The sequence below is a fragment of the Juglans microcarpa x Juglans regia genome, chromosome 7D, assembly GCF_004785595.1.
Source record: "Juglans microcarpa x Juglans regia isolate MS1-56 chromosome 7D, Jm3101_v1.0, whole genome shotgun sequence".
In the NCBI taxonomy this organism is placed as follows: domain Eukaryota; kingdom Viridiplantae; phylum Streptophyta; class Magnoliopsida; order Fagales; family Juglandaceae; genus Juglans; species Juglans microcarpa x Juglans regia.
The window spans coordinates 18,733,857-18,805,945 of record NC_054606.1 but is presented as its reverse complement, the minus strand read 5'-3'; the positions used below and the strand labels follow the sequence as shown (position 1 = coordinate 18,805,945).

At 35.5% G+C, this 72,089-nt stretch overlaps 3 protein-coding genes across 4 annotated transcripts; all 3 read right to left on the bottom strand.

The window, feature by feature from the left end:
- Nucleotides 1-6,293: 6,293 nt before the first annotated feature.
- LOC121240005 (NDR1/HIN1-like protein 1) lies at nucleotides 6,294-7,287 on the bottom strand. The gene has a single exon (XM_041137434.1). It carries the CDS (start codon nucleotides 7,137-7,139, stop codon nucleotides 6,495-6,497), a length of 645 nt encoding a protein of 214 aa, XP_040993368.1. The 5' UTR covers nucleotides 7,140-7,287; the 3' UTR covers nucleotides 6,294-6,494.
- A 16,018-nt stretch (nucleotides 7,288-23,305) lies between these two features.
- Nucleotides 23,306-24,471, bottom strand: LOC121238460 (uncharacterized protein At1g08160-like). Its single transcript, XM_041135316.1, has 2 exons — nucleotides 24,426-24,471; nucleotides 23,306-24,391 (listed from the first exon to the last, which is right to left on the bottom strand). The coding sequence occupies exon 2, from the start codon at nucleotides 24,349-24,351 to the stop codon at nucleotides 23,614-23,616; it is 738 nt and encodes a 245-aa protein (XP_040991250.1). The 5' UTR covers nucleotides 24,352-24,391; nucleotides 24,426-24,471; the 3' UTR covers nucleotides 23,306-23,613.
- Nucleotides 24,472-31,514: 7,043 nt separating this feature from the next.
- LOC121238459 (serine/threonine-protein kinase Nek5-like) lies at nucleotides 31,515-40,321 on the bottom strand. 2 transcript variants are annotated; one of them, XM_041135315.1, is made up of 15 exons: nucleotides 39,779-40,321; nucleotides 39,604-39,670; nucleotides 39,417-39,482; nucleotides 39,256-39,302; nucleotides 39,107-39,152; nucleotides 38,902-38,982; nucleotides 38,776-38,818; nucleotides 38,621-38,670; nucleotides 37,783-37,864; nucleotides 37,654-37,703; nucleotides 36,858-36,931; nucleotides 35,577-35,628; nucleotides 34,805-35,458; nucleotides 33,218-34,720; nucleotides 31,515-31,679 (listed from the first exon to the last, which is right to left on the bottom strand). In XM_041135315.1, the coding sequence occupies exons 1-14, from the start codon at nucleotides 39,862-39,864 to the stop codon at nucleotides 33,233-33,235; spliced, it is 2,886 nt and encodes a 961-aa protein (XP_040991249.1). In that variant the 5' UTR covers nucleotides 39,865-40,321; the 3' UTR covers nucleotides 31,515-31,679; nucleotides 33,218-33,232. The 2 variants fall into 2 exon arrangements, with proteins under 2 accessions (XP_040991249.1, XP_040991248.1); XM_041135314.1 differs by lacking the exon at nucleotides 31,515-31,679 and adding an exon at nucleotides 32,250-32,572.
- Nucleotides 40,322-72,089: the final 31,768 nt, after the last annotated feature.

The following is a 72,089-nucleotide window of genomic DNA, read 5'->3' as shown; positions in this document are numbered from 1 at the left end:
ATTCCCAAATGAAAAAAAGCATGAAAAGTCAACATCACATAGCTCTGAGTTCCCCTCATGTAAATGTCTTGTCATTTGGTTCTACATGTTTGTGTGCAACTTGTTCTTCTGGTGGGCACAAAGCTGCAACATGCATTTATTGCAACATTGGCATTAGAGAATGTATGTATAACTAGATTATTCACAAGAGTAAAGCTAAGGCCTCGAGATGATCTTTTTTGGTTTAAGAACCCATGTATTTATTGTTGTCCTTGATCCATTTTATTCTGTTCCAGGTTGGAAAAAGCATGACACATGCAAATAGTTGCAAATCTATTTTTTTGTTCTTTCTTAAATTTCTATGGACCAACTTTCAATCGGGAAAGGCAAACTGATTTGCATGTTCCTTGTTTTGACTCTTTGCAAAATGCATTTGAATTGACTTCATTCTTTTGGTTCTGGGTACTCTCTTTGCTTTCTTGACTAGGCTTATTGAATGTTGATACTTATTTCTGCTCTTTTTAATATTGAAAAGATCTTCTCTTTTTAATCTTTTCTGTTTAGTGTATTTGTAATGTATTGCAACAAATTTTTGTGTTCAATTAGGCTATGAAAGCCATACACTTTCACTAGTATTTATGGTGGGCAGAGTGTTCTAACAGATATGCTTCTTTGAGTTTTTATGGTATTAGCAAGTAAATATGTTCTAGCAAATATGTTCTATGGCATTGAATTTTGTTCTTGAATTAGTTGGCAGTTTCTTTTTTTTTTTTTTTTTTTTTGATTGGTAAAATTTTTTTTATTGAGAATTAGTTGGTAGTTTCTGAGATCACATGGTCAAAAGTCCCAATGGTTTTGCATGAATACTTATAAAAAAATGAATTATTGGCATATGCTAAAGTTCATAGATGTCAAAGTAGTTTTGGATTTCATTCTTCTGTATCTCTGCATCTTAGACCAATGTTTGCTCAATTTCAAATTCTTATGTAGTGGCGTTATGCCATTTTAGTAGTATTTACCTTTGTTTTATGTATTTTTTGGCTTGCTTGTGCATGCATAAATCTATTCTCAAAGTGGATAATTCCTTGTCGTGGATGTAAGCAGATGTGAAGAAAATCTTGCAAAAATTGATAGTACAAAATTCTGAATATACTTGTAATGTTTCTCTCTATTATATAATGAGACATATATAAACTGTTGCACATTTGAAATGTTTACAAAGGATGTTTCAATAACTTTCCATTAACTTATGATTTAATCCTTGAAATTCTAATACTGTTGTTAATGTTTTTTTTTTTATCAGAAACTCATACCTAGGCAATTAGATTGACAATGTAGATCGTCAAAATAAATCCCCTTTTAGGCATGTTGCGGATTGTGTTAGATGCCTAAATCGTGACTAACATTATTTTCTATAAGAGGCTGATTTGTAAAATTAGTTGGCCTGCTGGTTGATAAAAATAAATCTTTGGGTAGGTGGGACATCCAACATAGTAGAGTTGATAAATTATAAAGTGTTAATTAAATATATTAATGGATAGGGTTTTTCTATTGTAAATTACACCCTAACTGTATTTGAAATAGTAGTTTGTTGTGACAATTTTTGCATATATCTGAAATTAATCAAAAGTGGCGCTTTAATTTTGTCGAACATGTAGCGATTTCAAAATCGCCGAAAATGATCAAATGCAGCGATTATTGAGAATATTTGTGACGATTTTGAGTGTGGAAAAATGCTTGATTTCTTGTCATTAGTTACATAACATATTATTATCAAATACAAACTATGCATATATTATTGTATAAATTCGTGGTATTGTATTTATAAGTATATTATAAGATATTACATAATATTATACTTATATTTGTAATACTTTTCATATAATGATTTAAATTTAATCCAGTCTCCTACATATTCTATCCTTAAAATTATGATATGTCACACTCTCCTACTTTTAATAATAATATACATTTATCTTCAATATATAATTTTTCTAAAAATGTCTTTTAATTTCTATATTTCAATTTCTAGGGGCTGGTTTGGTTACACAAAATCAAACTATTTCATCTCATTTCATCTTGTATAATCATTACAATTTTCTCAAACTTCCACACAAAATATAATAAACAATTCAATTTTTTCAAATCTCAAAACAAAAATAATTTTAAAAAAATAATATTATAACAATTTTTATTTAACTTTCAACAAAACATCTCATCTCATCCAAACTGCGTAATCAAACCAGGCCTAATCAGTGCACAATGACTTTACTGTCTTAAAACACCCAAGATTAAAGCCCTTGAGTGGTTTTATGTATGCTCCTCAAACTTTGCATTCGAAAAATAAAATTGCATTTGATCTTAAAGGCATAGATATTCACAGAACTTAGACCATTCTCTTTCATTTGACCAGATTTAATAATTTAAAATTGAGAAAATGTATGTCTGCACATTGGTGCGGGTTTTATAGTATATAATTAATTAAATTCATAAAATAAATTTTTTAAATAAAAATGTGTATAAAAGGGCCTTTATACCATCCAACTAAAAGTTGTCACGTCAATATTTTTATCGTAATTAAAATAAGAATAATAATATATACAAATCACAAATGTATAAGTCTCGACGGTCGATACTGAATTTCGGTCAATTTCTACAACTGGTTGGCATATTCTAGCGACCATTGGGCATGGCGGCTAGAATAGTATTAAAAGTTGTCTTAAAAATAATTAGCATTAGAATTGTTAAGAGATTATGATTCATGTTTTAGGGTTTTAGAATTTTGAAAATTTAATTCAATGCGATGTAGTTCATCATAGAATTGGTAAAATCATATTACACTGCATCGTGGCCAGAGATGCACCGATTTATAAAATAATATGCATTACAAGAATAAAATAACTTGATACATCACATTACATATAAGTTGAAATTAATATAAATTAATAATACAAAACTAAAAAATAAATATATAACTAATTGAAAAATGCTTTAGACGTGTCTTTTGCCCATTTAAATATCGGTGCAAACCAGTTCATGTGAAAACCGAACTGAATATCTGTGGCCATTCAGTCCATGGGCTTTGGTTTGCAGGAATTTCTGTGGCCCAAACTGAGCCCATCAAAACTACATCAAAAGCTCTAACCCAAAAGATGTGAATATTGCAAATGCATCATCGTTGGTTTATACAAATGTAAAATCATAATTTGAATAATAGCTCATGATTTTACATTTGACTATTCCATTCAAAACCTGTTTCCGGATTATCTATCTATTAGCTAAATAATAATAAAATAATAATAATTTAATAATATGTTTTCCTAATTTTTTTTAATATTTTACAATTCTAACAATGATATGTTAATTAATAATCAAATTATAATTAACATATGATTGGTAGAGACAAACGGTAAAAATCCTAACAAAAGAAGATAGAGAAAAATTATAAAAATATTAATTATAATTACCATATAATTGGTAGATACAAACAGTAAAAATCCTAATTAATAAGTAAAAAAAGCACGAGGGAGGTAGCCTTTTGAGAGGAAATTGGAGAAAAAAAAAAAAGATAGAAATGAACATTGTAGTGGTTTTAAAAAATTGGTTTTAGAAAATTATTCTCTAAATCAATGTAATTTCTGAAAACTCAAAAATAATTTTTACACTAATTACTTTATTTCGCAATCAAAGTGTAAAGAGAGAGAGTGTTTACGAGGGAAGAAATAATTTTTTAATGCTATTGCTCTAGCTATAGTAAACACTAAATATGACCTAAGGACTTATTTTACTGTAGCTAAAAGTCATTTTTATTTACATTTGTATAATCCAACTCAGCACATTTTTATGCTCTATTAGTCAAACTTATCACTTTATTTGCATTTGCACAATCTAATGAGAGTGCTCTTAGTATGAAAATTTGTTGCGGCTAAAACATTTTTCTATAAATAAAGTAAAAGTTTGTAAAAGTTCTAAATAGACAAGTTTAGTAGAGTTCTTTTATAAAAAAGTGGACTATACTATAAAAAAATATAAAAAAAAATCTATTCTTTTTTAGCGGTTTACAAAAAGCCTGTACGAGATTTATCTATCTGGAGATTGTATCTAGCAAATAATAAGTATTTGTATGGGGCAATAGACTTATGACTCTTCCATTTGGAATGTGTAGATATTGAATGACATAATTAATCTAATTGGGTACTGTCCAGTTCATGACATATATAATAATAAGAAGTGGGGAGGTCAGGGCAGGTGAGGTGAAAGGCACAATCAGAGATTCAGATGAGAAGGTGAAAGGCTCGTTCCAACTGCAATTACTAATAATATGAATGAGGAATTAATGGTAAAAGTAGAAGTAGGTAGGAGGAGTTAATCCCTCCACCCAACATCGATCTTACTTTTAGAATCATGTCTGCGTATCATGTATAACCCCGGCCAACATTTATAGATCATCATCACTATGATTTCACCTTACTCCAACTCCTACACTGTATCTGAACAATGAGCTAGCTTTAAAGTACTGCTTAACATTAATGCCTTTTTCAACCATTTCATGACTCATGTGATGCACATTGTGCATGTACATTCCACCTAACATCACTTATATTTAGGTTGTATTTAGATGTTGAGTTGAGTTGAATTGATCTCAATTTTTTATGAATAGTAATAAGTTGAGTAGTTGAGGGAGTTATGTGAAACCTATCTAAACTGAATTTAAAGTGTGTTTGGATGATAAAATATACTTTTTATGGGAAGTTGAAAAAAGTTATAGATTCTATATAAAAAGATGTGTTAAGTTGAAAAAAATTATGAGTCATACGTATAAGAAAATTTTGAGTTGAGATAAATTTAGTAATTTAAGAGTTGAGTATTTAGATGTTAAACTCAACTTAAAATTAGATTGAACTGAACTGAATCTTGTAACTAAATGTAACCTCTCTACGGGGATTTGGCTCCTTCAATAAATTCTAAAGAATGCTACTTACAAGTGGTGCATGTATGAGTGTCCATGCATATATATATATATATATATAAATATATATATATTTATTTATATATATATACAACTTGTTGCGAACCCAATACAATTATATTTAAAAAAAAAAAAAAAAAAAAAAAAAGTGGAAGCTGTACCAATACTTTTTATTGCTAGTTGATGCTGGTAAATGATTTTTTTTTAATAGAAAAATACTTGGTTTATAGAAAAATTATATAAAAATAAATTTACATACCCACGTTATTTTATATGGCATATTAGATAGTAATTTTTTTTTACTATAAAATATAATGAACGTATTATATAAAATCATACGAAGAGTACATTATCTGGCACAATGGCCCGACATGTAAGGAAAGGATATACAAAGTACGCCAGACTGTGGTTGACAATCATGAATTAATATTAACTTAAGCTCGAAAGTAGTGCTGAATCTCACACGAGACAACGTGATTATGTAGTTTGGTGTTGTATTTCTACGGACACGACCCAAAATATATGCTACAAAGTTAAAGTTTATTGTTTGTATTGGAGGTTGAAAAACATTGGTTTAAATGAACATTGCTTCAGCACATCAAACTACCAAGGGAATTTCAACAAGCTGTCCACCCTCCCCCAACGGTAAGGGACTACTTTGTCATGATCAGCTGCACAATGCATGATATGCTTAATTAATAATTGCTTACAAATCTATCTAGGGATTCATGTCATTTTTATAATTAATTAATTAATTAATTAAAAAAGGTTTAATCGAAAGGTTCACAAAGAAATTCATGCGTACTTACCCAATTACTAACTTAATTTGGAGGAAAAAAATTTTGCTCTCTAAATGACATGCACCAATATTACACCCCATCAAAATAAAGAGAAATGATATTTGTAATTATAAAGTGTGTAAGTGCCGCATATTCATTTTTACAAAAAATTAGTAAATTATATTGAATTAATATGAAAATATTAATTTTTTTAATAATAAATCATACTCTTTTTTAAAAAAAATGCGTAATATTTATACAATATATGACTGAATCTAACATTACTACAAAATAAAATGTTAAACGTTTCACATGTTTCATGTTTATAAAATAGTGGCATTAACATATCAATTGTACGTATTGATTGGACAACATAAAATTTAGACTTCTTGCGTCATCTTCGATCACATATCTTTTATCATCTTTAATTACATCCATTAACATAACACATGACTCTTATATCACTTCTCGACTCTCTTTAATTCAAGACGTACGTATTGCAACCGGATATCAAAATTCCTCTTGTATTTTCCGACAGAAAACTGACAAAGAAGGCACCTTGGCGATAACCCAAAACTAGTATTCATGTAAAATTAGTACCTTTTTTTCCCTCTTTTTTCTTAAAAAAGAAATTATTTCTCTTAATGATCACAAAGAAGTCATGATAAATTGCAAACCAAGGACGAAGATAAGAAGAAGAAGAAAACAAAAAAACTATAGAGGATTAGACTCTTTAGAGAGGCAAGAACTAACAGCAGATTACTGGCTTAAACGTCAACATTGCAACCTTGCACCAGCTGAAACTTCATCACCGGGCCAACGGGAAACCCATTATTCCGGTCACCGAATTTAATATACGCCGGACAGTTGACGTGCAAGTGATACCTGCCGGAGAACCACGTGCCCACCTTCCACTTGATAGTCCCATCAATCTTGATCTTGAAAAGCACCGAGCCAATGTTCTGGTCCTGCTGCAGAGCCCCCATTAATCTCGGCCACATCGGCACCGAGTTCCCGTACAAGAAAGGCGACCACACCGAAACCTCCTTGTGACCCTGGTACGTCGGAGGAAGAAGCGTCTGGAGAGTGACCTGCTGGCTCCGGTAGGTGGCGTATATGTCGAGCTTCTGGTAGTAGATTCCGACCCGATCCATGCGGTTTCTGGAGGATACGGTTACCTGCATGCTGGTGGAGATGGTGAAGGGAGGGGAGGTGGAGACATTGAAGGCGTAGACGGTGGCGTCCTGGAGGATGAAGCGAGGCTTGGTGGGGTGGAGGATGGCCCAGACGAGGAAGATGACGAAGAGGACGAGGACAATGAAGACGATAATGCCGCAGAGTATACGGCGGTTGAGCTTGTAACGCTCATCGTGGTGGTGGCCGCGGTGGTGGCCGCAGTGCTTGGCACTCATGTCCTCGAATGACGAGAGGCTTCCGGAGGAGGATAAGGAAGGGGGGGCACGGTAAACTACTCTAGCTGATAAGAAAGCAAGAAGATGATCCAACCTTTTGAGGGAATTTTAGCAAGAGATTTCACAGGAGAAATGGGCATTATATATAGAAGAAGAAAACTGAGTTTTTTGCAGACCATGCTCTGTACATGAATTTAGATGCATATAATTTATATAAAAACACTATCAATGACTTTTGTATTATTAAAGTATGTAAATTATTTGAAGAATTGCTCTAAAAAATAGCTCTATCTGATTATGTAAAAAGAATTGTAAAATACAATTAGCTACAGTAACCCGCTACATGTAGCGGATACTGTTCATCCTGTAAAATTTTTTTTATTATTGACATTTCATTTACTCCCTCATTTTTTTTTTTACTTTAATTTTTATCATGTAAGCAAACTCTTTTTATTGTTCATCGTTTAAAACACATATATTTCATTTTCTTCTAAGAAATATCTTGGAAATATTTTTAAACTAATTTTTTCATAGTTTGATTTGATTTTTAATTTTTATTTGGCTTATATATTTTTGTTTTATGGGTATAGGACTGAATTATTTTACATTGTATATATAAAAAAATTGCAAATATAAAAAAAATATATGGATATTGTAAATTTATTGGTAGAAATAAAATATTTAAAAAATAATATTTAAATGATATAGAGAAAAAAATAGATAAGTTGATAGATGACATATTGTAAAAATCAGGATGCAAAATAGAAAAAATGAGTTTTGATGATGTATTTTAAAGTTAGGATAAAGAATCCATTGGCAGTCCTCTTATAAACTTAGTGGTTTGGTCATTATTGTCAAATCTGTCTTTTTTTTTTTGAAAAGGAGCTTAGAGCTCAATCATTCATTGACCAACAAATCAATAATACACTGAAGGGGGCTCTCAATGTTTACAATATAATTTGAGATAACTAAAGCATCTTTGGCCAATCTATGTGCCACTTTGTTTGCCTCTCTTCTAACATGCCTAATTGACCACTCCAAAAAGTGTAATAGTAGAACTTGAGTATCCTTAATAATCATAGAGGAAGCAGACTCCTTTTGGTCCTTGGCCAGCAAGTCTCTAGTAACCTGTTGAGAATCTCCCTTAATTATCACCTGGGACAAACCCAGTTGTATTCCCAGCTTGGTTGCTTCAAAAACCCCACACACCTCTGCTAGTAAAAGGTCAGGGAACAGTGGCCTATTCATCCTTAAGGCATCAATCATCAAGCCTCTGTGATCTCTTACAACCACCCCAAGTCTAATTCTGTAGTTAGTCTTATCCACAACCGCATCCCAATTGATTTTGTAGGAGCTTAGTGGAGGAGAAGTCCATTTCTCTTTAATTTGTTCTACAGTTTGCAACCTTGTTCTCGAGTTCTTAAGGGCCTCCATTCCACCTAACTCACCATGAGCTTGTTTCAAAATACTCGAGGGATGACTGAATTCCTTTTGAAAAATAAACCTATTTCTTCTCTGCCAGAGGAGTTTCGAGATCACAACAAACTCTTCAAGAATCTCCATATTAGCAGTTATGCACAAGTGGAACCATAATTCCTTGAATGACATGGGAGGAAAGGACTTCTTCTGTGGGAACCTTGAGCACTGCCCCAAGACATCTTGGGCTGCAGGACAGTCCCAAGCAATGTGGCAAACAGATTCTACCTTCCTTAAGCATACAGGGTACAAGCGCTCTTCAACAATTTTCCTCCTGCATAGGTTCATGAGGGTGGGGAGCCCATTCCTTCAAGCTCTCCACATGAAATTCTTTGTGACAGGGGTGACTTGGAATTTCCAGATAGTATTTCACCCCTCTGAACTCCTCGAACTATTTGAGGATTGAGCCTGAGATTGGTCCATCCACTCTTTGTGCAGGTGGTAGGCTTTTCTGACAAAAAACTGACCTTTAGCACCTTGTCTCCAAATTAGTTTGTCATGAAGGTTAGACTGGCTTAGTGGGATCTGTTTTATCAAACTAGCTTCCTCTTCACTAAACATGCCTTCAATAAGTGCATGGTCCATGACCTTGTGACATGATCAATCAGGGAGTTGACAGTTGCTTGAGCATCCCCCCTTGCACTGCACTTGTCACTCTGCCTGAATAAGTTTTAGAGAGCCACTTGTCCCCCAAATATGAACACTGCAGCCGTTGCCTACTCTCCGTATTGATCCATTGTCCACTAAGGATTTTGCTGCCAGCAAACTCCTCCAGATGTAAGAGGGTCTGTTACCTGCTTTTGCTTCCCATAAAGAGGAATGAAGGAAGTATTTTAGTTTCAAAACCTTTGATGCTAGAGATTGAGGTTGCTGAATGAGGCGCCAGACCTGTTTAGCCAGCATAGTAATATTGAAACTCACTATGTCTCTAAAGCCTAACCCTCCACATTTCTTCAATTTCCCCGTGGTGGACCATGATATCCAATGCACATTTTTTTCCTGCTCATATTGACCCCACCAGAAATTATGCATGACGCTATTGATCTGGTTAATTAGGGAATGGGGTAGCTTGAATACCCCCATACAGTAGGTAGATAAGGCCCGTACCACTTCTTTCAGGAGAGTTTCTTGACCAACATGTGAGAGAGACTTAATCTTGAAATTGTTTACTCTCTTCTTCATTTTGTCAAGGATACTTCTGACTAACCCAACCTTTGATCTCCCAACCATGGCAAGAAGGCCTAGATAAAGTTCATAGGATAAGGTGAATCTGATGCCTGCTATATGGAGGATAAGTTCTTGGATGGCCTTAGGGGTGTTCCTGCTAAACTGGATGGATGTCTTGGCTTTGTTCAATCTCTGCCCTGAGGCATTTTCATACACAGTTAGTATGTGAATCATCCTTCTCCACTCAGCTTCATTGGCCTTGCAAAAAAGTATACGATCATCTACAATGAACAGATGATTAATGAGTAATTTACCTCTAGCCACTGGGATGCTTGAGATGGAGCCTTTTGCCTCAGCCTGGTTCAACATGGTACTCAAAACTTCAACACATAGGATAAATAGGTAAGGGAACAGTGGGTCCTCCTGCCTAAGTCCTCTAGAGGGAGAGAATTGTTTCTTAGGAGACCCATTAATGAGGATTGAGTATGAAACCGATTCTATACACCTCATGATCAGAGCAATCCATTATCTTGGAAAGCCTAACTTAAGCATCACAACCTTGAGAAAATCCCACTCTATACGATCATAAGCTTTACTCATGTCAAGCTTCAATGCCGTATGTCCAACCTTCCCAACCAGCCTGATGTTCATTGAGTGTAAAGCCACAAAGGCCACTATCACATTATCAGAAATTAGTTTGTCGGGCACAAAAGCAGACTGTGTAGGGGATATAATTTCTGGTAAGACCTTCTTGAGTTTGTTTGCAGTAGTTTTAGAAATGATCTTGTAGAGGACATTACATAAGCTAATCGGTCTATAATCAGTAACCAGTGTAGGGGACTTGACCTTGGGAATTAACACAATAAAAGTCCCATTGAGTTTCTCAAGTTTACCTCCAGAGTTTAGACCAAATAAGGCTGCTGCACAAACCTCATTTCCTATCAATTTCCAGTGGTGATGGTAAAAGGCTGGGGGAAATCCATCTGGACCAGAGGATGTGAGAGGGTTCATTTGAAAGATGGCCTCTTCCACTTCTTGTTCAGTAAAGCTCTTAGATAGCATAGAGCTCATTTCACTTGTGACTCTGGTCTCCAAGTTGCCCAAGCATTTTGAGATTCCTCTAGGGCCAGATGAAGTGAAAAGGTCCTGAAAATAAATTTGAAATAAGTTAGCAATGTCCTCCTGAGAAGCAGCTACACGCCCACCCTCATCTTTGATACACGTTATGGAGTTTGTCTTCCTTCTTTGGTTGGCACAGTGGCGGAAGAATTTTGTGTTCCTATCATCATCCTTGAGCCATAATTGTGGCCCTTTGTTTCCAGTTCATATCATCCTCCTCTAGCAGTTTATCAATTTCAGCTTGGGTACTTTTGATTTCCTCTCCAAGGCACCCTGAGTTAGACTGTTGTAGTGCATATAACTTCTTAAGATTTTGGTTAAGTTGTCTTTTAAACTTTCCAAAGGGTCTCCTGCTCCACTTAACTAGCCTCTGTTTACAAATCTCAAGGGAGCCCACTGTCCTATCCAGTTTAATAGAAAAGGGTAAGGGTCTCCTCATGCGTCTTCCACTAGCCTCTTGCACTCCTCACTCTAGGACCATTTGGCCTCATACCTGAAAACCCTGTGCCTCTTAAGGGTCATTGGGCACTTTGAGTCAATAGAGATTAGGATAGGTTTGTGATCAGAGGAAAGGACAGGCTCCACCTCCACTAAGTATGCCTTCCAGTATTCACACCATTGAGCATTTGCAAAGCCTCTATCAAGTCTTTCCTTTGTGAATTGTGCTCCCACCCTATTATTACTCCATGTGAATCTATCCCCCTTAAAGCCCAAATCACACAACCCACAATCATTCACAGCTACACAAAACTCCTCCATCTAGTTGAGTGGCCTGTCAGCAGCTCCTTTCTTCTCACTGTCTTGCATAATTTCATTAAAGTCCCCACAACATAGCCATGCCATCTGGTTGGGTGGTTTTAGAGCCCTTAACAATCTCCATGAGTCCCTCCTTTCTCTGGTATATGGAGATCCTTAAAAGCCAGTTAGAACACAGGTTTGTTAGCTAAGCCCTCTTTAAGTTTTAGGGAATGTGGCTCTGTGAGTAGGAATCCAATTCCACACTGACCTCATCCTTCCATAGGAAAGCCAAGCCGCCACTACTACTCTTACTGTCCACTACAAAACTATTTTCAAAACCCATACAGTTTCTTACGTTCTCTACTATCTCTCTTCCACATTTTGTTTCAATGAGGAAGATGAGGGAGGGGCACTTAGACTTCACTAGTCTGTGAAGTTTACGAATTGTCCGGGTGTTCCCAAGCCCCCGAAAGTTCCAACTGAGACAAATAATGGCTATTGGTAGTGCTGCCTAGTAGCCACCACCAATTCCTCACAGTGCACCACTTCCTGAGCACCATTTCCTTTTAGTTTCTTGTTGATTTGACTCTTAGACTCAATAGGAGAACTAGGTTCAAGCTGTCTTCGGTTACCACATGATATTGGCACTTTTGGACAAACTTGAGGGATGAGAGAGAAGGACTTGTTGTGTGCTCTCCTCATCTATTTTGCTTTCTGGCGTGTCTCAGCTAACTCCTTTATTTGCTAGTCCAAAACATTATCCAGAGAGGATATTTGACTCTTCAAACAGCCACCTAAAGAGGAGGGGACTACTTTTGTATTGTTTCCTATTTTGGCTTCCACCCTACCATCTTTACTACAATTCTCCCAATTGGAAAGGCCTCTTCCCTTTGGCCCCTCAAGGACTAAGCCTGCTAGTTCCGGTCCAATCCTTTAGGATTAGCAGCTTTACTATGATTCCCAAAAACCCGCTGACATTATGCTTGTAGCCCAACCTTTGGGTCTAGTTGCCTTGAATCGTTCCTGATTTCCTGGTTGTCCTTGTTTGCCTTCATCCCTGAGCTGTTGCTCGGTTGATAATGGGGGGGAGTCTGGAACAAGTCGCCACCATAGTATTTAAACTTGGGACCACTCATCTTCGTAGGTGAGGCCCTTAAAGGTCCAAACTAGTCGTTAGCTTTCAGCTTGTTATACCGAGAAGAACCATAACAGTGGGATGAGTGTTTTATAGAACCATAATCAAAGCAGAAGGATGGTAATCTTTCATACTTAAAAGGGATCGAATGCTGCACCTTATTGACTATTAAAAATCTTCCTCTTATAAGAGGTTTTGTAATGTTGACTACCACTCTGGCTCTCAGGACACTTCCCCAGCCACACACATCCTCGTCTGTCTCCACTTCGACCACCTTTTCCATTCTTGAAAATAGCATACCACCGATCTCTTTGGTCATGCTGGCAATTGGCATGTTGTGTGCCTGAACCCAGAAGAGCTTCTCAGTGAAAGCAATGTCCTTTAATGGGACTTGACCATTGATCTCCTGTAGGCAAATCAGAGCTCTATCAAAAAGACCATGGTCTTCCTACCAAGACCCTAGCTTTGTAACGTTTGTGCTGGAACACCAACAAGACCCTGTTGGCCCCATTTCCTTGAACTATAACCACCCTTCAAGTCTCCTTACCTTGGACATGGTATCCCTGAAGGCCTATCTGTTCACCACCTTATCTGCATTGATCAACATCATAAGGCACATCTTTCCCTTTTCGACCAGTTGTTCTAACACTCCACTCTCCACTCTCACTATGTCAGCCTCCTACTCTGAGAGAGTAAGGCCCTCCCATTGCTTGTGAAGGTCATCTTCCCATGTCTTCAGCACTCTATAGACCATGTCCTAAAACTCCTCATTGTAGAAAGCAAAGACTCACCTCACCTCATCAAGAGAGGATCCCACAAATCTGTTGTTTATACATTATGTATATATATCTTCAATGTACATATAAGAAAGGTAAGTTATGTTATATATAAGTGCATGAAAAAGAAAAAAAATCTCTTAAATTTTTTATCCAATTTAGAGATTTAAAAGGTGTCGGAGAGAGAAGATGCGAAGTAATATTTGTAGAATTCACTCTGTGTTTATTCCAGACATTCGAGCATCTTAAAACTTGAACATATATATCTTGATATATTGGAGGATTATCAATATCATGGGTTTTGGTTGAATCATAATAGAGTAATGCTACACAGTTATGGAGTGAGCAAACGCCATGCAATCGCTTTGAAAAAGAATGAGATATATTATTAAAAAAATAATTTTTTTTTTTTCACGTGGGTTCGGTATTTATTCATTTTTTTCAAAATAATTACACTGTAGTTATGCACTCACGATTGCAAGTATTATTTCTCATCATGATATGAGTGTTTTCTTGTTCTTAATTTATGAATTGGTAAAAACTTGGATTTTGGGTTAAAGGGAGAAATGATATATAAGTTTTAAATGCAAAAATTCCGTACAAGTTCTTTATATATATATATATAAAAAAAAAAAGACTCCATACAAAAATTTAAAAAACTCACTTTTTATTTTTATTTTTATTTTTATGAGACTCATATTTTTATAAAAAAATTTGGAAAATTATGCAGGGATATATGATACAGTAGTACTGGGTAGGTGGTGGGAAATGGTGCATATGGGTTTCGTATGGTGTGACGTTATCTTGAGGTAAAAGGCGCGCGTGGGTATGATGTCATCAAGAACCGATAGGGGCCACAATATAAATGGCACTATGGATTACAAAATCGATTGCAAAATAAATATATTGCGGTCCGATAACGGCAAAATATATGATTGGGATGAAAAAATAAATATATAAAATCAATAACAAAGTAGAAAATGTTAATGATTGTGATTACAATTAAACGCATCGAAATAATAAAACGAGACGTTACTAACTTACTACTACTTCATGATCAACCCAAAAATATTATTTGTATGAATAGATCGAAGCTAGCAAATACCGCATGATGTAATTAACAAAAGTACCTAATTGCTGGAGGAGGAGGAGGACTCCTTTCTCCTTCCCTCTTTTCTCTATCCCTAATTTCTCTTTCATTTTCCCTTCTCTTTCCCTCCTATCTCCTTCCCTTCTCTTCTCCCTCTCATTCCCTCATTTCTCTTCTTTTTTTAATTTATTTTGTTTCTTTCAAGACTGAAAAGACGGATCTACAGTTCTCCGGCACCTCTTGTGAGGTATGAGTAGCACAAGATGCTTCATAAGCCGATCATTAGGAAGATAGTGGCGGATCACCAGATCAGATTGTTCAGATCTAACTTTTATGGCTGATTTCGAAATCTACCGGAGTAGATCTAAACTATAATTCGTCATTTTCACATTTATCTTTCTACTTTTATTGTTGTTTCATTTTCTTTAGTTTAAAAAAAAAAAAAAAAATCATCTCTTGGACGTTTTGTTTGTGGAGGTTAAGTCCTCTCCTCCTATGGAGGGTTAGGTATGAGTCTCTATTTTAGGTAGAGTGCTCTCTTTTAAATAGTTTGTCTATAGAGAGCTATAGCAGTAGTTAAGATCATACTAGTCACAAATGAATTTGTGTACTGGCAGAGTTTCAAATGTAGTAGTTGGCTTGTGATCTGGGAACTTCTCTGTATATATCCGTCATCGATGTAACTTTTCTCTGATAAATGAATGAAGTCAATTTTTCAAAAAAAAAAAAAATTCATATATAATCCTAATTATAAAGATAGATCCCTAGCTAATTATAAAGGAACATGATATATATATATATATATATATATATATATATATATTAGACTATTTAATAAGAGGACGCCTTCCATAATGATTAACAGAGAGAATATCACATAATTATAGGCAAATAGGTATATATCCGTCTTTGTGTTTTTTAAGGCAATGGCGAGGGGTTCATTTTAAGGCCACTGGGCTATCCGTCTTATTTATTTATTTGTGAATTAAAAATGCTTCGAAATCGACGGTCCTTTGATTGAATTCATATTATATAGTTTTCGAGTAATTAAACTAATTAATCAGAGCTTTGTAAAGATCAAAGACCTATTGCCTTATTTCTTTTTTAAACACTTTAATTTCTAATTAAAGACTCGAACATATATTATAAATATTAATTCAAGATGTTTAATCATGTCTATCGTCACAATACACAAGCTATATATCATCCATCTTGGAAATTGTTTATAATATATATATATATCTCAACTGCAATTAGTGTATACATATATTTTGAATACTTTAGATCATCTATCTTAGCATCGTTAGAATATAATTATTTAAATAATTAAATTTATCTATTTCTATTAGTTTAAATTAAACAATTAAGCATTACAGATTTAATAGGCCTAATATCATAATATATATAATTACTTCGAATTAATGTGGATCCACATGATTTCATCCTAAAGTATTAATGCATCATTATATATATATATATATATATATATATATATGAGCTTTACTATTTATCATCCTTACAAACCATACATATATATAATATATATACGCATTACACTTATTTTTATTTTATTCTTCCTAAACTAATTGATTTCTTCTACTTTTCATCTATATACCGCACATTTAGTAAGAGAATAAATAAATAAATAAATATGTGTGCATGGTGTATGTACTACTGTGGTCATGTGAAGATGATGAGAAGAACTTTTCTATACATACATACATATATATATATATTATACATTGTGGTGGGTTTGTGAGTAGAATTAGTTATATATATATATATATAGTTGCATTTCATGTACACAAATTATGTAAATGCTACGTCTAAACTACGATTTTGGAGTACAAAAGGGCATGCAGCAGTAGTACTAGTACTGATCTAAAGTCTTTTATATATATATATATATATATATATATATCGTGTATATAGTGTGATGAAGATAGTAAGTTTTAATTACCTGTAAAAAACATTATAAAACAAAGTTTATAAGTTGATTAGATTTAATACTGTAATATATTACCCACATTTAGTACTCATGTCATATACTGTACTTCACATGATGAATCCTGCTTAATTAAAAGTGCTCACCCAAATGGTGTCTCTCTCTCTTCTCAAGGGGATCGATCTTATCAACAAGAAAAATGAGTCTAGACTAGCTACCATCATTATGCATGGCTGTGTCAACGTCAACATCGACAATAATGGAAGCTTGATGTTCATCTCGAATGAACGCAACGTGTGGTAGTTTTCTGGTACTAACTCCAAGAAGGCTAACGAACAGAGTGACGTGGTCTTAAGACATGCATGTCAATCACTCTACAATTGACGCTGCCAGCAGTCCATATATCGGTTGATCGGTCTTAGAGACTTGAACGAACTTTGATCATGATCTACATGATTAATTCGTTCGTACATGACAAAACACACGCATCAGGAGCTACATACCCACCAATGATCTGGTCGATCATGTAGTTAATTAAAAGACGTTTGATGCAGATTGCGGGGCCTGATGTTCATGAGGATGATCATCAGCAACGTCAAACCTACGATAATGGTGGTTGAGTTCAGTGGTTATAAATGCTTATTGGTAGGTAAAGGGTCTAAAAAACAGTGCCAACCATTACAGGTGATCCCAGTTTTTTGCCTTTTTTTCTAAGGAGGAATGATCATCGATGTAGACCATATTATTGTTCTGTTTTGGAAGTCGAATTGATATTTTATCGTCCTTGTAAATCAGTAGGCCTTCGTGTCTTCTTCTTTCTGATTAGTGATTGGGCACCATCAAATTGGCTTATCACCTAATTTTGTAACTATCTTGCAAGCATCTCCATGATCTCTCTCTCTCTCTCTCTCTCTCTCTCTCAACTGATAAAGGCTTTGTTTTGTTTGCTAAATAATTACATATATGAGTTTTACAAGGGAAATGCCCATGCATGCATCTTATCAAAGAAATATAAGTTCTAGGTTAGACGTTGGAAGATTAGGCTTAAGTTAAAAAAGAAGATCGAAGAGATAATTATAATTACCATATATACCAAGTATATATGAAGTTATATATATGAAGTTTAATTTCTAGTAGATCATTCTTTGTTTAATATCACTGCTTGATCTTAATTTAATTAGCTATTAATTATGACAAATAATTAAGGTAGTTAATATATAGCTCAACTCCTTAATTAAAGGTTGCTTTCATATTGTGCATATGTTGTCATGATTCAACTCATTAATCATTTACAAGAAGAGATTAATTATAAGATCAAGCGTCGTTCCATTGCAAATTAGAGTATTACGATATATATGAATGTCGACGTTTCTACTTATGAGAAATGGTATTCTCTATTCTAAATTTATAGTAATAATTGTTGATATGAAATTTTAAATAATTTCACCCGTTAGCCACTTAAATAATAATTACCATATAAAATGTGTCTCATATAACAAGTTTGATTGAGAATGTGAAATCACCACTAGTTCTAAAAATTTAAGCTGATAGCTAGGAAGAGATAGATTTTATTATTTATTTTTTATCTTAACACTCTATCTCACGCGTGGACCAAACTTTCTCTCAATGGGTAACCCAACATGTGGAATATTTAATTAAATGTAATAGAGTGTAGAGCCAGAATTAGAACTCAGGACCTCTGCTCTGATACTATGTGAAATCACTGCTTGTTCAAAATACTTAAGCTGAAAGAAAGATGTAAATTTATTTATTTATTTATTATCTTAACAGAGAATGATACAATCTAAGATAAAAACTATAAATTGCAATTATAAATACACGACAAATATACTTATAAACACATGCATGTATGTGTACGTATATATGGATCTGCAATTAATTAAAAATGTTAATAAAAATATCTATTAATTTTAGCAAGTTAGAAAATGCTTTTAGGAGAATTATATTTATATATATATATGGTTTGTTTGGTGATGAGCTGCCGTCCCCACCATTGGTTACAACAAATTTGACTCCTAGTTCGATCCCTTTTCCACGCTACTTGCTTTCTTTATCATCATTATTTTGGTTCTGTTTGAAAGTCGAGAATAAGGCTTTCTTTTGCTATCCAAGCTAAGGATATACCAGATCATCTTTTAACGTTCATTAAAATAACTTAGCTAGTATCTCTTTTTTACTTTTCATTTTGAAAGCAATACATGCAGATGGAGATCATTAGAAGAGGACAGAATGCAAAAGTAGATAGAATAAAGGAGACCATAAAAGGATTGCATGCAATGATCGATCACTTCAATGGTGGGAGATTCTTAAGGTACGTAGAGATCAATCCCAAACGAAAAGAAGAAAGAGGAAATGACCAAAAGAAGGTAAAGAATCCTTCCTAATTTAGATCATGCAAAACTCAAAAGAACAAACCAAAATCATTAATCATCCTTTAAGAGAGTATTTCAAACACATCATGCAGAGCTCCTAGCTAGGCTAGAATATTGAAGACAAGAGTAGTGAGATATCAATGGTAGTACTACTCGATCAGACGTACTTAAAAGCAACTTTTTAATTTAATCCCATTTTTTATTGTAATTATGAGTCCTAAAATATCTCTGCAGTGTTTTGTGGAATGACATGAGGAAATTGCAAAAGCAGAACACGAATTTTTTTTTTTATTTTTTTATTTTTTTGCCTTGTTATACACTGAAAGGAATCTTGCATGTGATTTTTTTTCTGGACACATTGGCCTAACATTCAAAACTTGGTTGTATTGAATCTGTTTTCTCAGTACTCTCTCTCTCTCTCTCTCTCTCTCTCTATATATATATATATATATATGCGCACCAGCTTTATCCTTTTGAGAAAGAGAATGGATAAGCTTGAATACGAACTTCAGGTCTCAGTACTTACTCTCTCTCTCTCTCTCTCTTTATTTTTATTTTTATTTTTAAAAAGAAAACAATATCTTCTCATCGTTCACATGACCATTTGAATGAGATTTCTTTAATAAATATCTATAATCATAACCAGTTTCTTTCAAATTATCCTTCACCTCGGAATTGAATAATCCAGAACCTTGAAAAAACAATAAGGAAAGAAAAATCCCCATAGATTGAATTTTAGACGGCCGAGACCTTTGTTTTGAACACGTCAAAACGGGGTAGGCTTCAAAAGGGAAACCAAGGCAGAGAGAGGGGAAGTTATACTAGTGATAGATAGGCAGTTTCAGACTGAGTGCATGCCGGAGACAAATCTTCTGTTGGTTGATAAATAACGGCTACATCTGGATTTTGTATAGATATCATCAAGTAGAAGTTACGAAAACTAATCGGCCTGGATGTTGTGTGAGTAACACAACCCAACCTCATATGGCGGCCTGGGTTTCCAAATAGTGATGGGAAAAGTAAGCGCCAAACTGTTAGCTGATCATTTTCCTATATGTATTTGGGTGTTATACTTATATAGGAAAAGTAGGCACGATTGCGAGGAAATAGGTGTGGGTAGAGGGAGAGGAAATCGTCGCTGCGCGAGGGAGGGGGGAGAGGAATCGCTGCTGATGAGTGCAGAATGGAATTTCCAGCATGCGGGTGTAGAAAGTAGTTTCCTGCAACTCCTACGTGGCAAATCTTCATTAGTGGAGGTAAAAATAGGAAAGGCACCCCGACCGGCCTGTAGCTAACACATTAAAATGAATGAAAAATTGAATACGCTTAACAGTCAAATTGAACGGACGGCAAAGGTACGAAAAATAAACGTTTGTGGATGAAAACTACTCAAGCCAATGCCAAGAAGCAGCAAAACACGTACAATCTCTTGTGTGGTCTTCTGGCAGCTTGGGAGAAGAAGAGGGAAAAACCATGTAAACTAAAAAAGAAAAGAAAAGGTTCATATATTTCCCTTCATCCTCCCATTAATTAAAAAAGATGGTGCAGAGAAAATACAATTCCCTTCTCCATCCAGAACATACTTTCCATTGACACTATGAAAGCATACCATAAAACAAGAAGTTTTCATCAGACACACAGACCAGATAACACAAACTACGTACAGGACTTGTGTTATCAGAGTATAACAAATTAAACTCGTGATAAATTATATATAAACAGATCTGATGGCTCATGGCATTATAGTTGAGCACTAAATTTAGGAAATATCAAGGAACAGTCTTATTAACATATCATATATATGTTGCTCATCGCTAACAAGCAGACATATACCAAGGTGTGGTCAAATCCAGCTCTATTGTGCTCTTTTATTCAAGAAAGTATGATGCAGTTGATTATATTACCTTATATGGTACCTAAAATATAGAACTCGACACAGATGTAGAAATAAAGATCTCAAAGATTTGGGCTTCGCATGGGCTAATTAATTCAGATGCAACAAAAAAGAAAAATTCTGGCACAAGAACATTCAGATCATGCGCAAGGGAGGTGTCCTTGTGTTGTGTGGCTTAGGGCAGAATGCTTCACTGAGTTGGTGAAGACTTGCAAGAGGAAATAAGGTTTTGTAACATTGGGATTAGGTGCGGTAGCTTACCGGCTGAGGTTAAGGAGAACAACTTGAAAAGCACAATGAAGTAAATAGATCAGAATTCAAAGAGTAGTTCAGTAGAAGCAGATATGCTGGAGCAGATGTCAAAAGCTACTGAACTAAAGGAAGTAATAATGATGCAAAAATAATCTCAAATTAAACTTTGGCAAGAGAAACATGCAGCAACAGGGTGGCAATATCCCCCATGTCTCCCCTTACACACTTTGGCAAGAGAAACAATTTCTCCCCTATGATTAGCTTTTCCAGGAAATTTCCAAAGTAACAGTTTCAACAAAATCTTTCAATTTCTTCTTTTACTATGTTCAACTTTATGTAATCCTCTATCTGTAGAGTACATTGAATGTAGATAAATTGTTATAATAGAGTTTCTGTTATTCATATTAACAGCTACTCTAGTAGGAATGTTGTTATGCGGTGCAAACTATTATTTGGATATACCACGAAACATGGAGGCCAACATCTCCATTCACATACCATCTGTATTACTCACCATCTATTGTCCTATAATAAAAACTAAGAGAAATGGTCATGACATATTGACAAACATGTCTGGGGCACGTAGAAGAACACTGACATGGTAGTACATGGAATAAGTAGAATCTTTCCAAAAGAATCAAGTAAAAGAATATATCCAGAGTTAAAAAACTGTAAACAAAATACAAGGCAAACAGAAGCGAAAATGCTTATAATATTAGATTACATACCAACATAAAATTTATACCAATGGATCCACTAGACTACAACCAATAATGGATCGAACTGTTATCTTTATTAAAAATACTCCAACAAGCAAATAACTCTACTTAACTTTGGGGCATCACCCAGCAATACCAGACAGAAGATAGAGGCCTATATTGTACTAGCCGCTTCATAGTGCAGTAAAAGATGATCAGTTGTTTTCTTGCTCTTCTTGCACGTGCAACATCAGCCCATCATCAAGATTCTCCTGCTTGAGTTATCTATAGAAAGAATCTTCCCTAGTGCAGCTGTCCATACAATAAAGCCACCTGTGATGCACCACATTACACATAAAAGGAACCATTTGCCAAACTTTCACGGCGTATGGACCTACATTATGACTTCTCCAACAAGCCAATAACTTGCTTTTACAAGGAAGACAAGTACCGATGGGCTGCAATTCTTGATAAAAAGTTATGACCTCAAACTTCACTATTTTACAGAATCCATGGGATCTTATCCTCATCACCACTTCCCATCCTAATTGAGTACAGCAGGTTAAAGAACGACTTCCTAATATTGCGCCGATCGATTAAAAGTGATATCACAATATCTGATGCAGTTGGAAAGCCACAAACAAACTGTAGCTGAGGCCATTAGTCCACCGAGGCAAATGTCTGAGGTTTTCTTAATTCGTCCAGTCGAATGATCCATAATGACCTTTAGTTAGAAGGGATCCTACCTTAACTCTGTCTAATTGGGCAGTAAAATATTAGCAAAAGTGAAATAACAAGACTTATGGTTGTCAAAGTGTTACTATTGCAATGTAGATAACTTTTGAAAAGACATATCAGGGGCTAGGACAAAACTACCATGGGGTTGCTATTCCTCTTCCTAAAACATCACAGAACCAAACTGCTTTAGGTATTCAAAGTATCAGCCACCATCCTCCGTCCAAAGGTTATAGACCAGAATACTTATTAAAAAAGAGATTATACGCAAGAGTGGAAGAAAACAAATAACTTCAGTGATGGATAACAAAATATTTCGGGAGTATAAAATAAAAACCAATTAAGAAAGCTGCTTCCCCACTATTAATCAACCACAAGTATGTTCTCTTAATGGGCCAAAACCAGCAAAGAACAGCCTTAACAATAAGGTAAAATGTTGCAATCAAGGCAAGTTTCAGCCTGTATTGACAATTGTGCTAAAAGCAAGTATTGGACAAACAATGGCAGAACTAAAAGAAGCAAGGTCCATATAAAAATATAAAATATATAACACAATACGTCCTGGATTAGCTAAGGTAATACAGCTATCTGTGAAAAAAGCCACTGGCAAGCAAAAACCTTTTTTTTTTTTTTTTTTGGCAAACAAAAACTTGTTTCATTCATTCCTATTGTCTCTTGATTTCTCTCGTTTTTACTCCTTTTACCATTAAAAATATATTATTAATTCCCAAGTTTCAAATCAAAAGCGTAACAAGAACCAAATTTTTTTGAATAAAATAAAAAAATCCCAAAGATAACAAACACTAGATAACAAACACTAAAACCTATACAATTTGAGCCCGCAAAGCGATACTGCCATTAAGCAACACAGATCGCAATTGCAGAAACTGCAAAGTCGATAATCATTCTAAATAACCAACATAAGAAACAAAGAAACTAATTCAACTTTAGATGTGAACTACTACTAATTCCTCAAATTTAAACAAATTCTTCTTCGAATACGGAACAGTTGGAATTTTATCAAACTAAAGTTGCAGTGATGAACAACCAATTTACTCACAGACCAACCCTGCAGTCCCTCGCTCCACCCACTAGCATCCCTGACCCGCTGCTATTGGAGGAGAGACCGACCGCCAAGCCTTCGCACAAGACTCTAATCGACCGATTCCTTGGCCTCCACGCGCCGGCTCGGAACTGAACCCACGCCTTAACCAGCACATTGAAGCTCACGGTGCCACGTGCTCTGTCCCAGTAGATGTCATTCACAACCCACCTGTCAACGTATGTATCGGCCGCAGAGAAGGACACGTCCAGAACCGTCTGGTTCCGCTTCCCAAGCTTGAACGGCGGCATTCGCGTGTGGGATATGAACTCCGATTTGTAGAAGAGGGAAGAAAGAACTTCTTCGTAAGAAATGGAAAGCTTCTTGTTGGGATTGTAGACAGAGAACCTGACGTTCCAGTTGCCCGTGAGGGTGGAGGAAGCAGACGAGAAATTGGACAGGGAGAGAGAGTCGACACGGAAGTCAGGGAGGCGGGGGCGGAGCACAAGCCAGAGGACGAGTATGGCGACGCCAATGAGGAAGAAGACGAGGATCATGGCGGCGAGGAACCGGCGAACGAAGTTGCGTGAGGACGACGCAGCGTAAGGGTAGGGGTAGGGTTGGTTGTTGTAGTAATAAGGGGGTGCTTGATGTGGTGGCGGCGCGACATAAGGGTAGGCGACACCAGCTTGGGGCGGACGGCAGTCGTTGGGGACTGGGTATCCCGTTACGGGTCGAGAAGGGTCTTGCATAACGCGCAGAGAGAGAGAGAGAGAGAGAGAGAGAGAGAGTCTGATAGAGAGAGAGAGAGAGAGAGAGAGAGAGCAACTGTCAAGCAAATGAACTGTTTGGAGAAGGAAAGGGCAAAAGAGAGAGATGGATACACCGATACAACTTTCTACCAGCCAATCTATAAGAATGGCAACCATTTATTGAGCTATCAAGCACGAGATAGTTTTTTAAATAAGTTGAAGAAAACTACTCAATTTGGACGCAAAATCTTGCTCGATCAAGATTATTTTACAATTCTTTTACAATCAACAATCTGTTATATTTAACAAAAAAGAAAATAAACCCATTATATTTCACGTTACACCATTATATATGGTTTAAAATGAAAGGTATTTTTATAAAATATATCGTGTAAATATTATTACTCTCTAGATATGAGAATTACAATTTGCCTTGACAAGTATTTTTCCCCGACTTTTCTCACAAACTTGCATAGGGTGCATTGGAATAAAGTTGACTGTGTTCAATCCATTGAAAACCCATCACTAATAATAAGGAAAAAAATAAAACCAAGAGACAAGGTAATGAAGAGATAAACCGAAAGAAGTTGACTCAGATTCTTAAAAGGAAAGAGTATCATAAGGTAAGTAGTACTTAATCACTTCAAGAAAGGAAATAAACATCTATAAAAGGATATCTTTACAAAGGGAGGAGGCTCTCGACGACTTCGATCTTCTCTCAAGAGATACATCATCTTCAACCTCTCAAAACTCTAAATTCTTCCATTATATTAAGGGATACATGAGGCCATGAAAGATTGTAAATCGCCTATTATAGTGGATTTTACCCCCAAACACTATGTGGATGTAGGCTTTTATCCCAAACCACTTAAATTTTTATATCTCTCTTTATTTATTTTTATTTACTTATTTATTATTATTTCATGGATGAACACGAAAAACACTTTATCGACGCCTGAATCATCATCGCGAGTCGGGAATAATTCTTTCCTCCCTTCTGACCTGTTATGCGATTTTTAGTTTTAATAGTTGGCACCGTATGTGAGATTGATTTATTAATCCTCTATACCGGAAGTTCTTTTTGTGTTATCTTTCACGCGGGTGCTGTGTATGTTGTGCACACTGAAGATCCACACACTAGGCATCCATGAGCCAACGGGACCACCACCGGCCAAAACCATGTCCACCGGCATTTTTTGTCGCTAACGCAATGACGCCTGCCAACAGAAGCTCTGCCCACCATAGAGCTCCTCGCCACGTCCAATACTTGCGACAACACCCTTCCATTGCGGGAAGTCCTGTAACACCCCGTATTTTAGTATATTTTTACTGAAGGAATTATTTTTATGGATTCAAAATTTATTCTCTTATTTTAAAATTGGTTGGATTTTTAGTGAGTTTATTTTTATGATTTTAATTTGGTGAAAATTATTTTTATGTGCTTTCTTAATATTTATTTATTGTTATGCATTTAATTTTCTTTTCATATTTAATTAATTACTGTGAGATTTAATTATTTTAATTTCACTTTACCATTACGTTTAAATTATTTTATTTAACTTGTGATTTTGAAATCGTTTCAATTGGATCATTTTTGTGACCCAAGTTATGAGGATTGGACCTCATTTCTTCTCTACATTTTTTCCTTTTCTCTTTTTCTTTTCTCCTTTTTTCTTTTTTCTTTTTTCCTTTTTGTTTCTTTTCTTTTTCTTTTTTTTCTTCCACTCCTGGCCATCTCCCGCGTGCGACACTCTCTCTCTCCTTCTCTCTTCCGTCCGTTCCTTCTTCACCACCCAGCACCGCCGTGCGTCGGCGGTGGTCGACACCGCCCAGCCCGCTAGCTTCCCCAGCCACCGGCGACGCTACCCCTCCATTTCCAGCTCCTCCATCGCCGCCGTTAACCACCACGAACCCATTGAAGCCGCGGCACTCTTTCCGCCGCTGCGCCACCGTCGCACCACCATTGGCCACTATCTTCCTACCACTTCATCCTCGACCTCTTAGCAACCCATTGGACCCAACCCCAGCTCCGATCCGTCACCGGTGAAGCACATCCAACTCCATTTCCGTTTTGGGCTTTTTGGTCTTCTACTGCCGCCCATGCCGCCACCCACGGCCAACCTTCACCACCACTAGCTTCACCGACCTCCCTAGGCCCTACTCTATCAAATTTGAGTCTTCGTTTGTCACCGTTGAAAAGTGGGTATCTGTGACCCACGGCCACAGTGTATTTTACACTGTTCGACAGCTATTTTTCCACTTCGAGCGCACCCGTGATCCTCGAAAAATTATTATATAGCATTGTAAGTATTTCTCCAAAGAACTTTCGTAATTTAAATGTATTTTTGCACTAACCCATTTCACTGTATTTTTGACACGTCGGACTGAGTCCGAGGAGTTCGGGGGTCGAATGGATTTGTGATTAGAGTTGTTTGGTTGGTTTGGTTTATTTGGTTTGGTTGTTGATGAGTTGTTTTGATTGGATTTGTTGGGATTGGTTCTGGATGGATGTTGGATCAGTGTTGGTGCATGTTCATATTATTATTTCATGCATGATCATGTTTGTAAAGAAAACTGAGTTTTCGTGTATTGCATTCATGTTCATGTGTTTATGAAAACTGGGTTTTCATATGAGAATGGATTTTGGGTGCGTGTGTAACACGACCCCAAGCCGAGATGAGGTATTAACTCGGTGGAGCTCATCTGGTTACTCGGGAGCGGAATATACTGAGTAACGTCCCCTGGATTGTCACCGGGCGACAATGGGATCGGATGAGATGGTCTCGTGCCGACTTCGTGGTCCTTCTGCTGGCGGGGACTAAAGGATGTCTGGCCACGTACGCGCTGGGCGCGGAACTGGGCATCGCTCGTTGCATAGTGTGGGTGCTTGGTCATGTACGCGCTGGGCGCGGAACTGAGCACCGCTACGAAGTCAGGACGTGCGGATGGTCCATAGGGGAGGCCATGGTGCATATGGAATTAATGCATGGTGCATATGGAATTAATGCACTATTTTCTAGGAAAATAGTGCGAGTTAGATTTTTGGGTAAATCATTTTCTGGGAAAATGTTTTACGGATATTTTGGGCCAAAATGAGATTTTGGTGTGTGTTGAAATAATTATTTTCGGAAAAAATAATGTGTTGAGTAAAATGCATATTTTTCATGTGCATGCATGTTAGTTGAATTTAATGCATTTTATATTACGTTGTTATTTAGGGTCATACTTACTTGCAATACCATTTTGTGGTAACGTAGATTTTGATGCAGATGAGGAGGAGGAGGGCGGGCCTGAGGAGACGGCTCCGCCCGAGGAGTGATCTGGGATCACTCGTTTGTTTATTTGAAAACTATTGTAATATATTTTTATAGATGACTGTATAACTGCTATTCAAATTTTTACTGATGTTTGATTGTAAATAAATTCTGGTACTTAGTTGACTATCTGCTGCTTTATTTTATTTGTACACTGTTGCATGTATACACACTGGCACTTCGTTGGGATGTGTGACCGTGTTGTCACCATCCTGGCGTCTCGATCCCTGTGTATTTATGTAAGGGGGATTGGGGGCGCCACAAGTCCCCTCTCGCTTTAAAGCTCGGACAACCCTGGACTGGAGACAAAGACCACCTACGGTAGTTTTTGCCACCAGTGGGCTTCCACAAGGACGAGAAATAGCAGGCGAGTTCATTGCCACCCTTATGGTGAGCAACGATCTCGCCAAGCAATTCGCTGTCTATGGCGGGCAATGACACGCAGCGAGCATCGTTGCATGATGGGCAACGTCCCTTGGTGAGCACCTCTTTACCGCTGCAAGGCCCCTCTTGCCATGAAGCTTAGCACCAACCGTGAGCTTGTAGAGCCAACCTCATCAGCACCCTCTGTAGCTGGCTACCCTTGTGGCGGGCAACGAGTTGTTCGAAACCAATTTTGCACACCACGGAAGCTCCCTCGGTCATGGAGACAACCCTGAGCAGTTCCCACGGCGAGCAATGTTGCTTGGAGGGCACCATCCCTTTGTGAGCACCTCTCCACTAATGCAGATCCTCTCTCATCGTGAAGGTTCAACCCAACGCCGTAGCCTAGCTCCACTATCGTGAAGGCCTCCTCCGCCTCTTAGTTGTTCTAGGTCGCAACAATCACCTACCTAGCCCCTTCATTGCTGGCTCCTCCTCCCTCGAAAGGAGTTCCAAGTGCAGCAACCATATGTACACAAAGAGAATGAAGTACAACACCCAAGTAGTACTGAGCTTAGGCATGTGGACAAAATGGTCGTCCACATGAACGGTGCTTCGTCCTTAGTATTCCAAATAAATAAAGCAGATTACATTGATTTTTTGAAGATGTATGATATACTATTCTCTTAGTTGTGCCTGAGAGTTCCGTCAGCAACTGCATTGCCACATGGAGATGCTTGGCGATTGCTCCCTACTAGACATGCAGTTGAGAGCCAAATTGCTCGAGTGGTTGCACGCCCTCGAAACATACTTGGCATGTTGGTCTTAATTGAAAGCAAGTTCGAACAATTGGCATCCTAAATGAGAGCCCAAAGGCAAATAAATGACAAAAATGATGCACTATAATGATCAACTCCCACCGAGTAAAAAGCGTGGAAGTCATCCACATAGCTTGGAGCATTAGCTGTAAAGTCACTCTCAAACACCACACGGACACCTCAACTCCATATCTTCATTGAAACAAAGGCACATGCCAAGCGATGACGACACTCGCTCGGATCACCAACGCTCCACAAGCAACCGAGTCGCCCCAATCAACAATGCTCGCCTAGATTTACAACACCATTCCCAAGGTAATGACAATGCTCGCCCCAAGCAATTAAAGGACCGTGTAGCCCACGAGCCTTACCGAAATGCCTTGGGCCTCACCTGAGCACTACTGGAATCTAATGCTCACCAGGACATCACACCACTTGGCTTAGGTTTGCAACTCTCAAACTTGTGATTTGAATTATCTAATCTAAATTGTTTATTTTTTAGTGCGGTCGAGCTCGGCTCGCACCACAATAGCGTGATCGAGCTTCGCCTTGTGTCACAACAACGTGGTCGAGCTCCGCCTCGCACCACAGCAGTGCTGTCAAGTCCGGCCTCCCGCCACAGCAGAGTGGTCGAGTCAACCTCCCGACACATCAATGGGATCGAGTCCTGCCTCCCGCAACAGCAATGCGGTCGGGTCCGATCTCCCGACCCACCATAAGGCATGAGTCCATCTCCCGCCAAAGTCCATACTCCACGTTCGCACCCATAAGTCGATGCTTTGTGCTCGCACCCATAAGTTGATGCTCCGAGCTTGAACCCATAATCCGATGCTCCGCGCTTGCACCTAGCGTAGTCCAGTCCATCTCCTGCTTAGTTCTCAAAGTCGAGTATCTCCACTCACCCCTTTAACGCGGTCGAGGCAGCCTCCCGCTAAACACAAAGTCGAGTGCCTCCACTTGCCCCTGGCAAAAAAGAGGAAACAACTTAGTTAAGTGTTTCCATCCTTGCCATTTTTACGTGGTCAAGGCAACCTCCCGTTAAAGACAAAGCTGAGTGTCTCCACTCGTCCCTTAAACACAATCGAGGCAAACTCCCGCCTAAACATAAAAGCCAAGTGTCTCCACTCGCCACAACTGCCGCTAGTGGGTTACCTATGGGAATGAGCCTCCAAGCTCTACAACTGCCTCGCACGGGTTACCTTCAGAAACGAGTCGACGGGCTCGTCAACTGCCTGAGATGGACCCAGGGGGTCAACGAGCTCCTTGACCACTAAGTGCGGGTTATAGCAAACAAACTCTAACCTTAAACTCCAAAATGGAAATGCCAACAGAAAATCGAATCTAGGGGAAAACAATCCACTACTACAAACAAATAGCAAAAAAAATCATGGAAATATGCACTCTTTGCTAACAATAAACAATCTCATGCAATTGGTCAGACAAATGTTCATACAAACAAACTCCAAAATGAACTCAATGCTCGCACCTAATGCGGTCAAGTCCATCTCTCGCCCATCTCTCCAAGCCAAGCTCCGTGTTGGCACCTAACGCGGTCGAGTCTGTATCCCGCCTATTTCTCCAAGCTGAGCTCTGGGCTTGGAGTTCTTCACCTCTTACACAAACAAATAGAAAATCAGGGAAGACAATTTTTTGAAGTTTATTGTTTTGTAGATTATTGATTTGAAGATTCAAGGCCTTCTTGTTGAGCAAATCGACTTTAAGAATTGTGGGCAACTATTGGGATAAAGTTGATTGGGTCCAACCTATTGAAAACGTATCGCTAATAATAAGAGAAAGAGATAAGGCAAGAGAGAGATAAACCGAAAGAAGTTGACTTAGATTTCTAAAAGGAAAGGGCATCATAAGGAAAGTAGGACTCAGTCACTCTGAGGAAGGAAATAAACCTCTATAAAAGGAGAAGATCTCTATAAAGAGAGGGGGCTCTCGATGACTTCTCTATGCACAGATTCTACCACACAGTGACTTTAAACGATCTTCTCTCAAGGGAGACATCATCTTCAACCTCCCGAAACCCTAAATTATTCTATTGTATTGAGAGATACGTGAGACCATGAGATATTGTAAATTGCTCATTATAGTGTATTTTACCCCCCTCCCAAAACATCCTGTGGACGCAGGTTTTTATACCGAACTATATAAATATTTGTGCCTCTCTATTTATTTTTATTTGCTTATTTATTTATTATTTCATGGATGAACATGAAGAACACCTTATCGACACCCAAACCATCATCATGGACCAGAGATAATTCTTTCCTCCCTTCAGACCTGTTGTGCGATTTTTGTCTTTAACATGGTGATTTCATGATCCTCAAATAATTGGATGAACTTGTAAAGCGGTGAAGTAGTTTGTAGTTAACAAATAAAGAGTTAAAGGGAAGTGGTAGTGTCACATAAGAATGTTCAAGATACATACACTTTACAATGGTGGACTTAGCCAGTTCAACATGGATGAAAATCGCTTTTTAGGAAGACCCTTATTATTAGTATTGCTTGTTTTATTCTCTCATTTGATTAGCTTCATTCTTCTCTCAATTATTTTCAAAATATATCTACACCTAGAGTTATGAGTAAAAGATAAGAAACGAATTACGAGATAACTATAATGAATAAACAATGCTATTTTTTATTTTCTTTTCCTTCTATCTTTGATACCGCAATTGAAGCATCGATGCTTAAATTCACACCCAAGTCCTTCAAGTGCTCCTTCTCCACAAAAGAACAAGAATTTGATTTTAGCTCGACAATCAAGCTCGTTTGATTCATCCTCCCAATAGAAGGAGGTTTCATCGAAGTCTTAAGAGAAGTTCTCCTGTAAGACACAGACATAGAAATCGTCAAAGTACAAGTTAATTTTCTATTTGGGTTTTCAGATGAACACTTGGATGTCAAAGTTTTCCATTATGTTTGAGTCAGAAGGGGTGAAGTTGGAGAGAAACTCAGGGAGCCAACTCTAAAATGGGGAAATTGAGGTTTGAAGAAAAGCAATGCAACGAGGACAGAGCTGAATATGATCAATAAAAATACCAGAAACAAGCTCACTCAATGGATGATGGTGGAAAGGAATGGCGGTGATGTAATGGCAATGGAGGGGTATATGGGGATGTTGTCGACAACTCCATAAGACTAGGTTGCCTAAGCTACCTGTGGCAGCTTAAGGTAGATGCAGGTGATGGTGTCGTTTGTTAATTTTCTCAAAGAGATGGTACTCTGTTTTCAAAATGTGATAACATTTGAGAAAGGCAAAGCTGTAGGATGAAACATTGTTAATCCATGTTCCTGAATGCATAGTAGAAAGTTTGTTTGAAATATTTTTGCAAACGCGCAGTATATTTAGCACGCGAAGTGAGCGTAATCGCGTATCATGTGGTAGAAATGGACGTAAATGTCTATTCCTCTTTTTCGTTTGATAACACCACATGATATTTTCATTGAAATCAGATCAAAATCCCTAAAACACTAAAAGTGCCCAATTTTTTTAAACAGTATTTTTATTTTACCTAAATGTAAAACAATATCAACACGACCCACACATAACACTGAGAGTGGTTGCACTGCCAACCGTCAGCAGCGCCATCCAAGCGACTCCACCCCAGATGGCCATCAAAAGTGGCGCGCAACACCCAGCACGTTGGTTTTCCCCCATGGTGAAACAAAATCCAAGTGAGAGTTTACACCATTCGATTGGACCCACATGCATGCACCTTGGCAAGGAGTAAAGCTCTATAAAATTTTGTTCTTATGAGATTTCCAACCCTTTGCAAGAAACAAGAATGCTCTAGTTTCATTTCAGTAAATATATACCCAGGGTCCTTAAAGCTTAAACAGATTTGATATGCATAACATAAATGCAGATTCCATCTCAGTTAGTTTATAAAAATATGTTCTCAAGAGCTAGAGATCTGGTGTGTGAAGGCATCAAGGAGAGTTTGGCATTGCAGAATAAGGCTGCCTTCAATCTTAACCAGAATAAAGCTGTCTTGACTCTTATCCTATAATTGGTTTCTAAATCACATACGCATTTGCTGTTCAAGTCTCTATTATCTCCAATCACTGATCATGTCTTATCAACTATGAACAAGAATAAGAGCAGCTTGAGAAAAAATAGCACTAAACACTTGAGTTTACCATATATTTGGCAGAAGAGTGTTATTAACTTGTATGGTCACTATGTACAACAACAGCAGGCATTGAAAGAATCACATAATGAGATTAGAAAGAAAAGAAAAAAAAAAAAAAAAAAAAAAAAGCCTGGTTGTTCTTTTTAAAATTAAAACCGAGCTTGAATATGTAAATGGCTAACACTAACTACTAGAGTACTTACAAATAAATCAAATCAGAGCAACTTACCTTGGATATTATAATTCATGAACTCCGCCCAATGTCTTCAATCATCATTCCTTTAAGACTTTTTGCTAACCAAATAGCTGTCTCCCTCGGAGAGACCTTGTCTTTCCCGAAAGGCTTCAAAACAACTGCAAGCTCCTCCAATCTACTTTGCTGGAGCAAATCTGCAGACAACTCAAGTAGCCCTTCAAGTGCCTCTGCTCTCTGCCTAAAAGATTTGACATCCAAAATTTCCTTTGTTGGTGGTTCCTCTTCGGTCACGGGAAGGTTGGGCTTTGTTGGCTCTGCGATATCAGATTTTGGAACAGCAGGGTCAGGAACTCTCATATCTGCTTCCTTGAGACTTGATTGATCAGAAACATTTGATTTTAAACTCAACGTTTCAGAGCCACTTGATGATTTAATATTTGCAGAAGAGTTCGTGTTTCTTGTCTCCATTTCATCTCTTACTCCGTTTATAAGCTTACCAACGTCCACATTCTGAACCCCCATATCTACAGTTTCCAATATGGGCTGTTCACTCCCAACACGGAAACTACTATGCCGTATGACATGTATAACATCATCAAATGCTGGGGAAAGATGGGTGGCACCTGGTTTTTCAATTGTTGGATTTGGCAAAATGATTCCTTTATCTGGATGCAAAATCTTTTGGCCTGAGGATATGGGAGACGCAATGGAAGGGGTAGTATCTGCAACTGATGATAAATGTTCCCTCACAGTGAACTTGTCATCACCACTGGATGCACATATAAGGTTTGATTGTACCGATGTGTCAGGCCTACTACTCGGCCTGCTTAAGGGGGTATCATCTCTGCAAACAAAGATTTGTTCAGAACTTGGGGCTGGGAGTTCTTGAAATGCATTTGAACTCATTTGCTTGTTGACAACAATGGTATTTTTAACATCTGGGATCTCCAAGGTTTGGACCAAAGATGTCACGGGTGTAGTATCACATCCATGGGTTTCCCCAGACATCTTGGAATGCAACTGGGTAGCAGATGAGCTGTTGGTTGTATTTGATTTAATACTTTGGGTATGAGTGATACTCTTATTATCAAGAAGTATCCGTCCTTCCATTTCAATAAATGGTGCAGTGGATTCATCACAAGCCTCAGATCCTTGAATTGACATTGAAGATGAGACAGAATTGCTACTCTCTGTTTGCATTCCTTTTGAACCTCTTTCTTGAGCCTTCTGAGGCTCTTGAATGATCTGCCTAGAAACATGTGTTAGGCAACTGTTAGGCACTTGAAGAGGAGTCTTTTCAGCTTCATGGTGAATCTCACTTGGACCAAACTTGACAATACTGCTCGCTGCATTTGGAACATCATGCCCCACTTGCTTCATCCGTGCTGGAAATGGTGATCGTCTCACCACATTAGGTGGGGTTCTTTGCCTTGGCTTGGCATTAGGTCCATCTTCAACAGCCTGTTTTACAGGACCAGATGGAGGAGTCACATCATGTTTGGGTTTAGTTTTAGGTGAGGACTCGATTACAGGCAACTGCAGAAAAAGATCATCATCTATCAGCGATTAGTTCCATACATGGACTGAAACTAAAACAGATAATATGAATTACAGTTGTACCTGATGCTTTAAGGGATCTGATCCCTGAATCCGCTTTGCAGGATCAAAGGATGCCTTTCCAGGTGCAACAGGAGGTGTATCTGCATTAGCCTTGAAACCAAGAGCAACGGCACTAGGTCTGGGCACTTTAGGAAATGCTTCAGTGTTGGTTCTTTGGGCCAGTGCAGCCCCAGCCTTTATTCGATTGCCCCTCATTGGAGAACTATTTTCTCTAACTTTCCCTTCTTTTAAAGCCATCATTATATTTTTAATGGTTTTTGGCTGCCTTGATTCAATACTAGATACATGTTCATGATGAAGGGGTTTCATCATCTCTTGCTCACCCATTTTGACTGTGCACATGTGGAGCCGATTTTCTTCTTCGCTAAGCAGAAGCTTCTCAGAGCCATCTTCATCATCAGTAGAAGCCAATTCGGTGTCAGTGCCTTTGCTATTACTGTTTGAGACTGTCACTGGAATATTCTTTTCACTTGACAGCAAACTATCTTTGTCACTGCTAGAACTAGTGCTGTTTTGGCTTTCAGCCATATTTCCTCGAGAATTACGAGTGGTTGAAAAAGGCTTGTCTGGGGAACATCCTGTTGGAGGACTGAATGGTGGACGATATTGATCTACATAAGGCTGCAAATATGGGTGCTTCAGAATCTCGGATGCCTGACCAGTACAAACCCAAAATGTAAGATGAAGTACTTCTTGCAAAAAACCTTTTCAAAGGCACAATGATTATAGTAGAGATACTTTTTTGATAAGTGAATACAGTAGAGATACTTACACTAGGCCGATGCTCCGGGTTTTTCCGTAGCATGCCTTTGATAAGTGTTTTCCTGTGTGCAATGTAAGACACTGTTTATAATGCTTTCCAGCATCCAATATTTTGATAGCATGTAATGAAGTACATGAAGTTGAGCATAACCCAAGAAGTAAAAATTCGTTAGTCAAGTTTCAAGATTTCTTCTCAAGGCATGTTAAACAATCTCTCAACACTCATAGATAGCCCTATCTCATCTCTCTCGTTGGAGAGCTTTTACCTTTAACCATCAATGCCAAAGACTCGTGGCTCTGTCATTCTCTCTCTCTCTTTCTCCAGGATATTTTGTTTTTTTCATGAAAAGGGCAAGGAGGTGGGGAGAGACTGGAGGTTGGTACCCTCAACCTTGGTATGACCACAGTAGCACCCATTCATCAGGGAGCACCTCAAAAGGGACCTAGCAGCAAAGAACAGCAGTGCTCCTTCAAGATGGCTTGAACCATAACCTGACCTCAACACCACCGAGGGCAAAATGATACTAAACTGGTGGGTAAAGATAGCTGGCAAGAGTCTCATCTCCTTAGCAAAGTACACTAGGAGACTCAAACTTATAACCTTCCATCTACCAAAAAATATTGGAGTAAGCCTCTTACGATAAACCAACACCCTTGATACCTACTCACTTGCTTCTATTATGTGCCCATTGCCCATCACTTGTCCTTGCATAGTTGGCCAACCCCGAAAACATACTTTCATTCTTAACATAAAACTTTCTGTACCATGAGCATGCCATTCTATATATTAGACTAACGCCAAAAGTTCAAGCTCTGTGCAAGAATTATTCTATTTGCTAAAAACCAGAATATGTATAAGACAAGCAATGAACGGGGGGCAAAATATTAATTTTGGACAGTATATTGAATGCCTCAAACACATCAACTCACAAAAAACCAGAAGGCCAAAAACAACAAAGAATTAATTTTAAAAGGCACATGGTACAGCAGCAGAATTGTGGTAAGCTTCTTTTCCTTAAGAAAATTATAAATGGCAACATGACATGCATAACACTTCCATATATGATGGAACAAATAGTTGTATGTATAAATTAAATCTAGCCTCCAATGAAGGTGCCTGAAGGAATAGAGTGGTAGAGAAACAGCCAAGTCACTACCCAGTTAAAATGCAATAGTCTAAGCAAAGCACAGCCCCACGTGAAGAATTGGCAACAATTGTGTAATTTAGGAAGATGTAGTATGTCTTCAAATTCAATCATAATAAGCATAACAATGGTTTATTGAAACTTACAAAGATGGAGAATAGCAGGAAGGCAGAGGACCAATAGAGGAACGATTTATCTTGCTAATTAATCCTGCCATATCCTGAAATCAGATTTATAATGCCAACATCAAACAACTATAACCACAACTACAATCAAGTGAAGTTTTGAAACTCCAACCGTTTGAGATAGCACAAGAAATCAAGGATAACTAGTTTCAAAAGGCATTTACAATGAGTGAAAAGTATATAAGATCAGAAGTTGCGCCATTAAGCACTTCCAAATTGATATATTTTTGTACATGTGAAGTGCATGAAGGCAGAACAGTTCATAACCTAAAGCACTGCTCTATTGAAAAATATAAAAAGACCTGATCTATACATCATCCCAGTCAAGAGCAGATCAGATGGTTTGCAACTTGCTTCTTTAAAAGCTTTCAACACTACATTTAAGAAAACCCCCCGGGGGGGGGGGAGACAAAAACTGGAAATATGTCATCATAGTGGTTATGATGGCTTTAGAATCTTGGTTTCCAACTTGTCATTTGACTCATTCTAGAACACTTATACTTAAAAAAAAAAAAAAAACTATTTTAATGGCACTTTCTATGTATTGCAGAAAGAAAAGCAATTTACAAGCAGAGAAAACAAAATTAAAAGTAGCAATATGCCTCTTTTACTTTCCCAAAAAAACAATTGCACTTGAACTACAACTGGTGACACATAAATACAAATCATACGATAAGATCTTGTAAAGTTTAAGTACAATATCCAGATGGACCTCGTTATTGAAACGTAAGGATTGATTTCAAGTCATAAGACTTACAAATGCTTTGAAAGCGGGACGATGAGCAGCCATCTCATACATGCAGCACCCTGGTCAATGATGAACCATTTATGCCATACACAAAATAGAGATGCAAGCGTTATGGGTATAGGATATAAAAACACATACCTAAAGACCAAATATCAGATTTAAATCCATAAGGAATATCTGCAAGCAGTTCAGGACACATGTAATTGGGAGTTCCAACTACCTGCACAAGAAAACACGTAACATTTATTATGTCACAGTGAAAATACAAACAGTATAAATTCCTTTACTTTCCTTGAATATTATGTTGTTCACCCATGCTAACATATAAGAGGTAAATAACTTTGAATATGCAGGATAAGCATTGCACCAGACTTTATTGCAAGTGTATGAAATGGGCAGCTATGTATGAGAGAGTTCAATAGGAGAGGCCACAAGTTACCATGCAGAAATTTTCAGCAGTCTTTAGGAGGCGCTTTTAAAGTTTTTAACATTAACAATAACTTTGAAAATGAGCTTAAAAACTTTATTTTCTAACCACAGTTTGGGAAAAAAATTGAAATCATTTATAATTTTTCCTTGTTATTTATCAACCTATAAAATTTTAGAGTGCCATCTAGCATGTGAGCAATTCAAGTTATAAAAATTTATTCAAATCAGAATTTTATTAGTACGGGACAGAAAAAAAAAGGAGGAAAAAAACAGTGTTTTGCAAATATATGAGGATAATGAATTACTAAGCAAACTAAAGTCTAGGAAAAGTGCTATGACCAAGCTTTAGCTACTACGTGGGCTCTTGAAAATTTTCACATTGCTTTTCTAATGTACAAAACAAACAAATAAGTGAATGATTTTACTTCTACAATTGTTTAAAAAGTGTATGCTATTGATCTTCATGGTATGGGCATAAAAAATAAATACAGTTTCCCATCCAATCTTTTGCATGATAAAACAAAAGAAATTCCACAGAAGCACATACCGAAGAGGCCAAGTCATCTGCCTTCAGAGTTTTGGCGAGTCCAAAATCACCTATACAAAACCAGACAAGAAGAAGGAAGATCAGTATATATATTAAAAAGGTCCCAAATCAGTGCAAAATTGACTACAACTAAATCAGAACTTAAATGAACTAACCAAGACGAACTTCCTGATCTTTGGTTAGAAAGATGTTGGAACACTGACGAGAGATCAAAAGATAAAATTAGCTATAAAATTTTCATAAGCAACGAGGAGTGAAAAATGACTAGTTTGAATGCATACTTTTAGATCCCGATGTAGGACGAATTTTGAATGTAGATATTCGACTGCCAGTAGTAGTTGTGTGAACCACTTGCAGAGTTTCTAAGCAATGTTCACAATTATCAGCATGATCATTAGTCATAAGCTGAAGACGTTGAATTCCAATATGAGCATTAAGGAAAAAAAAAGGTCTCTTAAATGTATATTATAAAGAAAAATAGAATACCTCCTCTGGAAAATAAACGCCATTGGACTTTTTCATCAACTCGGCCCTGTTAAAGGTTTTAACAATAAAAATGTCAGTAATTTGTATTTACATGATTATTAATCAAAGCTCCAAACTTGAATTTTTCAAGTATTGCAAGAAAGACTCACATGTCTCCACCTTCACAATATCCGGTTACAATGCAAACATAACAACCCTATATTTACAAATAAGTAGAATTTCAAATTGAGGACGAATACAGCAAAAGTACAACAAGTTGTTCAAGCAATCACGAATTCGAGAAACGTGTGCCAAAAAAGAAAGTCATCACCTTCTCGACCCACGCCTCTTTAAACTCGACGATGTAAGGATGTTGGATGCGCGCAATTAGAGCCATCTACGATTCCAAATTCCCAAAAGAAAAAAAATTACAAAAATAAGTAATCATCTACGCACATTTTATAATAAAAACTTTGTACTAAAAAATCAAACAAAAGGAGAATCAGAATTGGAGCTACCTCCTGATGAGCAGATCTTCTGCACCGCTCAGTCTGCCTCGCCAGCCGGATCTTCTTCAAGACATACCTGAAAGAAAGAGATTCATAAAATCTAATCACCCTACGAAAATGCTGAGTACACACATATGTTCACATAAGAGTGAGGAAGTGACTGAGCAAGAGGAAGCAGCATTACTTCTTCTTCTCGGCCTTGTGATGGACGAGAATGGCGGCTCCAAAAGCGCCACGACCGATCTGCTCCATGATCTCGTACTGATCCATGCCAATAGAGAATCCAATCCACGAATGGCCCCCGAAAATCAACCAAAAAAGGACAAAGCAAAAAAAAAAAAAAAGGCGATCGTCGCTCCAACCAATCAATTTCCTCCGACAGCTTTCCAAACCATATTGGAAGCAAAAAGCGTCAAATGCTTCAGTGTGGGGACTTCCAGAGGCAATTGATTCCTGCTCGACGAACGGCCGGATGTACAAAAGCCACCGACAATGCGTTCGTTCTCCAGACCTCTCAGGTCAATCGCTCGGATTCCGGTATATATAAACTAATCTTCTGCTTGAACTGAACCATGTTGATTTTGTTTGGATCAAAAGATTCGAAAGAAGAACAGTGGATTCGAATCTTTTCAGCTTCTACACCTATCAATCTACCAATTACACTGCAGCTTCAATGTGGCCTTGCTGTTCACCCTACTCTCTCTCTCTCTCAATAAAATAAGAAAGTATCTAATGTGTTTCATTTCCTTTTTCATTTTCTTAGAGAGAATATGGTTAGCGGTAGTTAAAACCACTAATCTCTCCCTATCAAAAAAAAAAAAAAAACAAACCCACTAATCACTCAACTATTTTTGTTCAACTGGTTTACTATTTTTAGTCAGTAAAATTATTTTTATTATAAAATAGATGTAATATATTATATAAAACTATATTAATTTATGAATTTATTTTTATAAAATATCTTTATGTATTATTATCTATAGAAATTCTACTTACAGTATTAAAATAAATTTTATAAGACATTTTTCTTATGCATCTTTATGATTACTGGAAGCTGCATTCATTTGGAGCATGACAGAAAGTGAAAGAGACATGATCCCATACCGATAAGTATGACAATTTGAAGCAATGATTAGCGTAATGTACACATACAAAGATAAGGTGATCCATATAATACGGGGAGCATTAAAAGGCACCCCCAAGCACCCCTCTTTTGTTTTTTCTTCACAATACCATGTGCTTTGCGGACTCCTTGCCAGCAATCCTAACGTGCGCCAGATAGGCACTGCTCACAATACAGCACTGCATTTCCCCCATGATATCACGTGATTGGTTTTTCATGTAATGAACGAATAAATAAATAAGTTTAATTATTCATTTTAAATAATTAAAATAAAATACATGTTTAAAATTTAAATGATTTTTGCACTACTCGGTAAAGGTTTTTTTTTTTTTTTAAATAATACCAGCTTTCATTATGATTTTTTTTTATTTTTTAATCAAAGATGTATAAAATTAAAACACAAATATATGGAGAAGTGGTGTGGTTTCATATCAACAGTTGTTTAAAAAAGTTAAGCTAATAGAAAAATATAGATTTGATTATTCATATTATATTCGTAACACTCTCATTACGTGTGACTCTCCTTCAATGATTAAGCCTAATACGTGGAGTTTTTAATTAAATGAAATAGAATATAGAATTAAAGTTTAAAATCATAATCTCATATTACGTGAAATCACAATTTGTTTAAAAAATTTAAACTAATATAAAAAAGAAAGATTTTAATTTATATTATATTCTTAACATGTTAGGTCTATACAAAAAATTCTATTACGGTAATTGATGGGTGGCTATTTTGATAAATGAGTAATGATACACACACAATACTCTTCACAATACAAGATGTAAAATGAGAATATTTTTATAAAATGATATTATTTTTATATAATATTTTATAATAATGCTCCTCATTTTAAGATATACTTGTGAAATATGTTATGAAAAATATTATGTGTTTATCATTTTAAACGGAAAAACTTGATTGTCAACGGCACCCAATGAGCCCATACACCGCCAATGCTATGACTGTAATCATCAAAGTCGCAAGATTGAGCCGGTGCGACTCTTCCTTCTCCATAAGGAAAGTGCTTATCGAACCGATACATTAAACTAATCGTGCATTGTGCATTTTATTTGTTTTTTTTTAATATCATCTGTCTCGGTGTAGTAAGCTCCACAAAATAATATGGATTAGGGAGTGTTGGGTTTCAAAGAAAAAGAGAAAAAAAAAAAAAATTAGAGAGTGAACTTTCCTTCAACCTAGTCATAAGAAGAGGAGAATCAAACACGTATCATACCACCTGTACAATTAATTAAAAAAATCATTCTTAATTATATCAATTAATATATTTTTTAAAATTATTTTAATAAACGAAAATTGTTAAAAAAAAATTTCTTAAAATGTGTTGCATAAGCTGGACAAAATCTAATTAAAAAAGATCCTCCAATAATGCCACGCTGGCAATCCTGATTGGTCTAGCTGGCTTTTCTCACTCCAGCGCCACTGGATTGTTCTCTACTCGACTCACGCTAACTTGGGCACATGGAAGTACGGAAAACGACGCATACATCTGGGGAATAGACTGTAGCAGTGCACTTGTGTGGACCCCATTAAGCCTACTTGACATGTTCAGATAATGATAAGTTGTTCTGCAGCCCAGCTAACATTTTTCAAGGATTAAAGTTTTTCTTAAAAAATTATATGGTTAAGGGTATTGAATAGTATTAATTAAATAATTTTAGTAAAAATATTTTTATTAATTTTGAAATAAGAGAAAAAAAATTGATAAAAATATATTTTAAAGTAATTATTATATTAGAGTTTGTGAAAATGTATAGATAAAATTAAAAAATTGTTGGGATGTAATTTTTTAATATTATTTTTGTTTTAAATTTTGTAAAAATTTCATTATTTTTTTTTTGTTTTATTTTGAAGTTGTTTGTAACAATAGTATTATTTTTGTGTCTGAGTAATGATTAGATAAAAATGTTAAAAATTTAAAATTCTAAAACATTTATATTTAAGTGATATTTAAAAATAAAGTTACAAAAAATTTTAAGAATTTTGGAAACTCATATTTGTCAAACATGCCCTTAATATATAATCACCTCCTTGAGGGAATCTCTAAAGTTTTCGAATGAAAGAGAGACAAAATTCTTATAAACAAAAAAGTATAAATATAAAAGCTTAAAGAGAAAATTGAAGTATTTATTACAAGACGGCCTGCATGATGTATTCTGTTTGATCAAGTCTCATATTATACGAGATCGATCTTTGAGTTCGAATTGCATGAACTGTTATGAGATTTTAATCCCTGAAATATAAATAGATTAAAATTAATTCTACATATAATTGTGAAGTGCATAAATATTATTTAATCGTTTTGAAAAAAAATAAAGTTTATAATTAAAAAATTAATTTTTTTATGTAGATTTCATATTTTATTCATTTTTTTAAAGTGATTACGCGATGTTTGTACAATTCACGATTGTAAATATCTTTTCTCATAAATTATATATGAGAGAAATTAATAAATCAATTAAGGATCCATGCATATATATAATTGGTAATTGGAAAATGAATCTACGTACTTATAAATACAATTTTACTCAAATCATAAATTATATGAGATGATTAACTAGAAACATACATTTTCAACCATATTCATGTTTTTATATCTAAATACACCATATACTTGTTTATTTTATGGTTATTGCGTCTAATTATTTTAGTATTAAGTGGCCGAAAAGGCCGGGGAGTGTACAAAAAGCTAGGAGGGTTGAACCTATGAACCTAAGAAAGTACGTATTAAATGCAAAACAAAGTATTTAAACCTAATTAAGAACATATGGGCAAGAAGAAGGCTACAAAAAGGAGGCTTATTCTTTATTATCTCTCTTTGGCTTTTTTGTAACCGTAAAGGAACCGGTCTGTTTAATAACTCGCTCGATATTCGTTTGGTTAGATTTGAATAGAACTCAACTTGTGAAAAAAAAAAAAAATTCGTTCATGAAATTAGATACCCGCTCGATTTATAAATGACACATACCCGACAAAACTCGACTCGATTCCACTAAAGCTCGTTAAGGTCCCCTCGTTTATGCTCTAATCTACTCGTCAACTCGACTCAATTAAATTTCATTCATATATTAATAAATATATACATATATTTATGTATGTACGCATATATATATGTATTACCTAATAATATAAGCATACCACTTTTATAATTAAATATATAATATGTAATATAATTACTTATGTCTATATAGTGAATATACTTTATAGGTATATTTTATAATTTGTATACTAATTAGTAGATAAAATTTAATAATTTCATATACTAGTATGTGAAAACTATATATGAAATAGATATATGCTATCATATTCAATGTATGTATTAATAATATATATAAGCATATAATATATTGTTATTTTGGATAAATATCAACTAGTTAGACATTAATCATTTATAAATTTTTTAAAATTTTACAATTAAATAGAGTTTCTATTTATTAGTTGTATAAATTTAATATTAGATCTTTTATTTATTTATTTATTTATTTGTTTTATTAATTATTAAATCTTATTCAAAAAATAAAAAATAACCAATTCGAGTTCAATCTCGAGCTCGGCTTGACTCGAACTCGTTTGTAGGACGAGATCAAGTTTGAATTTGAGTTGAAAGTTTAGATTATCGAATCGAGCTCGAACAAAGAATAAAAACAAATCTCGAGTTCGAGCTTGGATATTTTGAATCGAACCGAGCTCGACAAGTCAAATATCAGCTCAATTCAATTACAGTCCTAGACTTCCTATTCTTCTTCGGTCGTGAAAATACCATGCATGTGACAAAGAGCTACATTGAAGCGAGGGTTGAGATCGAGCTTAATTAATTGTCCTGAACCCATTTTCTAGGAGACCAAACAAATTCTCTCTCCATGGAGAAAGTTAGGTTGGGAATTGGTGAAGAAGGGAAGGAAATTAAAGGTAGGAGCTCGATCGCCTTCGGTACGAACCACACGTTTAAATGCGTTTTAATGGGCCGTGAGATAAAATGTGATTTGTCAGCGTGACAACAACAACATCCAACTTATTATTTTATATAATCGACGTAAAAAGTAGTTGGTCTGTACAAAAGTAGGTACTGGTGGTTATTTCTAAAATGACTTGGGTCTTTGATCTATTTTTAGTCAAATTCCTTAACAAGATTAAGTGCTAAAGTACCGTACTAGTTCTTATGCTTTTTTAAACTATATATAATTATCCAACAAAATTAAGAAACTTGCACTTAGAACTAGCTTATAGTTCTTGATCTGACAATGTACAGTGACGCATTTGTATTATGAATTTTGAAGTTAGGAAAGAAAGAGAAATCAGTACTACTGATGATTACATACCATAATTCACGACGTAGTTATTTTTGTTGGAAAAAAAAATAGTTTTTATGGTGAGTTTTGGCTCAGTTTGGATAGTGAAATAATGAGATGAGATAGTTTTAAATAAAAGTTGAATAAAATGAATATTATTTTTTAATATTATTATTATTTTAAAATTTGAAAAAGTTGAATTGTTTATTATATTTTATGTGAAAATTTAAAAAAATTGTAATGATGAGATGTGATGAGATGAAACTGTTTCTGTATTCAAACAAGACTTTAATTTGCCACAAATAAATCGATACAAATCGCAATTTAATTTTACGACAGAATGAATTGTGAGGGGAAATGTCATGATTATATATATTTATGACACTCTTATCTTACTTTGATCCCATTATAGATAAAAAATGTGGCACTTACATCGATCACTCTTAGATCAAGTGGGATATAAAGATTGTTGGTAACAAGTCTCGTTCTAACAGCATCCATGATGGTTTTGTTGAATCCTTCCTTAGATTTGATATTACTAGGAATGAAGGGACTCTTCAATTGTTTGGTTTCTCCTCGCTGCAAGGACAGTCGAATATATATAATTATAGATCATGAGGTAAGCCTGTAATTGAAGTGTAATTCGAGGATGTTAAAGCTCTAATTTATTTATATTGTAAAATTCTTGGACAAGTTATATTATTGCTAGCTCATATATTATATTTTTGAGATAATATATAACTAAAATAGACCTATGAAATTAAGTTGTATACATTGTACCAAACAGATAAATTTAAACCTTAAATTAAAGAAGAGCTAGGATACACTACAAGAAAAATGAGTATTTATGATTGATTATTTGCGACTATAATGATTATTTGCAACGAAAATAGACTCATTTTGATGGGAAATAGTTATTTTTGCAAGAAATAACTTGTCACAAATAAACAATTTTATTATAGTGATATATAGAAGTAATAGTAGTTTGTGATCAATCCTAATCAAACCCTAGCTGAATTCTAATATCGCATCAATTGAGTTTCCTATATTTTTGGTAAAATATGCCTGCTAATCTGCTGTGATTGGATGTTTTTTACCTTGTGATTGAACTCTATCGTGTCCCATAGAACACCTAGCAATTTGAAAAATTATCATGTCGTCCTTGTCCTATTAAAGACTTTGCCATTGCTTAAAAAGAGTACTATTGAAAATAAAAAAAGTTAGGCGAGAGTTACAATTAATAGAAGCTTATAATTATAATTAGTGAGTCTTGATGTGTTATATCATATCTATTTTATAATAAAAATATGTTGTAATCTAATATACATGTCTCGTAAAGGCACGTACATTATTCGTAAACTTATTTTTTATAATTATCTTTTTAAACCGTACATTTCATCATTGTCAGTAAAAATTAGGTTACCTTTGAAAATTATGCGTTTTGATATGGTACGCTAGAAGAGCTTTATAATTATCACAAATACTGTATTAGGATCCAAATTTAAGACAGCCAACAATAAGCCAAATCACTCTAAATTATAAGTTAGCACTTTAAATAATACATCCATGAAACTGATAAATTATATTGTTGCTCAATCCTTCTAGAACTCATCCATTAATCAACTAAAGTAAATGAAAAAAAAAAAAAAACTGCTGGCCTAGAAGATCAGTTTAATACCTATTCTTCCCAAAGATGAAATGAATTGTTATTCCATTTGAATATTAGTGTAATATTTTTAAAAACCCATTTTCATATTTCTTAAATTACATTAGTCAATCGGCCACCCCGCCCAAACCCTAGGGGGGACTCCCCATGGGGTGGCCTCAACCATCCCCAACGTTCAAAGCGGCTGTCGTGCCACCCTTGAAAAAGAGTTTCTGGGGGCAGTGCATATGACCACCCCCTAGGTTTTAATAGGTGGTCCGCCCACCCAAAATTAGAGGGTGGCCACCATCTGTTTTTTTTTTTTTTCTTTAATCTTTTCATTTAAAATTAAAAATAAGTATGATGGTTTTTTTTTTGTTAAAAGGTTGTGTTGTTTTGGATATTTTGGAAATTTAATTTCAATTCCTTTCGGATATAATTCATCTTTTGTCACCAAACAAAACATATTAATTGATGGATGACAATATTTGAGATGAAAAATAAAGTTTCTCTATATGATATCATACACACACACACATATATATATATATAGGAAAATGCTACTTAGTCCTCTCAATCTTACTGCTCGAATATCTTTATTTATTTTTATTAATTAACTTAGTGATTAAGGAAGTTATGTTATTAGTAAAGTTGTATATTTTTTCTTAATAGTTAAAGATGTTAAAAAAATATTTACAAAAATTAATAAAAAAAAATTACACATTTATGCTAGCGGTAAGTGTTGGGCGGCCCCACTAGCACCACACATGCACACACAAGTACTAGAAGTTTGGAATTGCCAATGTAATGAATATAATTTCTAACTCTGTATGAACATGATGTTCGAGATACAGCATGCGTCGGTATATATATGTCGTTGTCCGAATATATACTAGATTATAAAATACAGGCCGTCGCATAAAGAATCTTTGACCTAAATATAGATAAACAAACATGGAAAATCTGGGTTTCAGTACTGTCAACACGACCAAAACAAGATGCAGGAAGAAGAGTTGATCAGACTAAGCTAGCCATGTTCCTTTCCTAAACGAAGTAGATCTTGTGAGATATCAGAAACGTGGTGGTCCTTGGCCGGGTTCCCTTACCTGAATGAGCACATGCAATAAGGCTACACACATATAGCACAAGCAAATTAATTAGAAATAACGTCGTCGGGATCTAATTAATATATTATTTAAACTAATTATATTATAATCTTCATAATTAATTATTAACTACAAATTATATAAATTATCCGCAAGGACACAAGAGGGTTTATGTATATATATACAATTCCAGAGTTGCATTAAAACCCTCGTGCATCTCCATTCACATGCCTGGCCTGACAACGAAAATTTGAGCGTTACTAACTAGCTAGAAGGGTCTCAATAATAGTACTACTCAACTACCCTACTGAAAACTCATGTTGCAATATAATTATATATCTATTTATAATAAAAATAAGAATTTATGTGATGACTTAAATCAAATGTCCCCATATTGAGCTAAAATGCCCCTGCTTCTACGGATACTGATTAGATCAGAGTGCTCCGTGCTACAAATTCTGGGCTAGGCTAAAATTCTGATGCTACATATTTGAAAAGACTAAAATATCCTCATAATAGATCAAATTAGACAGAAACACCCCTGAACCAAATCTACGGCATCGCTACAGTTGACCCAGGACAACAATGGACCATGACACTGTGATCCCAACTCATGTCGACATGATCCGTGGTAGAGATTGACCATGACGTGACCCACAGTCATGACATAGATCAACTGTGGCGCGACCCAAGGTAGATGGACTCTACGATATCAACCCACATCAGAGATGGACCACGACAGTGCAATATCGACTAGAGCTAATGTGACCCGTAACAGAGATGGACCATGATGCCACCATGGGTCTTGATCGATCAATGCATAGTCCATTTTTCCTGGATGAGGTGCATTTTGTGTCCCGTGGTACTCGCATGGCTGGCGTGTACTTTGCTTTGCGTGAAGCTCACGGAGACAGAAAACAGTTTTGTTCGCCCTAATGCTCGTCTAGGCTAAGCACGTTTACTTTCCATCGTGCTCGCTGGAAGCAAAGGGGCGAGCATATTTATCTCCATTATGCATACTAGGTGGGGAGCACATTACCTCAAAGGTGAGTACTTTCCCATTCCACCAATAAAGATGGCCAACTTCATGCTCCTAGGGTGCTCGCCTAGGGGGCAAGCACTTTTGCTTTCTATGAGACTCACTTCATGGTGTAAGCACTTGTTCCTTGACCCCAACAGTTTTTCCTCCATTATGCTCATTGAGGTTGTGAGCATTTTGCCTTTTGGGTGTGCTTGCCCAGTTTGAGAGCATGTTTCCTTAGAGGCAAGCATTTTCCTACTACATCGACCAAGATGACAAGCTTCACTAGGGGTGAAAATAAAAGGGTGATCCGGAACGCACTTGTTCGGTCCGATACCAGTTCCATTTTTCTCAAAACTGGTCAAAACCAGTCTGGTTCCAGTTTTCCTTCTTTTAATACCAGACCAGTTCATATATATATTAATTTTTTATATTATATAAAATATTTTTTATATTATATATAATTTATATAATTTTTTATATAATATATAATTATATATAAAATAATTTTATATTATATGCAAAATTGCTAATTAAATTTTAAAATCTTATTATTCATACATAATAATAATTTAATAACATAAAATTAATAAAACATAAAATTTTAATCTTAAACATGAACATTTAATCATATATTATTAATATAAACTATATATATTAAGGATAAATGCATTTTATAGCATAATAAATTATAATATATATATTTTTTATAAATACATTTCTATACATTTGATCATATACACTTATATAAAAAGTGCTTTTAACCATCATATTATCACTAACATATATAATCAAATATATAAATAAGTTAGACACTAGCATATTATTACTAATATATAGCATTAGTAGATAACTATAGACACATTATTATATCATTATATCACTACATAGTATATTTATAGTATTCGTATAGTATATATAATGGGCCATAATGGGCGTGGATTACTAATAGTATATATTAGTATTAGTACTAAGTATACAATTAGTAATCCACTATATATAAATAACTATATATTATCACTATAGTCTATAGTATTAGTAGTTATACTAATACTATATCACTATGTATTATAATATACTATAATATATCACTATATTATATTTTAGTTAAACAACTTAATACATGTTAGATTACTAGTCTTTCAATCCAAGTTTAATTATACTAAGTTTATTTTATCGTAAGAAGAAATAGATGTAGAAAAAATGTACAAAAGCAATCAACAACCTGATGGGTGATCTTTCCAAGATGGGATTCAGCGCATAAAATTTACTTGGGCAAATCCTGATCATGTAATAATGAAGAAATGACTCAAATATTGTAGTTAGCCACATATGTAGTGCGCATAGTACATATTGAAGTTGTCTGTATAATATGTAGCAGGAAGCTTGTGCATAAGAACACTACGAAGTAGCTTGATTTGGAGTGTGTTAGGTACATTCTGTATATATATGTTGGTACCTTAGTTGACTCGTGTGTATGTGGAAAAAAGCACTTGTGAACATCTTTTTATGTATATCTGTAGCTTTCTCTATCTAAACAAAACTTCAATATTTTTAATTAGTTCATATAGATATGTGTACAATCTTAGATTTTCACTACTAGGCCTATATGCATAATGATTGATACCTGGCAATTGTGTTTACATTAAGTATTCCACTGTCACTGATTACTGATTGTAAAACAAATCAACTAGATTCTTAGTCATGAGCATCTCTTGGGAATCTTGCTCATTTGATCATCAAAATTCATGTTGAGCACTAATGTTTGATTCAAGTTTTTGATGATTAAGTGATTGATTTGAGGTTCATGAATTTTTTATGATGATCAATTTGACGGTGTGCATAAACTAAATTGAAACATTAATGTTTATTTAAAACATTTTTTGGAATGTGAAAACTTCCTAAAATGCAACTAATTTCCAGTATGTTCTTGAGCATAAATGTAATATTGCTCTTTAAAATTATTTGCGGCCAAAAAACAATGGGACTAGCAACCCAAATTGTTCCATTGTGGTGAATTTAGTGTATTTGCATCATTTTGGTTATTGTAAAAAATGTAATAAATCCATCAATAGTCCAAAATATTTGTGACCTTATAGCTATCGACGGAAATAATCTTATTAATTTTTTTTGTTGCTGATTAATAGCTCATTTGCGACAATATAGAGTGACGCAAAAAATTCCATTTACGGCAAGATAGTGCTTTTGCAACGGGATATATGTGACAAAAATGAGAATGTATTTGTGTCGATATTTAGTTTTTGCAAAAATATATAGCGACACAAAATATAATCCATTTACTGTAGGTCAATGCTTTTGCAATAGGATATATGGACGAAAATGACACGGTATTTGTGTCGCTAGTTGGTTTTTGCGACAATATATAGCGATGCAAAAAATAGCCCGATTACGATGAGCAAGTTCTTTTGCGATGGAATATATGTGACACAAATGAGCTTATTTGCAACACTATTTTGTTTTTGTGACATTGGAATCTGGTCGCTAGTAGGGCATTTTATTACCATTTAGAGTGCCTTTTGTGTCAAAATAGTCCTCCTTTAGTGTTGACAATTATTGTCGCAACATAAATTTTTGCATTGCTATTTAATTTCAACTCGATAAACTTTTTGGAACGCAGTATTACCGACGCATCGATTTTCAAGCAACGCTAAATATAATTGCGGCGCTTATAATGCGATTTTAGGCGACACACACTTTTCTTGTAGTGATATATATACGAAATGTTTTTTGTTGATCACAAATTAAATTCAATCTAACATAGAAACAAAATTTGTTGTAGGTATAGTATCTTTTGGCGTAACGATATCATGATCTAGATCACAGAACAGAATCAAGAACTGTCTTGAATTAAACTACCTATGCACAAGCATAAAAGCTAGCTAATTTTATTCTTCAAATGACACTTAAAAAGATACACTAGTAATCTATCTAATTTCTCACTAATTAAAAACAAGGAAATGAAAGCAGCCTCATATATAGGAAGCAGGAGATTGGGACGAAATTTACAGGGAGTAGTCCTTCATCAGAATCTATATAGTATATACCCCTCACGATCGACTTAGACCACAGTCAGTAAATCTTTTCCTTTGGCTCGACAACAATATTAAATGGTGGCAATAATCAAATCCGCTCCCTCAAGCACAGTCTAGTCTAGTCATCTTTCTTTACTGCTGCCATTATAGCTCTTTTTTCTTCTTCTTTTCATTGTAGGTGGAAAGCATCCATCTTTCGAGTTTTCAGCATTCTAGATGAACACGGATGATTTCTCTTGCGTCACTAGCTATATATGGCGTTAGCGTCAGCACTGTCACTTCCCTTTCCATCATTGATATATATATATTTGGAAGCATGAGGTTAATTTGTTATCGAAGAACACTATAAATTAAGGTGGCACGCACGCACGCACGCTCGCACAGACGTTGGATTGGAGTTCATTATATTATATATTGATTCTAATTAATCCCATCCGGACATGTATGCGAGCATGCATAAACGGTCATTTCTCATCTTGGCACGTACGATTTCTGCGCCACCTCCAAAAAAATCACATCCATCTAGGTATATGTTACCATTATTTTTAAATCCTTTTTGTTTCGATTTTGCTGTTCATGGATAGCCAATATTTATAGTCAGGATTATTAGGAAGAAATTAACCAAAGGATATATAGTTTTGTATTAATTAGTTCGATGCAGATCCAAGAAGTAGTGCAGTGATGCTCTGTGAAAGTCGGAACAAGATCATGGACTGGTACAAAGACCTGAACTAGCTGGTATACTAGAACCAATTTCCAGATTTACATTAATTTCGTTGCAAACATATATATCTGTTCTGAGAAACATAGTTTAACCAGAAAGATATATAGGCTGAAACAGAAAAGGAATTAAGGGGAGAAAGTCTTCTCACATGATAATTTGAAATTAGGAAAAACCTATTTCCAATCGTAGCTAGCTAGAAAACTAGTAAGTACAAGCGAAATATGATCATATCCCTTCAAAGTGCCATGCATCCAGATTAGTACTTCAACGATCGAGCTTTGCAACAGTACCACAGTTCAAAGAGCTCTAGGTTTTTTTGGGTTTCCACCGTTATGGTGTAAAGGGTCTGGACCAGACGGAACCCTACTTAACTCCCAACCCAGGAAGCCCCCACCATTACTAATTGTTGCTGATACTTGCAGGCCACCCTTCACAGTCTCTTTCTTCTTCTTCTTCAAACTGGCAAGCATCTGTAGAAAGAAAGGCCGATGAAAGCAACTGAAAACATAAGCAAATAACAAGGAAAAGAACCGGCCTCTACTTCGAAGGCATGTGTTGAAAATGACCTTTCTGTTCTCAGTCTTCATGGAAACAGCTAAGTTGGCGCCAAAGAGTCCACACCCAGTATTGCAATCTGCCAAAAAGGGCTTAATCACCAAATAACTTCTACATAAAAACAAAAACTATATATTCATTGCATTATGACATATCTTTTAATCCTAAATTCCTAATGCATCGTCAAAAACAGTTCAAAAGCCTGTGTATGTGCGTGGCAGAGAGGCAAGCTGAGCGCGTTCGTGAAAGAGAAAGATATATAGATCGAGATGCAGTACCGGAAGCATCGCCCAAGAGTGCCAAGCACAAGACAGCAGCGAAAACAAGACATGCAAACATCGGCAGCTTGGACGCCATCTTAGACAAGTAAAAGTTAAAGAGTACTAGAATGTGCTACAAATTCTATTAATGTAGTTTCGAAGAGTAGGATATGCGAGGCACCGTGACTTAACTGGGAATCATGCCCCATTTTATAGAAGCTATAAAGCTCCATACATATCATTGCTCATGCGGCCATTTCTGGAGAAATGATGATGGGCTTTTTTGGAGATTATATGACACACCCGATATTGACACTGCCGACGGCCAGATATTTATTAAACCGTCAACGATTGACAGCGCCATCTTCTTTGGTCCGTCACGGCCGCCTTTCTAGGCACGTGCCAAACCCTCCCCACCTGGAATTTATTGATCTAGAAATTGACTTCATGCTTCTCATGATACCAAACGTACGATCATATGTTTTCTGTTATGCCTTTCCTTCTCATCTGGCTCTATGTATTATAACAAATAGTCCTTGTTCTGCCTCTCTGAGATTCTCTCATGTCTTTTTTCGAGTTGTGGAAATCCCCTGCAAAATCAAAGAGATTTCTTTTACACTTTGCATGCAGTACTTTCAGCATTAGGGTAAGCACAGACACAGCCACAGCTAGCTAGGGGACGAATATATTTGGGGTGTATGGTGCGTAATCATGGAGAAGATTTTGTGATTGAATAAGAGACAGATTGATGTGGTTTTTCTTTCAGTCACGTTTCAAATCCTCCCCAGTCGAACTCATCTATCTAGAAATCGATGGCTTGGTTTCGATATTCCACCTGTGCGATCATGTGTTTTCTGTTATGCCTTAAAATTTAAATCCCCTCCGGCTCTAACATGAACAGAAAGTCCTTGATCTGCGTCTCTGCCATTTTCTCCTGTTCGCGCTGCGAAAATGCCTTTCAGAATCAAACAGACATGTCATACACACATATGTATATGTATATGTATATGCTTATGCTTATGGTGCAGAATCGAGGAGAAGATTTTGTATGATGGAATAAAAGACTGATTGATTTGGTTTTTTGTTTCTATATCCATCTCTAACGACTTGGCTCTATAATTCTAAGTATAGAATATTGATAAATTTATTGGTCCTAAATTATATTTAATAGGTCATATTGGATAAACCCACGAGCCATAAATTATTGTGATTGATTATAAGTTTTAATTAAGTTCAATAATTGGGTTAAATCTCATTTATTATTTATTAAAAGAGTTAGACTCCTTTTAGAATTTAAAGATCAACCATTTGAAATTTATTTCAATTTAAAATATCACCGATTAAAATTCCCTACATAATTTTAGTCACTCTCAATCCTACATTAAATGAATTACTAAAGTATGTTTTAATTTCAAACACACTAGGATTACAATTCTAGAATCATCTTCAACTTAAAATTCTTAAACCCTACACATACCATCCTATAAATAGAGTTTTATGCACCGTACACGTGCACCTACCTATTCAAGCTTAGGCTTTTTATTTTTAGCTCTCTTTTTACCTTTAGCATACCGTAGCCTCATTTCCACCACCAAGAAACACAGCAAGGCCACTATCGTCTCTTCCTCCCTCCTAATCACAACTAGCATCATCCCCTCCATCGCATCGTGATCAATTTTGTGCCAGAAATTTTAGAAAGTATTAACGCTACAAAGTAAGTAGCTTGATCATAAATTAAGATTAACATACGTTAGCTAGTTATATATTATTATTATTACTATTAAAGCCAGTTTTTTGGAAGCCTATGTTTACATTCCACACATGTCATAATATTTGCAAGCATGTCATTCATCACGTTTTATTTCGCATATTATAATTATACATGTATTATGCATCTCATGTATCTCACGTTGCATAAAACACGTAAGCTTTCATAAGATCAAGTGTAAGATAAGTTCAAAACAATTAATTAAATGGTTATTTAGATGCATAGTACTAATGCAATTTTAGGATAGATGTGCAAGCCACAGACTCAAGCGTGGTCCACCATAGTATGCCAGAATACTATCAGTGGCTCCCCTTGCGATCGTAGGACGTGGGGCCGGTGCATAACCTCGCATATAGGGTTACATGTGTTGGCTAGTCAGATAAATTAGATTAATCAATTCATTCAGATAAATCAGTCATACATAACATAAGTATCAATATGATCAATCATAATTTTAAGCTCTCAGCATGATTTTTTTTTTTTTTTTTATGAAAACCTTATGTTAAGTATGTTTACATTATGATGTGTTTCCTACTGAGTCATCGACTCCTTTTAGTTTATTTTTATATTTTTAAACCACCTCATAGTCAGAATCTTTATGAAAGTAGAGCTGGAGAATGAGATTTAGTCTTGGAAGGCGTGACAGTGGCCTAAATCATATATAGGGATTTTAAGTTCTGATTTTTATGACACAAATTTTGAGAAATTTTAATAAATGTTTCTGCACACTTTCATTTCTGATTTTTATTATTTTTAATAAAAATTGATTGTATTATAAGGAATTTTTGTATTTGTCGCTTCGTTTAGAATAAAAGAAAAATATTTTAAATCAAGTTCAGTAATACTTTGACTTCACCAAGAACTTTTAAAAATGATTTTATTTTAAACATGTGGAGTAGGGTGTTACACCATCACTTTATATATTGGAGTTTTGAAAATGCAAAAGAAACGATTGTAAGTTTCTATATATCTATAAATTAAGATAACCCATAAATTTATAAATTTAGTTTTATTGTAAAAGTAGAATATTTAACGTTTTCTATAAAGTTATGTTAATTCATAAAATTATTTTTATAAAATTTATTTTAGGACAGTTTTCTTCGTTCGTTATTTTTTTTTTCTCATTGTTTTCCACTTAGTCACTTCAATCTAAATAAATAGGAAGAACTTAAAGGATTGGTAATGGCCTAACCAAATATCAATGAAAGTCTAAATTTTAGCTATATGTGAGAAAAAACTTTCACATTGGACTAGCCAAAAGTCTAAAGCTTAACACCTGAATTACAATAAATTTTGGTTCCTCTCCAAACATGGTGAGTTACTATTCACACTGGCAATCAATATTTTATTATTTTATCTACCTCCCTCTCTATTTCCCTCGGTCTTTTCTCTTTCTTTATCTCGAAGAGCCCAATTTCTCTCGTTTTTCCTTTCTTCTCCTGAAAGCTCCCAGCACGTTGATCCTTCGGCTTCATCTTCTTCAACCAGCACGGACCTTTCTCTCCATCAATCGTCCATGTTGTTGTCAACTTCCATTTCTTTCTTTTTCTTTTCCTTTTATCTCACGCCGAATCGCACCCTCTCCTTTCTCCCTCCCATTTCCGTCTTCTCTATTCACCATCGCCGAACACCATTTTCGTCTTCTCTCTGCACTATCGCCGAATCGTACCCTCTCCTTTCTCCCTCCCATTTTCTTTTTCTCCCATTTTCAACTCCCTTAGCAACACTTTATTTCATTTCCGCTCTCGGAACCTATTTACAGACCAACCCACGCCTTTTTCGTTCCCTCCCTCTAGATTTTCTTTCCATTCCATTTGTAAAGAACCCTTCGAAGGCATCAGCAACATAGAGTATCTAGACTTCTCTCCAGCCATATTTTTGCCCTAAACTGCCGAGATCAACAATGTCATATTCTCTCGACGAACTCAGGTATTTCACAAGGGTATTTCATGGCTGCTAAAACGAACTGCTCATGGCTGCAATATCTATATTCTTGGCGAGTTATTGCTTTCAATTTCTTGAATCCGTCTCTAATTTTACAGCGATCCTAGCTTATCAAGTCCAAATTTTGTGGCCTTTTCCTTAGAAACTCATATATTGATCAGCTATGTGCATTTTTATGTGGTCTACTGTTTGAATATTTTGTTGCTAATTTATTTGACTTCATATAAATGCTGATTTGTTGAAGAGCCAAGGGAATTCACGAAACAAAAATTTAGACTCTAGAAACTCTGTTGTGCATCTCAAAGAGCCAAGGGGCTTCCTTATTAAAACTTGGTTTAGTTCTTACATGGGACATCGCATTGTTCTGTTTCACAAAATTGGAAACTCAAGCCAACCTTATGTGATTGAGGTCAATTGGCAATGTGTATTAGAGTAACAAACCTCCCATAGTGTTAGTGAGGTTGTTGCCAACTGGTTGCAGATTGAAAGAATATGGGTGGAAGTTGTGATATAGTCCTTATAAGACCACAAACCAATGAAGAGTTTCTTGGTTTGATATGTTGATTGATTGGTGCTTGCGTTCAGTACGTTCTTTGACTTTAGAGTTTCTTGTTATTTGTGGTCAACTACTTTTGAGATATGGGTTGATTGTATAAGATGTCAATTCATGATCTCTTAGCAGTTTGAATGGAATTAAGGTTGATGAATTGGCAGAAACTTAATATTAGAGGCCCTAAACTTATACATTAAAAATGGTTGCTCAGAAACATGGAAAATAATGTTATTTCTACCGTGTCTATCATTGACCTTAGTTGCTTAGTGCTACTTTCCATTACATGCATGTCTAGATCTAAACCATTCAAATGCTAGTTGATAGCTGAAAGGAATATTTTAAGCTAGACAAGGAATATAAAGGCTTGCCTTTTGGGTATGGGTATGTAGTCATCAGTTAATCTGACGTGATTTTGTTTATATTTTCTCCAGTTTTGTTTATGCTGATTTGTGGCTTTTGGTTCAGTTTTGGTATATTTGTACCTTTTTATTACTATATTAGTTATCTATGAGCTTGAAAACCATTGGAGTCTTCGTTCCTACATTTCATCTATATTATATTGTAGTATTTGATCCTTCACAGTCCTCTTCATTTTTTGTAGGCTACTCTTACTAAACCATGTTTTGCAGTTATTTGATGGACATATTTTTGTAGGTTTCTTGTAAAAGTTAGTGTGTTGGACAGTTTGCTATGTAGCTTTAAGTCTACTTATAATGTCTCTATCTCATTTTCTTGTACTATAATTTCCGTGCATGCTATTGATGCATTTATTATGGTTATCTCAACATAGAGATCAGGAACAACTGTCACTTTTTTAATTATAGAAGGATGGGTCATAACAATTACATCTATTGGTGATTCCCGTTGCATACTTGAACCTGTTGAATGTGGTATTTATATGGATTGTGTTGGTATTTTGTAGACTGTATTGGTAATTTGTATGGATTGTCATCTTTTTTTTGATAATACGAAGTGTATTTGCAAAATATAAAAATAAAATTTGTCAAATATTATTAAAATATATAATATTAGATTATTATTTTAATTTTAAAATAGTTAATCTAATGTAAATTCACTTAATCAAAAGTTGATGTTATAATAAAAAATTAATATTCTAACAAAATTTTAAACTTCGACAATGACTAGACTACCCTCAATGCTCTAATCAGGGGAGGAGCTAGTTTCCAACCAAATGATCCACGACAAGAAGTCCTGTCAGCCACGAAATTTTCCTACAACCACGTCTTCTGGGGTCGGTAACAAAACCACATTAAAAGTATTGAAAAGATATGGATATTTTGGAGAGGAAAAATACATCAATCAGTCGGTCACCTTTCATCATGCAAAATCGTCCATAGAACCGCATTTATATCAGCTTCATCAAACGCGTATCATCGCCACCCACCCACTCTAGCTAGCTAGCTATACGCCCTCACCACGAGACTTCACGAATATTGGTGAGCATTCTTTTCTTTTACGGTCCGTTTAGTTACTAAACTCACCTCAACTCATCTCAACTCATCATTACAATTTTTTCAAATTTCAATATAAAATATAATAAACAATTCAACTTTTTCAAATTTTAAAATAATAATAATATTAAAAAATAATATTCTAATAATATTTTATCATCACAACTCAACTCAACTCAACTCAACTCACTTCAACATCCACACACATCCTTAAAGTACTTTTCTTCGACATTTTGGGTAAGATTTACAACGTTTTTTTGTTTTTTTTTTTTTGTTTTTTAACTTATTATGGAGAATTGATAACATGGTCATGAGTCCCACTAATTATTACAAATTATTTTTAATGATTAATTATTATTTAAGAAAATATTTTTCATTAATTAATATCAATTGTTAAATATTGAAAAATTCATAAACATATTAAAATGGAAAATTATAATTTTTCCGAAATTTTTATAATTCAATATATCATTCCCAAAAAATCAATTATCAATATAAAATACACTATTAAAAAATCTTCTATGTTTATTTTTCCCACCAGAAACTACACCAGCCTAACTTTCAATTACATCCAAGCAAAGTCATAAGTTATTTTTTTCGGGATGAGATCGATGTAATTCAAAAATTCCTATCAATTATCAATATAAAATACACCATTATAATTATTGATTATAGATTCAAAAATTAGATTGTATTTTTTCCCTTAATTGTTTAATTTGAAAATCCCAATATCAAATAAATTATCAATAAAAAATATTTTTTCTAATTATGGATTATAGCTTTGAAATTCATCAATTTTAATTTATTTCAAAGGTGTTCTCATATTTTTATTTATTTATATATTTATTATTTATGAATAATAATGGTACTAAAATAAAGTAAAAATATTGACAACAAACAACATTTACGGAGGAAAGCTATTTAATACATATAATTAATGGTGGAGTGAAGGAAAAATTTGACCAAAAAGGTAAAGATAAGATGGGACCATAGGCGAGAAGCTGATCTTTTCTCTCTTCTTCCGAAAAGCTCTCCCAAAACCCATTTCTTAAGATCTTTCCTATGCCATCTAGAGGGGGGTGGAGCTTCGAGTATCCTCTAAAGGTGTCCACTGGCTTTTGTCCGGTCTTTTCCTTTATTTTCCAAAAATAGCATGAAGATGAGCTGATTTACTGCTTTTCGGCCACTGTAGACCATCATGCCTCGCTCCACAAGAGTCCCTAGTTGCCGATCTGTTGGCTTATGGAAGAACCGTGTCCATACGAGTAGCACATGAGATCCACACACCGACTTGTCATGGTACGTGTTTTGCTGCCACGCTCGGTAGAAATGGGATCAATAGCCTTGGATCTTGCAAATCCAACAAATGTCCTCTCACCAGCACCTTCATAGCCATTGATGGCTGTCCGCCAGCATATCAGACTATCTACCAGATGCTATTTTCTCATGTTACCGCTTCTCCTGACCAGCAAAGTGTAGCACAATACCTATTACGACTTTTAGTGGTAGAGTCACAATCCATTTTTCGAATTGCAAAAAAATAGCTTTAATCGACTTCTCCTCGTGGAAAATGGGTAGGAGCCATTGGCTTCAGATTATATATATATATATATATATATATATATATATATATATATGAAGCTTAATTAGAAAAGAAGGTAAAGATAAGGAGGAATGGGGGGCCCAGGGGAAAGAGAAGGTCATCATATCAATGGAGCAAAGGTCAGTAACTGACGTGTGGCCAAAAATGTTGGGCGCACAAGCTCTGTGCTTCTATGTTTGTGTCAGTGCATGGTTAGTTTGATAAATAGTATTGAAATGATGAGAGACAGCGTGGGATGAAATGAAACACACTCAAATTTGTGTTTAGATACCAATACATGTTTGTCTGTACCAAATACATTCAGATGATTTGTGTTTCGACTCAGTAATCAAATAGGCTAAATGTTTAGCTAAGATGATTGAAATAATCTAGTCTTTTTTTTTTTCTTTTTGTCGGAGATCTTTTAAAAATTGTATCTAAATGCTAGATCTTATCATTATAAGATTTTTCTTGATCAACTTTATGTGTTAAGATAACACATAAAAAGGATTTTACAAAATTTAACATTTCTTGATGAATTTATATGGGCAGTATATAAAAAATGTTGTTAGACTCACTTTTACGTGTCTCTATTCTATTTCAAATCTTGAATGCTCAAGAAAAAATCCTACAGGATCTGCTTTCTTTTCATAATTGCCTACCTTCCTTTATTTTAAGGTGAGTCAAGTGACTCTCGATTGTCTGGTCATTTTTTGAGTATTTGAATCATAGATTATGCCATAATATTATATGGATGAGTCTTACTAAGTACAAGCAGTTTGGTGCATCAAACTACTTACTGATGTTGATATGCATGACTTTTTTTATTGAAAAGAAAAACAAAAGAAGAAAAATTTTGAGAGAATAAGAAGGTCCTCTGTCTCACAAAAATAATTTTCCTCTTCAATTCACACATTTTCATTAAATAGATGCCTTACATATTAGCATCAGTGCGTGGTTTGGTGCGCGAACTCACTTGCAAGAAGACTTTTCCTATATGGATTTCTTGAACGTACAAATCTACTCTCTTGGGCTATCTCCTAATTGTATCGATTTATTTCTTGCAAGAAATCAATATGAGGTTAGTTTTATTTCTGGGTTACGTATTCATATAGAATGGGGAACTTATATTTTCGAATCACTGAAATTATACTTAGGCTATGTTTGGGACTTTGATAGATTATCTTATCTCATCTCAAAATTTTTGTGATGCCCAGACATCGCTTGGGATTGGACAGAGACTGAAGCGTCGGAACATGCAACTCAAGGTTACACACCCCTCGTTCATGACAGTTAACATGCAATGCACCTAGCATATTCCTAACAGTATGCATTAATCGTAGCGAAAAAAGTTCATTTCTAAGTAAAGTCTAAGCAATTAAAGTATGGTACCAAATAAAATAACTAGTAATCCCAAAATAATTTGTTCAATAAAATCTCCCAATAAAAAGTGAAGATTTAAAACACAACACTTGATAATAAGTTCATCATCAAAAGGTCACAGATGACATACAGGCTATTCGATTTTCTTCTCCAATGATTGAGCTCAAGTCCATTTGGATAAAAATAGAAAATAAAATAAATAAGAGTAAGGACCTAGCTTAAACCTGGTTATCACAATTTTCTTAGTTTTCTCCACAAACATCACTCAAATATAAAATACTTTTTAATTTCAAATGTTCAACTTTTTCATCTAATCATTATTAATTTTCCAAACTTGCAAACAAAATACAAGACATAATACAACTTTTTCAAATTTTAAAACAAAAAATAATATTAAAAAATAATATTCAAACAATATTTGAACTTTATAATATTTTAATTAAATATTTTCTAACTCCTTTCCCAAAACTCAATAAAACCTCTTAATTCAAATAATTTTACTACTGTTCAAAAACCATTTTATTTTTATTCACAAAAGTTTCATCTCATATTATTACCTAAGCACCCCCTTAGTATGAGCATGCCCTAACATCACATCTTTAGAAAAATTAGGGATGTGACGCCCGCAACCCTCGCTGGGAATTTGACAGAGCTTGAAGCACTAGGACATGCAACACAAGATTATATACCTCCATTCATGACAATTAAAGATGCAGGGCACCTAACATTCATTTAACATTATGCAATATTCGTAACGGATAATTTTTTTCTTTGAGCAATACACAATGTACCAAAAGTACTATATCCCAAAAATATAAACATACTTCATAAATTCACATAATAAACAGATATCCAAAAGGGTTATAACACTTGTCCAACAAGTCTGTAACAAAACAAGTACTGTAGACAATGCTCCATAATTACAGACATGAATTAAAACTACTGTACTAAATTGCTGAGCCACTCATGCAACTCAACTATGATATCTAAAATCACATCCAAAAAGTGGATAACCGAAACTATCAGTTCCTTTTCATCGTGCTGTGGACTACTTAATCTCGTCCAATCTATTGTGCATGGGTTTTCGAGATCTTGACACATCATCTACCATTTCGGAAAAATGGTAGTTAGGATAGCCAAGTGATATTTGTTTACAAATCTTAGCATATAAGCAACTAAACTACCAATCGTATACATATGCATGCATGATAGTAAAATGGCATGGATGCATCATGACATGAACATGAACATGCATGGCATGACTTGTTAAATAACATGACATGTGCTTGACTTGAAAGAATAGTATGACTGCACATGGGTATAACATGATTTGACTGAACTGAATTTGACATAATTTCACATGGAGGTGACATGAACACGAGACCTTGTTCAACATATATATGGTTGATTAAATGTGAAACTCTGAATGCTACACTAGTCCCATTGAGCCATGTGCTCCTGCGGGTATCGCACCACATCATAGGCATCTACGCCAACTATAAGTATGCCATAATAACTGAACTGATTTAAAGCAGATAAACATGTAGTTGGCATTACTGGCATTGGGTGCCGGACTTCGCTCCAGTAAATAGTTGCTTAGGTCCCATTGAAGCCTGTTGACAGTACCTTGTAAACTCAGGGAATTCTACAATTATTTAAACACTCCAGCATGGACAAAGGAGTTTCACTAGGATAACACCCTATCTTAGCACTTGGGGTCGTGATAAAAATAAATGACTCTAAATGACTAGAGAATATCTCATGACATACTCAATACATGCGATATGACATGGCATGTAACAAAATGAATGTGTGATAGGTGACGTGAGATATCATGACATGTAATAGATAAGCATGAGTTGTAATAAATGACATGACATGTCATATTATAACAATTTCTAATAATCATAATTGACAAGATTATAATAGTAACAGTCTTACTGTGACAACCACAACCTCTGCTTGCGATGGAGCAGAGATTTAGAGCATTGAGACATGTAATCCAAGGATACATACCTCCGTTCATGACAGATAACTGCTATGCAACCCAACATGCTTCTAGCAGTATGCATTAAATGGTAGCGGAACGGGTAACTTGTAAAATCCCAAAGCTTAATTAAACATTCATAATGGCATACTTAGATGTTCCATATGAAAGGCAACATTTCCAACATTGTTATGGAGATTATATCTCCTTATTGCAGACTTGGTTGATAGGAGATTTCAAAAGGAAAGATTTTTCAAAGCATCGTGTTGAATGGCAGACATGACCATTTCCAAGAACATACTGATTAACTCTAATTTGCAATCGGGGTCTGGTTCCCCCTCAATTATCTTGAACTAGGGGTTAAAATCCACCATCTTCTGGTCTTGTCACAGGTTCTATCATTCTAAAGAGGAATGATAGTTTAGACTATGATGAAATAAGACTCGAGATCGGGCAATTGAGGTCAAGCCAAGAAGTCTTGGAGGAGTTAGTATTGCATTTGGTGGACATAGAGATACAATCAAGACATGAGCAGCAAAAGATTTGCATAGAGTTATGGAAATTTAGTGCAAATAAATACTTGAACCAATACAACTAATGATGTCATAATAATTTATGGCTCCACCACTTTAGTGATGTCATAACAACATTAGCAACTTGCAATGACCAGAGTCTCTTCCAAAACACCTCACATTGCCCTTTCATAGAAGACTCCCTAACTGAGAAAGTCATTAGTTGTTTTGCAAATGGTAGGCACTCTTCACTGAAAAATATCCATTTGGAAGTACCCCTCCACATTAATCTGTCTACACAGCCTAGTAATTTTACTAGAATATTCAGTATTGGCTCAACATCTGTCTCCTTAAAAATAGAATGTAGTAGGTCCAGATTCTACCAACTCATCTGAGGATCAATAAGATTAGCAACCACTACATCCTCAGGTAAACTCGAAACTGCAAATTAAATCTTGCAAGAACTCTAATGAGGCAACCATCTATCCTTCCAAATATGGGTCTGAGTTCCATCTCCAGCTCTTCGTAGAAGACCTTCATGTAGTAGAGGAATGGCTTGACTTATATTCCTCCAAACATAAGAAGATTTATTTTCCAGCTCAATACGTAAGATATTGGTGGTAGGAAAATATTAAGCTTGGAAGATCCTACTTGGAAGAGATTGAGGAGATTTTAGTGTCATACATTCTTGTTTAGCCAAGAGAGCTAAATTAAAACATTTTAGATCTCTAAAACCAAGACCCCCATATTATTTCCTAGAGCTTCAAAGTCCAAACTTTTCCAATGAAGTCTGGAATAGTTATCTAGATGACTCCCAACAAAAATTAGCAAACATGGAATTGAGCATTTTACAAAGAGAGTTGGGAAGAAAGAACACACTCATACCATAGGTAGGGATAGCTTAAAGAACAACTTTAATGAGAATTTCTTTCCCAGCTTGAGAGAGAAATTTGTTGTTCCAATTATAAAGTTTTCTGCTAACTATATCCACAATACCTCGAAAAGCAACCACCTTAGATCTACCTATCAGAGAAGGAAGTCCGAGATATTTATCAAAGTTGGAACAATATTTCAACCCTACTATCTCCATAGAATACTTCCTGGTTGCAAGTTTGGTATTGTCGCTAAAAAACAGAGAGGTTTTGTCCCTATTAAGTTGTTGGCTAGATGTAGCTTCATACACACCAAGACTCTGATTTAAGATTGCCTAGTCATGCATAGTAGCTTGAAAAAATAGGAGATTATCATCAGCAAAAGATAAGTGATTCATCCTTATCACAGCCTTACCTAATGGAACACCTGCAAACAAACCTTGCAATTCTGCATAATGGAATTGTGAGCTTAAATTTTCAGCACAAAGGATGAATAAATAAGGTGATAGAGGGCAGACTTGTCTTAGACCTTTCTATGGCTTAAACCTTTAATGAGGGACTCCATTCATAAGTACAGAGAAGGAGGAAGAAGAGATACATTTCAAAATCAAATCAATCCAACTTGAAAGAAAACCCAGTTTGGTCATTACAATTTTGAACAATTGTTGTTTATTTATAATTTAATATATTTGAATTTCATATTTTATTAATAATAATACTGTTTTCTCATAAATTCGAGTGCTTAGCAAAAACACTATTTAAGTGCAACAATCAATATCCGTATGAATTTAGTGTATTTACATTCGAAGGGTATACAATACAACATTTTTGCCCATTTCCCACGAGGTTTTTTCCAAGACCCACGACGGTGGCAAATACCTAGCTGATGACACATGCTTCTTCAATTGAAAAAAATTAGCCTTTTGCAACAAGATCACGTCCAGCAAGCAAAAAAGCATCAATAAAAACTACTTTTTGCTATGAAAATATATCTTCGCTCATAATGTTGACAAAATATCACATGTTCTTGACACATTTTAGTTTTTTTTAGCGACTTTGGCATGCTGCTAAAAGTAAAAGTGATATTTGCGAAGACAAGAAACAGTCGAGAAAAGATCACTATATAAATCTAGAGCCAATTCCTCTTTACTTATTCTCCCCTAGCTTGATACTCTCTATATTCTTAGTGAGTTTGATGTTGCCCCTTCCAAACTAAATTAGTTGCCCTGTCGTGCCCACCTCCTTTGCAAAATCTTGATTTCAGTAATCTCTCTCTCTCTTTATCTCTCTCTCTCTCTCTCTCTCTCTATGTTTCTCACACACTCTCTCAAAACTCGATTTCACCACCAAAGCCATGGCCTAGTGCACAGTGCACCGCCAAACCTAACCATCCATCCATGATAAGCTGATCTCTCTCTCTCTCTCTCTCTCTCTCTCTAGCTTTGTCTCTATCAAGCCATTGTTTGAAGTTTGATTTACTGATTTTTAGAGCTTTTTGTTTCGATAATTTTGTGGGATAAAAGAAAATAGCCACTTTTTAGTTGATTTGTAGTGAGCAATTCTTGGTTTTTGGGGTTATGCTTGAATCTCTGTTGGTTTGTTAAAAGTTTGTTGATATTTAGGTTTGATCAAAAGTCTTGTTAGGTTTTATCAAAACCCCTTTCATCAACAAAGGTGATTGTTTTGGGCAAGATCTTTATAGTTTGAAAAGACAAAAGCTCCAAGACTTTATTTTTTTTTGCTATCAGATTGTTCTCACGTCTCTATTGTATATGAGTCTCTCACAAGAGTTTCAATTTTGTATTGCTTTGGCAACTAGCTTGCTTGACCTAATTTACATTTTTCCATCGAGTCATTAGATTTTCTATGTAGATGCATGCTCCAAATTTTGGAGGTCATATTTTTGTTCCTGAGGTTTCTATTTTGTCTCTTTAGTCTCCAATGTATTAGTTTCTTCTACATTTGGTTTGGTCGTTCTTTAGTTTTTTTTCCCACTCTTGCTCTGATTTACACAATTTGAGTTTCTATAAGATATTATTATTTTTTTCCAGAAACAAGAAAAATATATTTTCCAATAAGGGGAATCTTAATAATTTAGGGCTTTTGTTCATCTCTTTCCCATTGATGAAAAATTTAAAATCATGAATATAATGTTTCTTGCTTGGCGTTTACAATTGTTCCTTTATGGCACCCTAGTTTTTGGTGCTTTAACTCAATATAAAGTTATTGTCTTGCATGGTTCCTTGTTGCACTAGTAACTGTACTTGTAAATAGAGTGCATTTGATATTTTGAAAGTTGATGATAGATCACGAGATCTTCGTGTAGGGTGTAAAATTATTGAATATTCTCTTGTAATGAATTGGAGGCATTCTTGTGAGCAAGTTGAAAGTGTTGTTTTCTTTTTATTTTTTTCCATATTGTCTACTGATGACTTTGGAAAAATAATATGGCTAATTAAGGCTGCAAATATGGATTGGATTTTTTTCCAGTTCAATTTGAAACCAGAAAATCTGGGTGTAGTCGGGCAGTTATGTGCCTAGATTGGATCTGGGCAGGTATTATTCTACCCTCTGGACCCAATTACAGATACCATAAATCACTTTCCTCTCTTAAGACTAGATTTATCACTTTCCTTTCTCTCTCCCTCTCTCTCTCTCTCTCTCCCCCCAAAAACCCTAGCATCCTTAAACGAAGTCCATCACCACCGGTGACTATAGTGGCCGTCGTCCGTTAATGTTACTTTCTTCTTTCGATTCTTTCTTGCAACTCGGTATGTTCCTCTCTCTCTCTCTCTGTCCTCTCTCGTTGTATATCACTTTCCTCTCTCATTGCCCACTTTAGCTAGATCTGAGTTTCTGTGTTTATATATCACTTTCCTTTATTGTTGGTCTTTGCCATTTTGGCTAGATCTTAATTTTTGTGTCTATATCCCACTTCCCTCTCTCGTTGTCCGTTGCCTACTTTGGCTATATCGAAGTTTCTATGTTTGTAGATCTGAGTTTTTGTATTTGTAGATCTGCTGTTTTGGGTTTCTTTATTTTTAAAATCTTTCAGCAAAAACTTAGTGCTTTTTCATGCATTCGGTGACTTCTTCTGTTCTACACATCCAAGGACCAATTCATAAATATTGGGTAGGCTTGTGCATGACGAAAAGTGATGCGGGGCACCAAATAGCCTTAAATAAAAGTTAAATCAAAATGAAGTGAGGATGGAGCAAACTATAAAAGGAGTGAAGGATGTACAAATGGTTCACTTTTGTTTGGAGTGTAAGAAGTTTGGTTTTCAATTTCTATCAAGAACTACAATGTGGATGGTTTTGGCCTATACTAGCTACTTCTAAAGAAAACAAATGGTGAGGGATGAGCAGATATTGGAGGGGCTAGGTGGGGTAGTATCTGCTCATCCCTCACCATCTGTTTTCTTTAAACGTAGCTGGTATAGGTCAAAACCATCTGCGTTGTAGCTCTTGATAGAAATTGAAACTAAACTTGTTACTCTCCAAACAAAAGCGAACAATTTTTACTTCCTTCACTCCTTTTATAGTTTGCTCCATCCTCACTTCATTCTGACTTACCTTTTATTTAAGGCTGTTTGGTGCCTTGCAACACTTTACCTCATGCACGAGCCTACCTAGTATTTATGAATTGGTCCTTGGACATGCAGAACAGATGAAATCACCGAATGCATGAAAAAAACACTAAGTTTTTGTTGGAAGTTTTAAAAATAAAGAAACCCAAAAAGGCATATCTACAAATACAGAAACTCAAATCTACAAATAAAGAAGCTCAGATCTACAAACACAGAAATTCAAATCTAGACAAAGTAGGCAACAACTAATGGGAGAGGAAAGTGGCATACAAAAATAGAAACTCAAGTTTAGTCAAAAAGGACAATGACCAAGGAGAGAGGAAAGTGATATACAAACACATAAACTCAAATCTAGCCAAAGTGGGTCACGTGAGAGGAAAGTGATATACAAACAGGAGAGAGAGAGAGAGAGAGAGAGAGAGAGAGAGGAACATACTGAGCCAAAGTGGGCAACGAGAGAGAGAGAGAGGAACATACTGAGTTGTGAGGAAAAATCAAGAGAATAAAGTGACATTAACGGACAAAGGCCACTATAGTCACTAGCGGCAATGGATTTCATTTTCGGATGTTAGGGTTGTGGGGAGAGAGAGAGAGAGGGGGGGAGAGAGGGGAAAGTGATATACAAATAGAGAGAGAGAAGGAGAGAGCGTGAGAGAGATAAAGGAACATATTGAGTTGCGAGAAAAAATTGAGAGAAGAAAGAGACGTTAATGGACGATGACCACTATAATCACCGACGACGATGGATTTTGTTTAAAGATGCTAGGGTTTCAGGTGGAGGGAAAGAGAGTGAGAGGAAAGTGATAAATCGAGCCTTGAGAGTGGAAAGTGATTTTGTTTTGTCTGGGCATCTGGGGAAGGGGAATGAATTCTATAGCCAAACACTACGGTTGCATCAACCTACTTAAACTCATTTAAGTTAAAACCGGTTACGGATTCCCGATCAATAACCGGTATTCGTAACCGGGTCCCGCGAGTAGAATATTATTCTACCTGCCCAGGTCCAATCCGGGCGGATAACCGCCTAGATACACCTGAATTTCTAAGTTCTAGATCAAACTGAAAATAAATCCGATTCAAATTTGTAGTCTTAATGTGGAAGACGCTAATGAATATATGTTACTAGGTTGTTACTTTTCTTCCTCAATTTATATCTTCTTTTTCATGGAGTAAATGACTTCCATCGTATATGGGAGTGAGGACCTGGTTAGAATCTGGAAAATTGGCTCAGGTAACAAAGGGGAATGAATTCAAGAGTTGAGGTCTATTGGCAATGCATCCATGAGTTTAGATCAGATTATTATAGCTTAGCAATGAGAATGCTTCATAAAAAGTGTTGAATTATAGTATTTACTTTAACATGAGAGTTGAAATGAATAGCATGCTTCTTGTGTATTTTCTGCATGTTTCAAGGCTAAGTAATGGGGTGTGTATTTTCTTACTTTTAATTCCCTAATGGTTCTTGGTTAGTCAGTGTAGAAACCAAATAAGTGATCATGGTATTTGTAAGTTTTCATTTTAGCTTCCCCATTTTATGCTGTTATACATTGACTTTTTTCATTCAACTCCTTTCTACTGAATGTTTTATGTGCAAAATGTTTGCAATGGAGGGGTTCATCATATTCAATTTTATGCTCATCCTATGTATTTTCTTGATTCATTGCTGCTTAGTTTTATTGTTTTCTCTTTAATTGGTAATGAATTCATATATTGTTTGTAATCTTTTATAAATCCTTGTAGTTGTGTTGGCTAACAATGGGAGGCTAAGATATGTAACGATCCGAAAGAAATTCAACAAATGAATTTTTTAGACCTTAGAACTATCGTGAAAATCCAAAAAGGATTTCATAAATCTAACAATTGATTAGGTTTTGGTCTGTTAGCATAGTTGAATCCCGATGCACTATCATAATAAAGTTGCCTTTTATTTAATTAAGACACTTAGGAATATAAGTTTGCAAAATGAATTGTACCATTAGACTCAGATGAATATTTATGATTTTACAGTGCAATAATACGTTTCTAGTTTCTAGATGAATAGTAACAGGAGTGCCTTTTTATTTAATTAATTAGTATTAAAATTTTACGAAACGAATTGCACTATTATACTCGTAGGAATATTTAGAATTTTATGGTGTAATAAAAAATATCAAGATTTTTTGAATGAATAGTAACACTAGGATAGCACCATGTGGTACCTTTTTCAAACAATTTCAAAACGTCATGTAGAATATCCAAATTAGCGTTGAGGATTATTTTGTGGACACATGGCACAATGCTAGCTACTCATGTAAATCGTGTTAGGACACTTGTCACATGGGGGACAAAACTGATGGAGATGAAGGGTAAATTAAGCCATGTGATCATTCCACTTACGCCAAATACTATTTCATCCAACCAAAACGCTATTTGGTCAACCAAAAAGAGAGTTTCAACCCTAATGAAACCCTACAAGAGTTAGCTGAAACCCCAAATCCTTGGAGGAAACCAAAACCCCAAACTTGGTTTTTAAATCCTAAACCACCTAGTTTTGATTACGTATTTAATCACTTGGTTAATCACTTTCACATGTTATTAACCATTCAATTACACACTATTACACCCTCAGCCGCTCTCTTACATCTTGATAATTACATTTGACCAAGAAAAATGTGATTTGGACTTAACTCTAGTCGAAACCCCAAATGAAGTCCCATTAAAACCCCAAATTGAGCCCACTCAGTTAAGCCCATCCTTGGCCCACCGAAACCACCTCCTAACCCAATTTTATTGAGCAAGTTTCTTTCACCATCCAATGCCACCATATGGCTGACATGCCAGTTCATGTCTAGCCTCAAATAGTCGCTTAATGGCAATAAAAAAGGCTACACAAAGTAGCCCACTTCATGTTGTGCAGCCCATTTGCTTCCACCATTTCAGCTATCACCCTCCCATCACTTGGTCATTCCATCACTCACCACGTCAACCCTTCCTTATACCCGATGCCCCTCACCATTTCAGCCCACGCTTAGCCATATTTTACTTGTTTTCTATAG

Excerpts from the sequence above, each read along its gene's own strand:
- LOC121238459 (XM_041135315.1), bottom strand. The coding sequence starts at position 39,864 with ATGGATCAGTACGAGATCATGGAGCAGATCGGTCGTGGCGCTTTTGGA. Across the intron at positions 38,671-38,775 it reads AGATCAGGAAGTTCGTCTTG|GTGATTTTGGACTCGCCAAA; the intron begins GTTAGTTCATTT and ends GGTTTTGTATAG. Across the intron at positions 37,704-37,782 it reads ATCTGATATTTGGTCTTTAG|GGTGCTGCATGTATGAGATG; the intron begins GTATGTGTTTTT and ends ATCATTGACCAG.
- LOC121240005 (XM_041137434.1), bottom strand. The coding sequence starts at position 7,139 with ATGAGTGCCAAGCACTGCGGCCACCACCGCGGCCACCACCACGATGAG.
- LOC121238460 (XM_041135316.1), bottom strand. The coding sequence starts at position 24,351 with ATGCAAGACCCTTCTCGACCCGTAACGGGATACCCAGTCCCCAACGAC.